The sequence below is a fragment of the Hibiscus syriacus genome, unplaced genomic scaffold (assembly GCF_006381635.1).
Source record: "Hibiscus syriacus cultivar Baekdansim isolate YM2019G1 unplaced genomic scaffold, ASM638163v2 tig00010533_pilon, whole genome shotgun sequence".
NCBI lineage: Eukaryota > Viridiplantae > Streptophyta > Magnoliopsida > Malvales > Malvaceae > Hibiscus > Hibiscus syriacus.
The window spans coordinates 2,087,322-2,146,785 of record NW_024062223.1 but is presented as its reverse complement, the minus strand read 5'-3'; the positions used below and the strand labels follow the sequence as shown (position 1 = coordinate 2,146,785).

The window sequence follows — 59,464 nt, the reverse complement described above, 5'->3', positions numbered from 1 at the left end:
AAACAACTTTTCTTTATGGAAATCTTGAAGAAGAGATTTACATGCTCCAGCCTGAAGGTTTTGAAGAAAAAGAAAAGAAGAACTTGGTTTGCAGGTTGAACAAATCTCTGTACGGTCTAAAGCAGGCACCGAGGTGTTGGTATAAGAGATTTGATTCCTTCATTATGTGCCTTGGATACAACAGACTTAATACAGACCCTTGTGTTTATTTCAAGAGGTCTGGTGATAACGATCTTGTTATTTTGCTGTTGTATGTGGATGACATGTTAGTTGCAGGACCCAACAAAGATCATATTGAAGAATTGAAGGCACAACTGGCTAGGGAATTGAAATGAAGGACTTGGGATCAGCAAACAAGATTCTGGGATACAAATTCACCGAGACAGAAGTAATAGGAAGATTTGGCTTTCACAAAAGAATTACTTAAAGAAGATCTTGTCACGATTCAGCATGCAAGATTGTAAGACAATTTCTACCCCTCTTCCTATTAACTTCAAATTATCCTCCAGTATGAGTCCTAGCAGTGAAGAAGAGAGGATGGAGATGTCTCGAGTACCGTATGCATCAGCAGTGGGAAGTTTAATGTTTGCTATGATATGCACAAGGCCAGACATTGCCCAAGCAGTGGGAGTGGTTAGTCGGTACATGGCGAATCCAGGCAAAGAGCATTGGAATAATGTAAAGAGGGTTTTGAGATATATCAAAGGGACCTCAAATGTTGCATTATGTTACGGAGGATCAAACTTACATATCAATGGGTATGTCGATTCTGACTATGCAGGGGATTTGGATAAAAGCAAATCTACTACAGGATATGTGTTCAAAGTTGCTGGTGGAGCTGTAAGCTGGGTTTCAAAATTGTAGTCAGTTGTGGCTACATCCACAACAGAGGCAGAATATGTAGCAGCTACACAAGCCAGTAAAGAAGCAATCTGGTTGAAAATGCCATTGGAGGAGCTTGGGCACAATCAAGAGTATGTCTCTTTGTTTTGTGACAGTCAAAGTACCTTGCATCTAGCAAGGAATCTATCATTTCATTCAAGGACAAAGCACATACGAGTTCAGTACCATTTCATTCGTGAAAAGGTGGAAGAAGGGACAGTAGATATGCAGAATATCCATACAAAAGACAACATAGCAGATTTTATGACGAAAGCGATCAATGCTGATAAATTTACCTGGTGTCGATCCTCTTGTGGCCTGTCAGAGATGTAAGCAACATGATGATACAAGGTAGAAAGAATGGTGTGAATATATGATTGTTCCAATCAAATCTTCAAGTGGGAGATTATTAGTTGTCATGCAACTAATAATAGTTGTATAATGAATAATAATGGTTCATAATGCATTGTAAGTTGGCAACAATAATGGTTCATAGTTAGCACTAATAATGGTTGAAAAGTGACATGGCAAAATCTCACATTTAGTCATTGTAATTTAGGGTATTTTTAAGATTAGTCCTTAAAGCTTCTACTATAAATACCCTAGCTCATTTAGCTTCAAAACCATCCCAAAGCATTCTAGTTTTCTTCCAATACTAGAGAATTTAGAGAGTTTCTTGAGAGTTGTTTTCTCCTTTTTATCCAGAGAGAATTATAATTGTTTTCTCCTTGGTAGATCGAGAGAAGTTGTAATTCCTATTTTCTCATAGTGAAATTCTTCTACCGTTGCCCGTGGTTTTTTACCCTATATTATTTAGGGGTTTTCCACGTAAATTTTGTGTCTATTTTATCTTCATATTTTATTTTCTCAAATTATCAGTTGTGATGTTGCTCTATCCGATAGTTGTCTTCCGCAACAATGTTACTATTAATTTCCAGTGCACTCTAGCAGATGGTAATGAAATTGCAATTAAAAGGGTAGAAAACTTCTAGTCAAGGGTTGTTTGAGTTCAAGAATGAAGTCATGTTAATTGCCAAATTACAACATAGAAATATTGTGCGGCTCTTAGGATGTTGCTTACTGAAAAACGAAAAGTTGTTTATATATGAATTCACGCCCAGGGATTCAAAAACAGTCGTGTAACGTATAACAACCGTTATATCGCGGTATCGCGGCTCCTATTACCGATATCAGCCGAAATCACGGTGTGAAACGGAATCACACCCATAACGGCCGATAACGACCGTAATTTAACGGGTAACGGTCGATCGCGACTATAACGGACCATTTTTCCCGTTAATCCCCGTTAATGGGTCCTCTTCGTCTTCCTCGAGAAGAGCTTCCAACCAGGTGGTTGGCGCTAAGCGGAAGCGGGCAAGTCCAGCTCGACTCCTTTCACCACCACTACCACCGCTGGAGCTGATACTTCCGGCAGGCATCAGTTTCATCTGCTTCTCTGTTCACTATTCAGTTCGAGGGAGATGAAGGCTTAAGAAGATGAAGGCTTCATTCTTGAACGAGCAAACTGCATTGCCTCTCTTAAGGATTCCTTTTTCTCTGTTTTTGCATGAAATGCTTATGAAGCATCTTTGGAGAAGCTTCTGGAGGACAGTAGTGCTAGTTGGTTACTGGAGGGATTACTTGTTTGCATAATAGGTTGCTGGATGGCTGAAGTAGAAGCTGGACGGGCCCTAACTGGGTTTGGGTTAAATGGGTTAATGTTTTGTTTGTCTTAATTTGTGTTGTAATTTGGGCTATTGAATTTTTAATAGAAAAGTAGATTGTTTGGCATCGATTTGGATTTTGATTGTTATTTCATTTTATTGTACAAAAGAAATTAGGCATTTGAGATAAAAAAAAAGGTTTTACAAAATACTCTAAAAATCATTAAAAGTGATTTTCTATAATTATAATTATAATTACTATATTTATAATAATGTGCGAATTTAAAAAAATTCACGTCCGTGATACCCGCAGTGACCGCGATAGCATCCGTTACGTCCGCAACCGCGATAAACATAACGCGACCGAAAACACAACCGCGACCGCAATTTGAATCCCTGTTCACGCCCAACAATCCTTGACGTGTTACTATATTATTATTTCTTTTCTACTTTAGTTATCGGACTATTTTTTCTACAAGCTTGATCACTAACATTATATTTTTATTGTGGCCACGGTTAAACAAATAACGGATATCATGATGTGATATGATAATATAATATCAGTCCCTAAATTTTATATATTTTATCAATTCTATCATGTTTTGAGAAAAACAATAAATGAACTTGAATATATAAATAATCTATCAATTTTATCCGCATTTTAATTATAAATAATCATCTTTATTTTTTGTTTAACGAACAGTGGACAAAGTGGGAAAAAAACTTAACACTATTGATCAAATTTGCAGAAAAATGTAGTTTGATGATCAAAACATAAAATAAATAATAGTTCAATGACCATTTGTATATAGTTTACCCTAAAAGCGTGGTCAAATGTTGAACAGACCAAACAAACTTCGAAGAAAGCGGGAACGATGGAAAAATCATTCCATTGTTGAAGACACAACAGCAAAACCGTGTTTGGTCGGTCAAGCAGACTTTATGTTGGACAAATCATAAAGACAAGTTCCTTGGCGTGTCTCTTTAACTGTACACCTCACCTCTAAAGGAAGAAACATGGAAATTAATTATCTTGAGTGATCATAAAATAATATTTATTTAGAATATTTTTTAGTTATGGATAATGTATGTATATCATAATGTATGATCATTATTAATTTATTACTTGTGGTCCTATGTATGGTTTGCATAATTAAGGTAATGCTGGAGTCCTAAAACAATAAGCTCTATTAATCATCTCAATACATTGAGTACGGCAAATCGGTTGAAAAGTCGAATGTAAGATTTTATTTACGAGTGAATTTATAAATTATTAATGGTTGAAAATAATTATAAAATTTTAGATATTACAGAAATAAATTATCAACAAAAAATAGAAAAACACTTAAATTATATGAAAATTTAATATTTTCAACACATCATTTCCAACCAAAATTAAACCCAACAATCAACCAATAACTCGATTAAATAGATTAAAATGGGTTCGGAAAGCTCACCAACGGCAGACGGATGAAACTGACGACGACAAGGTAACCCGCCGGTTGGGTTTGGGCGGACAACGACGGTGAGTCCAATGGTGCACACGGTGAGGCGAGATGATGGCAGAGGCGACTAGAATCGAAGCAAAATCGTGCGGCGGCGAAGGTTTCGACGAAGATTCTTCAGCTTCTCCACGAAAAACAGTGACTCCTTTCGACAAATTGACAGAGGGGTTTTAGACGCGGTGGCCTGGGTAAGATTTTATTACGAGTGAATTTATAAATATTAATGGTTGAAAATAATTATAAAATTTTAGATATTACAGAAATAAATTATCAACAAAAAATAGAAAAACACTTAAATTATATGAAAATTTAATATTTTCAACACATCATTTCCAACCAAAATTAAACCCAACAATCAACCAATAAACTCGAAATAGATTAAATGGGTTCGGAAAGCTCACCAACGGCAGACGGATGAAACTGACGACGACAAGGTAACCCGCCGGTTGGGTTTGGGCGGACAACGACGGTGAGTCCAATGGTGCACACGGTGAGGCGAGATGATGGCAGAGGCGACTAGAATCGAAGCAAAATCGTGCGGCGGCGAAGGTTTCGACGAAGATTCTTCAGCTTCTCCACGAAAAACAGTGACTCCTTTCGACAAATTGACAGAGGGGTTTTAGACGCGGTGGCCTGGCACTCTCCATGCGATTAACAGCGGCCTAAACGGGCAATCTAAGGGTCAGGGTTGGATCCTCGGTCGTTATTGAGTCCGATGGCGACGACGGTGCACTCGACCACCGACCATAAGTGGCTGACCGAAGGGGCGATGGTGGGGTCGTTTGGTTTGGGGTTTGGGTTTTCAGGGTCTTGGTTTTCCAACACACGGGGGTTTTCTCTGATTTTTATTTTTCAATGACCAGAATAAATGGGATAATTCAAGGTTAAGTCCCTGAACTTCCCACATGTTCCAAAACTGAGCTGTAGACTTTTAAAAATTTGCAATTTGTTCTTTTAATTAAATTTTGGGGTGTTATAGCAACACTGGCATTGAAGAAAAACGTATCATTCACAAAATCAGAGTCGAGCGACAACAACATCACGAATGCAATAGCGTATCTAAATCCAATCTGATGATCAAAAACAAGAAAGATCAACAATAATACAAATAAGAATCATTTTGATCAGTTATTATGTCAAATTCAAAAACTAAAATACAGAAGACAAAAAAATGTGTCATAAACAATTTGAAACTTAATTGTAACTTAACGTATTAAATTTAATTAATTATAATTTGATAAAATCATATATTGAAATACATTATTATTAATATAGTTTAAACTTGCATGAAATTTATTTTTGGGTTTTTATAGTTTAATTTTAAATAAATAAAAAAAACTGGTATTTATGTAGATTAATTTTTTCAATTTTAAAATCATAAAGAATATTTTTCATATTTTACAATGACGTATATGGCTTACAAGAAAAATCAAATCACGAATTCTTAACCATAAGAAGGGTAGGTACTGTGCTAGTTAGCTCAAGAGTACAAGTAAATGGCAAATGGGTCCTAGAGGATGACAGGCACGTAGTAAATTCAAAAGTAGGAATAGTGGAAAACTGGTCCCATTGCCAAGACATAGTCGCAGGTAAGACCGATGAATTAAAGACTGTAAGTTTCCATTCAGTTTTGCTTGAAGTTTCAAAATGTGGGTTAAACTTAAAGCTGTTTCTTCAATTCTCTCCTATCTGGTTATCGGCATCGGCCTTGTTGCCGCTGCCCCAAGATGCTATGACACTGGTAATTTTACCACAAACAGCACGTATGGCAATAACCGGGACCTTCTTCTCGCTTCACTCCCATCTAATGCCTCTGCAAACGGTGGATTCTTCAATACCACTATTGGCCAGGGCTCCGACAAAGTTTACGCTCTTGCTATGTGCAAAGGAGACTCTACTCCAGAGAAATGTTTTAGCCTTGTCAATGATGACACAATCCACGAGCTCATGGCCAATTGTCCCAACCAGAAAGAGGCCTATTCATGGACAGGGGATTTCTGCATTGTGCATTTTGCAGATCACTCTTTTTTCGGAACCCCGGAGCTAGAACCTGCTGAGGCATTCTATAATACCGGCAACCTCACATCGAACTTAACGGAATTTGATGCGGTTTGGGAGAGTTTGATAAACAGTGTGGTTAGGAAGGCTTCCAAAGGCTCTTCTAGTCTCAAGTACGCAACTGGGGAAGCAGACGTTACGGTGTTCCGGAAGATATATTCACTAATGCAGTGCACTCCAGATTTATCGGAGCAGGATTGTGACTACTGCCTAAGGCAATCTGCAAATTCCTATGTAAGCTGTTGCCATGGGAAGCAAGGAGGTGGTGTTCAGAGGCCTAACTGTTTATTCAGGTGGGATTTGTATCCCTTCTATACAGCCAATTCTTCTACAACGGCGTCTTTGTCTCCTCCACCCTCACCTTCTAGTCCTCCACCCCCCAGCTGCTAGTCCTCTGCCACAGTCAGTGGACTCCGAAATCAGAAAAGGTAAGTACCGGTCTGCAAGATGCATGCTGAACATTAGTCATTATAATGTTGTCTAAAGGTACTTACAATGTTCTTGCTTGTACAGAAGGGGGAGGCATTTCATCCCGAACATTAGTCATTATAGTTGTTCCGAGCGTCACCTTCATCGTAGTGCTTGTCATACTTGGAATTGCTGTTCTTCCCATGAGGATCAAGAAAAAGAAACAGAATGATCAAAGTAAGTTGGCCTTTGATTTTATTTTTGTTTGACTGTTGTAGTCTTATAACAAAAGATAATTCACTAATAATCAATCCTTTGCAATTTTATGTAACTTAAATGATTCTTTGTTAACCTGCAGATAACAAGATGCACGTTGAATCGTTGCAAATCGACTTTCATGCAGTGAGGGCTGCAACAGAAAATTTCTCCGATGCAAACCTGCTTGGACGAGGTGGATTCGGTCCTGTTTATAAGGTAATTTAGGACTTGCTGTATGAAAATTTCCATCATCTCAAAGAAAAAAGACAGAATGAATATGTGACAGCGAATACTTGGAAAAATAGTTGTTATTTTCCCTCATTGTTCCTTGTTCCGAATTCTATCAGGGTAAGCTTGAAGATGGACGAGAGGTAGCTATAAAGAGGCTGTCCGAAAATTCGGGACAAGGAACACGAGAATTCAAGAACGAAGTCATGCTATTGGCGAAGCTTCAACACAGGAATCTGGTTAAGCTTCTTGGTTTTAGCTTCGAACAAAAAGAAAGGGTTCTAATCTATGAGTTTCTGCCCAATTCAAGCCTTGACAACTTTATATTCGGTACCGTTTCAATCCTTCTAAACTACACCTATTGAACATGCATTTTAGTTGTATAATTTTACGACTTTTGCAGATCCAGTAAAACGATTACTACTAAACTGGGACAAGAGGTACAAAATTATAGAGGGAACAGCCAAGGGACTTGTTTATCTCCATGAAGATTCTCAGTACCGAATCATCCATCGTGACTTAAAAGCAGCCAACATATTGTTGGATGAAGAGATGAATCCTAAGATCTCAGATTTCGGAATGGCTAAATTGTTTGTGGTTGATCAAACTCGAGCCGATACAAGCAAAATCGTTGGGACCTAGTAAGTATCATGAATGATGAGATTTTATGTGTTGTTTGTTACATTTATTCATTAAAATGTATATGCATATGCAGTGGATACATGGCTCCAGAGTATGCATGGCATGGTCAATATTCAGTTAAATCTGATGTTTATGCCTTTGGAGTGTTGGTTTTAGAAATCATTAGTGGGAACAAAATCAACAGCTTGACCAACCAAGTAGGAGACTCTCTGCTTACCCATGTAAGATCTCCATACTCTGGTTATGGTATATAATGGAATAGATGTTGCTAAAAGACAATGTAAGTTCATAACGTCGAACATTTGCAGGCATGGAGAAACTGGAATGAAGGGACTGCTTTGGAATTTGTTGATCCGATTCTGAGGGATGGATCGAGAAGCGAAATAATGAGATGCATCCATCTCGGGTTGCTTTGTGTTCAAGAAAACATTGCTTATAGACCAACCATTGCCTCTGTGGTTCTCATGCTTAGTAGCTATTCCATGTCTCTTCCGGTTCCATCGAGACCTGCATTTTCTATGAATACCAACACGGGGACAGCAACGATGTCCGATTCATTGCTACTCTTTAATCAATCTGAAAGAGAAGCCATCCAAGACTCTGTCAATGAGGCTTCTATTTCGGAACTAGATCCTCGATGAAGTTCGAATAAGTACTTGCATTGCATATCTTCTGTACTTTATGTTTTCTGTATGATTTATTACGAAATTCAGTGATAAAAACATGATGATTTGAGCACTGGAACCTCCTTGTTGACTGATTCAACCCCATTTCTGAAGCTACAGCTTTTATTCGTGTCTTTGTACCAAAAACGAAATAGAAATTCGATCGTTATTGATGCTGAATCCTTGTTTCAATAGTGATGGTGATGGGAGCGTGGCTAGGTGCCGTGATCGGTGCAGCATATTGCGCGTGTTTTTTGGTGTTGAATTTGGTAAGCTGATATTTTGGGTTAATGCTGTGGCTGTCTTTTAGACTTTTCTAGGGTAAACTCTAATAAGAATCACTAAACTTTGGGTCATTTTCATTTTGGTTATTGAAATTGAAAAACTTTCATTTGAGTTACTGCCATTAACAAAAAAATTATTTCTATCATTAACGAAAGCTGACGTGACATGATAAAATAACCTTAAAGAACCTGACATTGTTTGCTCTTTCCTTCAATTAAACTTATTGAATTACATTATAATCTCTTCAAATCTCAATCGAAATTAGAAAATAATATTTTTATCCGTTAATGTTTAATTTGTTGAGTAGTTTGTGGCTATTTTGTGGTATTTGGGAGCTGTTATATGCGGCTAGTTGCTACGTTTATCGACTTTTCCGAAGTAATTCCATGTTTACCGAGAAAAAAAATCTATGAAGTAATTAAAATCAATTAATCTAAACATTTAAAATGTAAATAAAAGCAATCTTAAATTTATAAACAAATAAATTAAAATAATCCCATTTAATAAAGTAAATTAAGAAAAGTCAAAATAAAATTTGAAACTTTTTTGGTCCCCATTTAATGCTAATTTACGAAATGGCTTAATTGCTTTTTTGCCCAAAAAATTTTAATTTAATAGTGGGTAAAGTACATAAATAGTTTCAAACTTTTAGGGCGCTTGTATTATGGTCACCTAACTTTTAAAGCTTACAATACAATCATCAAACTTTTAATTCACCTCCCCTTAGTTTTATCCGAGGTGACAATTACTTCCATTAACTCTCTTCTTTTCTCTTTCTTCTTCTTCTTCTTCTTTTTTCTCTTCCTCCTCAACAGCTAAATAACTAACTATTACCGAAAACTAAATAAATGTAAAAACCCAAACAATATATACATAAAATAGTTAGCAAAAGAACTGTAGTTCACAAATCCATCGTCTTCTCCATATCGTCCAGCCTTGATTCTTTCATCTTTTTCAATGACTACATGGTACTCCTATAGCTCGAATATGACTTTAACTCTCAAAATTCTTCTTCTTTCTTCGTCGCTGAGTTTGACACCAGTTTTAACGCATCACTCGGTGATATCAATGACAATCATGTTGGTGTTAATGTTAACTCGGTTGTTTTTTTGGCCTCGGTTGATGTTTTGTTCAAGGGTTTGATCTCAAAAGTGGAAAAAAATAACATGTTGGATTGAGAGCGGTGATTTAACCAAGTAAGTTTAGATATGGCTTAGTTATTCATGGATTAAGCCTACAAGTCCTTTTCCTGTTGCACAAATCAACCTGAGGAACCAATTTAAAGAATATTTGTATGGCGGGCAGATGTATTAAGCCACTTAAGGGTCAAGTGTATCCCGATATTTTGAAAATGATTTAGTCTAATTTGTTAAAGAAAATGAAAAATACTAAATTTTTAAGAAAATAATACTAAATTTTTAGACATTTTTTTTAATTTATGGATCCACCCTGTTTGCATGTTGATTTCTTGACTTCAATGGACTCTATTCATCGATGCACATCATCGACTATTGACATTTCGAAACATTCACCACTTCCATTGAATTAGGCTATTGTTTCATGTGTTTTCCATATGATTCATCAACCATGAATGATCCTCATAAAACAGACTAAAGATTGGGAATATGTGGATTCTATTAGGATCTTTAGTGGCTTTCGTCGTCTTAATATTATTAGTTTCGGTTATCTGTTTCATCGTAATGAGGAAGAAGAGTGTTAGACAAATATTTTTTATGAAATTTTTAATACAATATTCTTTGGGTGATAGATTTATTATTCTAAAAATAAATAATAAATTAACGGTTAGATTACAGTTAATAACTGCTATAACCATTATAATTATTGAAATTTTGATTTATAATAATCTTGTAATTCAATTATCGATATTTTTTTTGGATAATTCAATTTCATTACCCACGAAAAGTAGAAACCTGCTGCATAAACAACAATTTAACTCCTGCTACAAACAACAAAAGAAACAACCATTACAAGTGAACCCCCAACCTTAAAAAATACCCCATTTCACACAAAGGGAATCGTTCTTAGGATCAACTATGTTGATAGTCCATCCTTTCAGTCGAATCTGGATAGTTTCTTTGATGTCCTTCAACACATCACCCTCTAGTCTAGCTTTTCCCCCAAAACGCCTACTATTTTTCTTCTTCCAAATCCCATACACATGACTAGCCCAAGCAAGCTTAAACACCCTCACAAGGAGAGATTTCCCTTTAAAACAGTGAACAACCCATTCCAACTCCCTATCCCAGCAGCTAAGCCTACGAGTTACACCACACAAAGTAAGGATATCACCCCACTTTTGCTCTATCCGATAGCCGTCTTCCGCAACAATTGGTATCTGAGCCAGATTAGAGTGTGTAATATCTGTTTATTGTCTTTGTGGTTGCCACCAAAAGGTGGAACCTCCAACATAAGAAAGTAAGAAGGTATTACCCATTCTTTGAAGGTTCCAGAGAACTATTCACGATAGTGAAATAGTGGGATCTATCCGTAAAAGAAGCTATGGCAATGAAATTTGATATTGAAAAATTCAATGGGAGAAATTTCTCATTGTAGAAATTGAAGATGAAGGCCATCCTGAGGAAAGACGGTTGTCTAGCAGCTATCAGTGAAAGACCGGTGGATTTCACATATGACAACAAATGGATCGAAATGGACGGAAATGTTATGGCAAACTTTCATCTTGCATTAGCAGATGAAGTATTGTCAAGCATCGAGGAGAAGAAGACAGCTAAGGAGATATGTGATCATCTCACCAAATTGTACGAGGCCACATCGTTGTACAATAAAATTTTCCTTAAGTGGAAATTGTACACTCTCCGGATGCCAGAATCTACTTCAATTTCCACAATGAGAAATTTCTCCCATTAAATTTTTCAATATCAAATTTCGTTGCCATTGTTTCTATTGCGGATAGCTCCCACTATTTCACTATCGTGAATAGTTCTCTGGAACCTTCAAAGAATGAGTAATAACTTCTTACTTTCTAATGTTGGAGGATCCACTTTTTGGTGGCAACCAAAAAGATAATAAGCATATATTACACACTCTAATCTGGCTCTGATACCAATTGTTGCGGAAGACGGCTATCGGATAGAGGAAAATCGCAACTGATAATTTGAGAAAATAAAAATAAAGATAAAGAAGACACAAAATTTACGTGGAAAACCCCTAAATAATATAGGGTAAAAACAACGGGCAACGGTAGAAGAATTTCATTATGAGAAAATAGGAATTACAACCTCTCTCGATCTACCAAGGAGAAAACAATGATAATTCTCTCTTGATAAAAAGGAGAAAAACAACTCTCAAGAAACTCTCTAAATTCTCTAGTATATGAAGAAAGCTAGAATGCTTTGGGATGGTTTTGAAGCTAAATGAGCTAGGGTATTTATAGTTGAAGCTTGAGGATTAATCTTGTAAATACCCTAAAGTTTAGGGATTAAATTTTAGTAATTATCCCTTTATTATTTCAACAATTTGGTGTCACTTTTTGACAAAAAATAGCCGCCCCATTTGCTGTCCAAATTAGTCGTCTGGATGTATGACTTTTCAACAATCTCCCACTTGAAGATTTGATTGGAACAATCATATCTTCACACCATTCTTTCTACCTTGTACCTTCATGTTGCTTACGTTTCTGACAGGCCACAAGAGGATCGACACTAGGTAAATTTATTAGCGTTGATTGCCTTCGTCATGAAAGCTGCTATGTTGTCTTTGGTATGGATCTTCTGCATATCTATTGTCCCTTCTTCTACCTTTTCACGAATGAAATGGTATTGAACTCGTATGTGTTTTTTCCTTGAATGAAATGTTGGATTCCTTGCTAGATGCAAGGCGCTTTAACTGTCACAAAACAGAGAGACATACTCTTGATTGTGCCCAAGCTCCTCCAATAGTATCTTCAACCAAATTTCTTCTTTACTGGCTTGTGTAGCTGCTACATATTCTGCCTCTGTTGTGGATGTAGCCACAATTGACTGCAATTTTGAAACCCAACTTACAGCTCCACCAGTAATTTTGAACACATATCATGTAGTAGATTTGCTTTTATCCAAATCTCATGCATAGTCAGAATCTACATACCCATTGATTAGTAAGTTTGATCCTCCGTAACATAATGCAACAATTGAGGTCCCTTTGATGTATCTCATGATCCTCTTTACTGTATTCCAATGCTCTTCTCCTGGATTCTCCATGTACCAACTAACCACTCTCACTACTTGTGCAATGTCTGGTCTTGTAGATATCATAGAGAACATTAAACTTCCCACTGCTAATGCATACGGTACTCGAGACATTTCCATCCTCACTTCTTCACTGCTAGGACTTATACTGGAGGATAATTTGAAGTTAATAGGAAGATGAGTAGAAATTGGCTTACAATCTTGCATGCTGAATCGTGACAATATCTTCTTCAAATAATTCTTTTGTGAAAGCCAAATCTTCCTATTACTTCTGTCTCGGTGAATTTGCATCCGTAGAATCTTGTTTACTGATCCCAAGTCCTTCATTTCAAATTCCCTAGCCAGTTGTGCCTTCAATTATTCAATATGGTCTTTGTTGGGTCCTGCAACCAACATGTCATCCACATACAACAACAAATATAACAAAATCGTTATCACCAGACCTCTTGAAATAAGCACAAGGGTCAGCATTAAGTCTGTTGTATCCAAGGCACATAATGAATGAATCAAATCTCTTATACCAACACCTCGGTGCCTGCTTTAGACCGTACATAGATTTGTTCAACCTGTAAACCAAGTTCTTCTTTTCGTCTTCATCAAAACCTTCAGGCTGGAGCATGTAAATCTCTTCTTCAAGATATCCATGAAAAAAAGTTGTTTTAACATCTAGCTACTCTAGATGTAAGTTCAATGTAGCAAACATTGCTAAAACTACTCGAACTGTTGTTAGTCGAACCACAGGAGAAAAGATTTCCTTGAAATCAATACCTTCTTTTTGAGCATATCCTTTGATCACCAGTCTTGCACGATACCTCTCCACTTGATCGTCATCATTTCGCTTGATTTTAAAGACCCATTTGTTACCAATTGGCTTCCTTCCTTGTGGTAGTGGCACAAGGTCACATTTATTATTTTTATGAAGGGCTTCGATTTCTTCTTGCATCGCCATCATCCATAATGAAGCATCTGGGCTGTTTATTGCCTCCTGGTATGTTGATGGCTCACCGTCCTCTGTTAAAAGGCAGTATGCAATATTTCCTTCTATAACATAATCTGAGTGCCAATTGGGACGTCTTCTCACACGTTCTGATTGACGAGTTGTTGGAGCTTCAGAACTCTCTGGTTCTTGTTCACCATGTGCTGATGCTACTTCTGAAGAATCTCCTTGTTCAAACTCCTTTTCCACATGTATCTGTGTAGTCTCTGACTTTTCAGTGCTATCATCATCTTCTTTTCTTTGTAGTTTATCTTCTACAAAGATAACATCCCCTGCTAATAATCACTTTACGGGCAGTGGGATCCCACAAGCGATACCCCTTTACTCCATCAGCATACCCCAAGAATTTGCATTTCCTGGATTTTGGATCCAACTTTGAAATTTCTTGGGAGTTGTACATCACATACACTATACTTCCAAATACATGGAGGTTTGAATAATCAGCAGGTTTTCCGTCCACCTCTCCATTGGTGTCTTCAACTTTATTGCAGTTGATGGAGCTCGATTCACCAAAAAACAGATGATATCGACTGCTTCTGCCCAGAATGATTTTTCTAGGCCTGCATCTCTCAACATTTCTCTTGTTCTTTCTAACAAGGTTCTGTTCATCCGCTCTGCCACTCCATTTGGTTGAGGAGTGTTCGCCACTGTGAACTGTCTTTTGATGCCTTCTTTCCTACAAAAGTCATCAAATTCTTCGCTTGTGTATTCTCCTCCATTATCTATTCTAAAACACTTGATTTTATTTCCAGAATCAAGTTCCACCTGCGCCTTGAAGTTTTTGAAAGTTGAAAACACGTCTGACTTCTTCTTAATAGGGTACACCCAACATCTCCTGGAGTAGTCATCAATAAATGAGACAAAGTATTTTGCTCCACCTAGGGATGTAACTGGTGCTTGTCATACGTCAGAGTGAACCAATTCTAGAACACTCTTGCCTCTAGAATTTGATGTGTTGAATTTCAACCTGTGCTGCTTACTTGTTATGCAATGCTCACACAAAGTAAGTGATACATTTGTTATGCCTGGAAGTAGTTTTTTTCTCTACAAGGACTTTCATTCCTTGTTCTGACATGTGTCCAAGTTTCTGATGCCATAGCATTGCAGAATCTGAACTACATGAGGAAACATAGGCTTCTGCTTCTATCAAAGTTTCTCCCTTCAACATGTACAAGTTTGCTGCTATCTTTTCACCTTTCAACAGCACAAGCGCTTCACGGAACACATTCATGATCCCTTTCTTTGTTTCAATCTTGCTCGCATTATTATCCAACAATCCATAGGATAATAAAATTTTCTTCAGGCCTTTCACGTGTCGCACATCTCGAACAACTTTAATTGTTCCATCATACATCTTTAATTTGATGGTTCCCACGCCAACGATCTCTAAGGCATGATCATTGTAACTATACACAGATCCTCCTGAGACAGGTTCATAATGATGGAACCATTCTCTTCTTGAGGTAATGTGATATGTTGCTCCCGAATCAATGAGTCATATATCTGCATATCTCTTTCTGCCTTCCACGGTGGTTGACGCTTCACAGCATAGAGCATCTTCATCATCTGAAGTGTTTGCGGTATTGCCTTGTGGATTGGAGTTTTTATTTAGACTCCAACAATCCTTCTTCAAGTGACCCTTCTTTCCATAGTTGTAGCACTTTAAATTCTTCTTGTTCCTCGACTTCGATCTACCATGTTTGTGACTGCTGCTTTGGCCACGTTCTGTTGATCTCCCTCTCATCGTTATCAACGCTTCTGCTTGTTACAGATTTACTTGTCTGTCTTCCTTGTTCTTGCGCCGATTTTCTTCTTGTAGAACAGCAGTTGCAACGTCATCGAAGACTAGACTGGTGATATTACTGTTTGTCAAGTTGATGATGAGTTGATCATACGAATCAGGAAAACTTTGAAGTAGAAGTTAAGCACGTTCTTGTTCTCCTATTGTACATCTTAGGGATGTAAGCTGAGAAAATAAAGTATTCAGCGTGTTTAAGTGATCCGTCACTGAAGTAGATTCTGGCATCCGGAGAGTGTACAATTTCCTCTTAAGGAAAATTTTATTGTGCAACGATGTGGCCTCGTACAATTTGGTGAGATGATCTCATATCTCCTTAGCTGTCTTCTTCTCCTCGATGCTTGACAATACTTCATCTGCTAATGCAAGATGAAAGTTTGTCATAGCATTTCCGTCCATTTTGATCCATTTGTTGTCATCTGTGAAATCCACCGGCCTTTCACTGATATCTGCTAGACAACCGTCTTTCCTCTGGATGGCTTTCATCTTTAATTTCCACAATGAGAAATTTCTCCCATTGAATTTTTCAATATCAAATTTCGTTGTCATAGCATCTTTTACGGATAGCTCCCACTATTTCACTATCGTGAATAGTTCTCTGGAACCTTCAAAGAATGAGTAATAACTTCTTACTTTCTTATGTTGGAGGATCCACCTTTTGGTGGCAACAACAAAGACAATAAGCAGATATTACACACTCTAATCTGGCTCTGATACCAATTGTTATGGAAGACGGCTATCGGATAGAGCAAAATCGCAACTGATAATTTGAGAAAATAAAAATAAAGATAAATAAGACACAAAATTTACGTGGAAAACCCCTAAATAATATAGGGTAAAAACAACGGGCAACGGAAGAAGAATTTCACTATGAGAAAATATGAATTACAACCTCTCTCGATCTACCAAAGAGAAAATAATGATAATTCTCTCTTGATAAAAAGGAGAAAAACAACTCTTAAGAAACTCTTTAAATTCTCTAGTATTGGAAGAAAGCTAGAATGCTTTGGGATGATTTTGAAACTAAATGAGCTAGGATATTTATAGTTGAAGCTTGAGGATTAATCTTGTAAATACCCTAAAGTTTAGGGATTAAATTTTAGTAATTATCCCTTTATTATTTCAACAATTTGGTGCCACTTTTTGACAAAAAATAGCAGCCTCATTTGCTGTCCAAATTAGCCGTCTGGATGTATGACTTTTCAACACCCACAACTCCATCGCAAAACCACAATCAAAGAACAAGTGATCCCTAGTCTCAGCCTCAGCACCACAAAGCACACACTTATCACTCTCAATGCTTAATCTCATTCTCAAAAATCTTATCCGAGTAGAAAGCCTATTACCGTTTATTGATAGGTTACCGTTCATATTTTAGGTTGTAACTTAATTATTTATTAAATACATTAAAAGGTTTTGGTTTCCAAAAGGTTCAACCTAAATATCGAAAAATAAATTCAATTTTTATCCTTACAACTTAAAATATAAACCTCAAAATCGAAATTTTTAATAACAAACTTTACAAATGCTTAAAGGTCGCGCTCCTTTTGTTTCAGGTAACACTTGTTACCATCGGCGGAAATAAAAATGAACTATATAGGCGGGAAATATGAGTGGCGGTTTGAAAGAAACACGTGGCGCAATCTATTACGTTACTCTTACAACCGGATTTATAATAGGTCATTGTAATATAAACGGTTAAAACACTTAACCGGTTAAATAAAAATAAGATGCAACCTATTACATCACCATTGCAACCGGATTTCTTGTAGATTATTATAACATAAACAGTTTAAATCGTTATAACTTAAATGGTTAAAAAAAATTCAAGGCGCAATACAACCTGTTACGTTACCATCGAAACCAGATTTATTATAATATAAATAGTTAAAGCCTTATAACTCGTAACAGAGTTGCACTACACGTGTCCAACACAAACCAAATTAAAACATATTATAATTACTAATGTTCAAGATGAAACAAATCTTACAGTTAATTTGGATAAATTTGGAATCGTACTTCCGGAGAATGTGAACTCTCCTCAGAGACGGAGCTATAGCTGAAATGACTAATAATGTCCCAACAAGATGGTCACTTGCAGAGATCAAGTCAGCTACACTGGGTTTTCGTAGGACCAGAATTGTTTGTGAAGCTATAGGCTCATGTTACTATATTAATTTCCAGTTTACTCTAGCAGAAGGTAATGAAATTGCAGTTAAAAGGTTGTCGAAAACTTCGAGTCAAGGGCTGCTTGAGTTCAAGAATGAAGTCATGTTAATTGCCAGATTATAACATAGAAAGCTTGTGCGGCTCTTGGGATGTTGCTTACAGAAAAACGAAGAGTTGATTATATATGAATTCACGCCCAAAAAGCCTTGACGTGTTCCTATTAAGTTTGATTCTTCAACCTTTTGATACCAACATTATCTCATTCATAAACATAACAAATTTGAATGTTTACTTAGTCCATTTTTTCTCTTTTTCGAGATTTATCAGATTCGAGTTTAGCTGCACAACTGACTTGAAAGAAACGATTCAACATCATTAGAGGAACTGCCAGAGGTATCATGTATCTGCACGAAGATTCTCGCCTTAGAATAATCCGTAGGGACCTTAAAGCAAGTATTGTTTTACTTGATCATGAAATGAACCCGAAAATTTCGGACTTTGGCCTGGCAAAAATTTTCAGTGGAGATCAGAACGAAGCAAATACAAATAGAGTAGTGGGAACATAGTAAGTCTATACATTATTTCCATGATTATCGAATACACATTGAAAAATCAGTTTGGTTTTTGCAAATATTTTGATGATTATCAAATTTTGTTTTAATCATTCTCTTATGAACTAAAACAGTGGATACACGGCGCCCGAGTAAGCTATGGAAGGGCAGTTTTCTGTCAGATCTGATGTTTTCAGTTTCAGAGTTGTTTTGTTGCAGATTATAACTGGAAAAGGAATAACGGGTTTCATTTATTGGAACATGGTGAAAGCCTCTTGATTTTTGTATGTTCTCTCATCCGATCTTCAATGAATAGATAAATCTGATATTATATACAAGAGGCTAATTCTAAGTGATGATTGTAGGCATGGAAACTATGGTCGAAAGGTGAAGCAATGGAGCTAATAGAATAGCATCTTCTCAAGTCGAGTGTGCCGACTGAGGTGCTTAAATGCATTTAATTCGACCTATTCTGCGTGCAAGCAAATTCGGTAGATTGACCAACCGTGGTAACCGTGGTTGCCATGTTGGGAAAGGACACCATAACACTGCCTCTACCAGCAGAGCCTGCATTTTATGTTAGACGTATTGTTGCAGAACAAATTCAACCCAATGCAAGTGATAGAATCTGTTCTGTTATAAATAATCTATCAATTTGAACCGCATTTTAATTATAAATAATCATCTTCATCATTTGTTTAACGAACAACGACCAAAGTAAAAAAAAACTTAACATTATTGATCAAATTTGCAGAAAAATGTAGTTTGATGATCAAAACAGAAAATAAATAATAGTTCAATGACCATTTTGTTGAGAAATCAATATTACCCCACACCCAAATTAATTTGATATCATTGCTTACATCAATTTAGTTTGGTGAAGATGTCATTGCTTATCTCAATTTAATGGAGTAGGTGAAGTAAGTGGAGTAGGTGATAATAATGTATGTTTCGGAATATTAGGAGTAAGAATATTTGTATGGTGTAGGTTTCATGGTGAGGACTATAAATACCCCCTTGCATTTGAGTTATGCATCCTCAAAAAATTTAAGTATTGTAGTGTCTTTTATTGTGGATATAATACAAGTAATTATTTTACTTGTTTGGGTCTAATATTAGTAAGTTTAGAGTTGTATACTCTAAATTTTATTTAACAATTGGCATCAGAGCCACGTTATAAGGTCTCTTGAAATTTTGAGTATGCTCTGTGGCTGCAGTTTTAACTGATCTTTCACATCAGAAAAGACTTCTTGAGGTTATTGTCGGGGTTATTGTCAGAGGAGACCCAGGGTGTTGTGGAGTCTCGCCTTGATAAATTGGAGTCCATGGAGGACAGGTTTAAAGATGATATGTAACGAGTTCTCAATGAGTTGGAGATGGTTCGAGGGAGTAATGCCCATGAAGCCGAAGTGATGGCTTTGACAAGAGAGGTGTATGATCTCAAGAAAGAGTTGCTCATATACAAGGGAGCAATGAGTGAATGGGGTACAATCAAGACCTTCTTGGAAGGATTCAGACCAGGGGTAATGCTCGAGGGAGAGCAAGGTGATGCCCAAAGACTTTCGGAAGCCATAAGTATAGTCGGAAAGTTGACCGAGCTTGCGAGATACAAGCCAACTAGAATTATGTCATCCAGGCCCAGGCCCAGGGATAGAGGTAATAGTGGGGGAGACCAGGAAAAGGTGCATCAGGGAGATGGTAAAGGAATCTCTTCGAATGGACAAGGTGAGCCATCAACTGTTCGTAGCCAAGTAAAGTCATCAGGAAAGAATGGCAAGGCTAAGCCTAGTGCGAAGAAGAAGGCGAGCAAGGAAAAGTTGAAGTGTTACTTCTGTGATGGTCCTCATTTTATTAGAGGATGCCCCAAGAATCATCACCTTGCAACCATCTTGAAGAAGATGGGAGAAGGAGAAGTAAAGGGAATTGACGCAGTTGCAAGTGTTAAAGCTGTCAAGCCAGGGAAAAGACTTGGTTTGATTGAGGGTGTCAATGCGGTCAGGTAAGAAACGAGAAGATTTAAGGTTGTTGATATTGAGGCAGCTGAACCCAGAGGAAAGTTTGATGCGATTGCGAGTGTCCAAGCAATCAAGTCAGGATAAGGACTTGGTGAGACTACATGTTCCAAAGTAGTCGAATCAAGAGGGAAGCATGGTGCGACTACATGTTCTCAAGTAGTCAATCCAGGATTAAGATGTGACGAGACTGCAGGTGTCAAAGCAGTCGAGCACAGGAAGGGACCATGTGCGATAGCGAAAGATAAAGTTGTCAAGCCAAGAGTGCAAAGTGAGCAAGTTCGCTTACAATATGCCAGGATAGAGGCGTGGTCCAAGTTGAGGCATCTCATGCATACAGGGACACTTAAGTAGTATGTGAGCCGATTCAGAAAACTCATGTTCAAAGTCTCGAGTTTGACTGAAGATGATGGGTTTTTCACCTTCATGCTTGGATTGAAGCCATGGGCAAATAAAATGTTGGAGCGAAGGGAAGTCAATGAGTTATCTAAAGCCTTGACAACCGCCGAGTCCATCAGAGAATTTGGAATCAAAAAGAGCAAGACTTCCAAAGCAAGGTCGAAAGTCGAGGGTAGTGGAAGAGATTGAGATGAGGCAAGTCAAGACAGATGAGCAAATTGTGGATTTGTTTACAAAAAGCTTGAGTGTTGGAAAGTTTGAACATTTCCGTCGTCAGCTTGGCGTGATTCAAAGAATGGGGGCTAACATTGAGGGGGACTGTTGAGAAATCAATATTAGCCCACACCCAACATAATTTGATGTCATTGCTTACATCAATTTAGTTAGGTGAACATATCATTGTTTATCTCAATTTAATGGAGTAGGTAGAGTAGGTGGAGTAGGTGATAATAATGTATGGCTAGAAATATTTCTCAATTTAATATTTGTATGGTGTAGGTTGCATGGTGAGGACTATAAATATCCCTTGCATTTGAGTTATGCATACTCCAAAAATTTGAGTGTTTTAGTATCTTTTATTGTGAGTATAATACAAGTAATTTGTTTACTTGTCTGGGTCCAGTATTAATAAGTTTAGAATTGTATACTCTAAATTTTATTGTATATAGTTTACCCTAAAGGCGTGGTCAAATATTGAACAGACCAAACAAACTTCGAAGAAAGCATGAACGATGGAAAAATCATTCCATTGTTGAAGACACAACATCAAAACCGTGTTTGGTCGGTTAAGCAGACTTTATGTTGGACAAATCATAAACACAAGTTCCTTCGCGTGTCTCTTTAACTGTCCACTTCAACCTCCTAAAGGAAGAAACATGGAAATTAATTATATTGAGTAAAATAGTATTTATTTAGAATTTTTTTTAGTTATGGATAATGTATATATATCATGTAGATGTAATTATTATTCGAATTAAATATTTAAAAAAATAACACTTCTTTTCATTATTGAAACCGTTTCATGAGTTAATTCTATCATTAAATTTGTTTCAATGCAAAGTATCATTATTAATTTATTACTTGTGGTCCTATGTATGGTTTGCATAATTAAGAAGTTTAATGACATAAATAATCATTTCAATAGTATAGTGACCTTTAGTATACTTTACACTAATTTTTTGTTTTACTGGATAATTTTTTTAAAAGAATAATTTAAAATTTTAGAATTTTATTATTTTTTATATAACTCATAGTTTTATTAAAAACGAAGAAATATTCATAATTATAAAGAATGTTTACAATCATAAACTTAAACTAAACACATAACTAAGATATTTTCTTATCACCATTAATACAAAAATTAGTCATTAAGATCACACAAGATCATAGAAGGAAAAGATTAAAAATCTAACTAAAAAACTCGAACAAAAGATAGATACGAACATATCTAACTGCAACAATAAATGAATCACAAATGAATAAAATAACTAAAAGACAACTGTCAAACCACAAATCAAAGTTGAATAGCATGAAAAAACCATCCACGAATGTAAATAGCGTATCCAAATTCAATTTCATGGTCCAAAACAAGAAAGATCAACATGACAACAAATGAATATCATCTTGATCAGTCATGATGATGTCAAATCAAACCATAAAAAAAGATAAATTAAAACAAAAATCAATTAACCAAAAATATGTCATAAAGACAAAAAAACGTGTCATAAACAAATTTGATAACTTAATTGTAACTTAACATATTAAATTTTATTAATTATAATTTAATAAAATTATATATTTAAATACTTTATTTTTAATATAGTTTATACTTGTATGAAATTTATTTTTGGGTTTTAATAGTTTAATTTTAAATAAAATAAAAAAATCTGATACTTATGTAGATTAATTTTTTTCAATTTTAAAATTAGAAAGAATATTTTTCATATTCTACAATGATGTATGGTTTACAAGAAAAATCAAATTATGAATTCCTAACCATAAGAAGGGTAGGTACTGTGCTAGTTAGCCCAAGAGTACAAGTAAATGGCAAATGGGTCCTTGAGTATGACAGGCACGTGGTAAATTCAGAAGTAGGAATGCTGGAAAACTGGTCCCCATTGCCAAGACATAGTCGCAGGTAAGACCGATGAATGAAAGACTCGAAGTTTCCATTCAGTTTTGCTTCAACTCCAGCTAAGGATAAATTCGAATTGGCATGTAGTTGACTTCAGCCAAGCAAACAACTCTCATCTTTGCCAAGAAAACCATCTCTTCAACTTTTATTTTTTTCTTATTTCAAACCATAATCTTAAAATGTGGGTTAAGCTTAAAGCTGTTTCACTTTCTTCAATTCTCTCCTATCTGATTATCAGCATCAGCCTTGTTGGCGTTGCCCCAAGATGCTATGAGACTGGTAATTTTACCACAAACAGCACGTATGGAAGAAACCGGGACCTTCTTCTCGATTCACTCCCTCGTAATGCCTCTGCAAACGGTGGATTCATTACTGCCAGTATTGGCCAGAACTCCGATAAAGTTTACGCTCTTGCTATGTGCAAAGGAGACTCTACTCCAGACGAATGTTTTAGCGTTGTCAATGATACAATCCACGAGCTCATGGACACTTGTCCCAACCAGAAAGAGGCCTATTCATGGACAGGGGATTTCTCTGTTGTGCACTATGCAGATCACTCATTTTTCGGAACCTTGGAGCTAGAACCCGCTGCGGCAGTCTATAATACGGGAAACATCACATCGAACTTAACCGAATTCGATACGGTTTGGGAGAGTTTGATAAAAAGTGTGGTGAGGAAGGCTTCCAACGGTTCTTCTAGTCTCAAGTATGCAACTGGTGAAGCGGAGCTTGGAGCATTCCAAAGGATATATTCACTAATGCAGTGCACTCCAGATTTATCGGAGCAGGATTCTGACTACTGCCTAAGGCAATCTGCAGATTCCTATGTAAGTTGTTGCCATGGGAAGCGAGGAGGTGTTGTTGAGAGGCCTAACTGTTTATTCCGCTGGGATTTGTATCCCTTCTATAGACCCAATGCTTCTACAACGGCGTCTTTGTCTCCTCCACCCTCACCTTCTAGTCCTCCACCCCCAGCTGCTAGTTCTCCGCCATAGTCAGTGGACTCCGAATCAGAAAAGGTAAGTACCGGTCTGCAAGATGCATGCTGATTTCAGGAATAAAATAGGTGTCTTGTCTAAAGGTACTTACAAAGTTGTTGCCTGCACAGAAGGGGGAGGCATTTCATCCCGAGCACTAATCGTTATAGTCGTTCTAAGTGTTATCTTCATGGCGGTGCTTGTCATACTTGGAGTTGTTCTCCCCAAGAGGATCAAGAAAAAGAAACAGGATGATCAAAGTAAGTTAGCCTTTGATTTTCTTTTGTTTTCCTGTTGTAGTCTAATAACAGAAGATAATTCACTAATAAGCAATGCTTTGCAATGTTTAAGGATGGTGTGGTTAGTAATCAAGAAGATAATCCACTAATAAAAGAAAAAGATAGCAAGACGCACATTGAATCGTTGCAAATTGACTTTAATGTACTGAGAGTTGCAGCAGAAAACTTCTCTGAGGCAAACATGCTTGGACGAGGTGGATTCGGTCCTGTTTACAAGGTAATTTAAGACTTGCTGTATGAAAATTTCATCATATCAAAGAAGAAAAAAGAATGAATGTGACAGTGAATCCTCTATCAGGGTAAGCTTGAAGATGGAGGAGAGGACACTATAAAGGGGCTGTCCGAAAATTCAGGCCAAGGAACACGAGAATTTAAGAACGAAGTCATGCTATTGGCGAAGCTTCAACACAGGAATCTGGTTAAGCTTCTTGGTTTTAGCTTCGAACAAAAAGAAAGGTTTCTAATCTCTGAGTTTCTGCCCAATTCAACCTTGACAACTTTATATTCGGTACCGTCTCAATCCTTCTAAACTACACCTATTGAACATCCATTTTAGTCGTATAATTTTACGACTTTTGCAGATCCAGTAAAACGATTACTAATAAACTGGGACAAGAGGTACAAAATTATAGAGGGAACAGCCAAGGGACTTGTTTATCTCCATGAAGATTCTCAGTACCGAATCATCCATCGGGACTTAAAAGCAGCCAACATATTGTTGGATGAAGAGATGAATCCTAAGATATCAGATTTCGGAATGGCTAAATTGTTTGTCGATGATCAAACTCGTGCTGATACAAGCAAAATCGTCGGGACCTAGTAAGTATCATGAATGATGAGATTTTATATGTTGTTCGTTACATTTATTCGTTAAAATGTATATGCATATGCAGTGGATACATGGTTCCAGAGTATGCATGGCATGGTCAATGTTCAGTTAAATCTGATGTTTATGCCTTTGGAGTGCTGGTTTTAGAAATCATTAGTGGGAACAAAATCAACGGCTTCACCAACCAAGTAGGAGACTCTCTGCTTACCCATGTAAGATCTCCATACTCTGGTTATGGTATATAATGGAATAGATGTTGCTAAAAGAAAATGTAAGTTCATAACGTCGAACATTAGCAGGCATGGAGAAACTGGAATGAAGGGACTACTTTGGAATTTGTTGATCCGATTCTGAGGGATGGATCGAGAAGCGAAATAATGAGATGCATCCATCTCGGGTTGCTTTGTGTTCAAGAAAACATTGCTTATAGACCAACCATGGTCTCTGTGGTTCTCATGCTTAGTAGCTATTCCATGTCTCTTCCGGTTCCATCGAGACCTGCATTTTCTATGAATACCAACACGGAGACAGCAATGATGTCCGAGTCATTGTCATTATCTAATCAATCTGAAAGAGAAGCCATCCAAGACTATGTCAGTGAGGCTTCTAATTCGGAACTAGATCCTCGATGAAGTTCGAATAAGTACTTGCATTGCATATCTTCTGTACTTGTTGAAGTACACTAGTACGCTCGTGCATGGATGGTTGCTGGTGCTGGTGCTCGTGCATGGATCGTTGCTAGCTGCAGGTGCAGCTGATATCTGCTCTTGGAGTTGCTGCAGTTAGTTTGTTAGTCAGTTAGAGTTGTTAGCAGTCTTGTAACCGTATGAATGATTCTAACCAATCACGGAGGCGACATATTCGAAATCATAAACTCATTAACAGAACAGATTCAATTACCTGAATTGGAAATTGTTGCTGTCTCCGTGTTGGTATTCATAAAAAATGCAGGTCTCGATGGAACTGGAAGAGACATGGAATAGCTACTAAGCATGAGAACCACAGAGGCCATGGTCGGTCTATAAGCAATATTTTCTTGAACACAAAGCAACCTGAGATGGATACATCTCATTATTTCGCTTCTTGATCCATCTCTCAGAATTGGATCAACAAATTCCAAAGCAGTCCCTTCATTCCAGTTTCTCCATGCCTGCAAATGTTTGAGGATAAGAACTTACATTGTCTTTTAGCAAAATCAAATCCATTATATATACCACAACCAGAGTATGGAGAGCTTACATAAGTTAGCAGAGAGTCTCCTACTTGGTTGGAGAAAGAGAAGCTAATGATTTTGTGGCCACTAATGATTTCTAAAACCAACACTCCAAAGGCATAAACATCAGATTTTAACTGAATATTGACCATGCCGTGCTTACTTTGGAGCCATGTATCCACTGCATATACAAACACATTTCAATGAATAAATGAATTTGAAGGATAGGCTAATGCATGGGATCTTTTGAGTTTTGGATATCACAACATAACGAGTGTTACAAATAACATATAAAATCTCATCATTCTTAATACTTACAAGGTCCCGACAATTTTGCTCGTATCAGCTCGAGTTTGATCAACCACAAACAATTTCGCCATTCCGAAATCAGAGATCTTAGGATTCATCTCTTCATCCAACAATATGTTGGCTGCTTTTAAGTCACGATGGATGATCCGGTATTGAGAATCTTCATGAAGATAAAGAAGTCCCTTGGCTGTTCCCTCTATAATTTTGCACTTCTTGTCCCAGTTTAGTAGTGATCGCTTTACTGGATCTGCAAAATTCATAAAATTATGGGACTGAAATGCATATTCAATAGGTTTAGTTTAGAAGGATTGAAACGGTACCGAATATGAAGTTGTCAAGGCTTGAGTTGTTCTTTTTGTTCCAAGCTAAAACTAAGAAGCTTAACCAGATTCCTATGTTGAAGCTTCGCCAATAGCATGACTTCGTTCTTGAATTCTCGTGTTCCTTGTCCTGAATTTTCGGACAGCCTCTTTATAGCTACCTCTCGTCCATCCTCAAGCTTACCCTGACAGAATTTGGCACAAAGAACAATGATGGAAAACCTCAACTATCATTTCCTAGTATTCACTGTTACATATTCATCGTCTTTTTTCTTCTTTGAGTTGATGGGAATTTTCATGCAGCAAGTCTTAAATTACCTTCTAAACAGGACCAAATCCACCTCGTCCAAGCATGTTTGCATCGGAAAAATTTTCTGTTGCAACTCTCACTGCATTAAAGTCGATTTGCAACAACTCGACATGGTTCTTGTAATCGGCAGGTTAACAAAGAATCATTAATGTTACATAACTTGTAACAAATGGAAAGGAGAGCAAAACTAACCACATCATGCTTAAACATTGCAAAGGATTGATTATTATTGAATTATGTTTAAACAGAAAATCAAAGGCTAACTTACTCTGGTCATCCTGTTTCTTTTTCTTGATCCTCATGGGGAGAACAATTCCAAGTATGACAAGCACCGCCACGAAGATGACACTTGGAATGATTATAAGGATTAGTGTTCGGGATGAAATGCCTCCATCTTCTGTACAAGCTAGAACTTTGTTAGTACCTTTAGACAAGATACCAATTTCCATGTGCATCAATTTATTCCTAAAATCAGCATGCATCTTGCAGACCGGTACTTACCTTTTCTGATTTCGGAGTCCACTGACTGTGGCAGAGGATTAGCAACTGGGGGTGGAGGATTAGCAGGTGAGGGTGGAGGAGATAAAGACGCCGTAATAGAAGCATTGGTTGTATAGAAGGGATACAAATACCACCGGAAATAACAGTCGGGCCTCAGAACAACACCTCCTTGCTTCCCATGGCAACTTGCGGATTGCATTAGGCAGTTGTCACAATTCTGCTCCGGTAAATCCGGAATGCACTGCAGTAGTGAATATATCGTTTGGAATACTTCGAACTTTGCTTCACCAGTTGCATACATGAGACTAGAAGAGCCGCTGGAAGCCTTCCTCACCACACTGTTTATCAAACTCTCCCAAACCACATCAATTCCGTGAAGACTTTTTAGGAAATTTGGATTTTAATTTCACAACTTAAGGAATTATCTTTTAATTTATTTTAATTTCCTTGTTATCTTTAGAATTTGGGAGCCTATAAATACCCTTCAAAAAATTTTAATTTGGATTTTAATTTTCAAAACTTAAGGAATTATCTTTTAATTTATTTTTATTTCCTTGTTATCTTTAGAATTTTTAAGCGAGAGCCACCCGTAATAATGATGCAAAAACTCCAAGAGCAATTATTTACGATAGAGGAACGCATTTCATCAACCGAGTCATCGAGGCGTTAAAGAAGAAGTATGGCGTGACTCAACAGATTGCAACAGCTTATCATCCTCAAACGAACGGACAAGCGGAGGTGTCGAATCGAGAGATTAAATCCATCCTTGAAAACATTGTCAAACTAAATTGGAAGGATTGGAGCTTGAAGTTAGTCGATGCTCTTTGGGCTTTCCCCACGGCTTATAAAGGACCCATCGGGATGTTGGCTTATCGATAAGTTTTCGGCAAGCCTTGGCACTTGCCGGTGGAGCTTCAACACAAAGCCTTTTGGGATGTTAAAGAATGCAATATGGAAATGGATGTGGTGGGAGAAGCTCGGAAGTTACACATCCTAGAGCTCGAGGAAATTCGTCGAAACGCTTACGATAGCGCACATAATTTTAAAGAAAAAACAATAGCTTTTCATGAGCGAAAAATGCCATTTAAGTTTTTTTCGATTGGGCAGAAAGTACTTTTGTTTAACTCAAAATTTAAAATTTTTGAAAGAAAACTTAAGTCGAAATGGCTCGAACCCTTAATGGTAATCAAAGTTTTCCCTCATGGAGCCGTTGAAGTCGAAGATAGTTCGGGTGCCCAATTCAAAGTAAAAGGTAAAAGGCTCAAGACAACTTACGAAAACACGCCAGTCGGGCTGGGCTGATTGAGGAAATCAGCTTGGAAGAACCGAAGTTAAACAAAAGCGCTTATGGGAGACAACCCATTTTCATTTTTCGTCTACTCATTTTTCATTTTCGTTCATTAATTTCTTTTCTTTGTTTAGATGTAAATAATTATTATTTTACTTTTTGTAGGTGTTTCGGACTTGAATCGTAGTAGTTTAGCAGCAAGAGAGAATTCCTCCCCCATATTGAAACGCGCTGTTTCATTAAATACGGTACAGGTTAGCATGCATTTGGGTCGCGGTGCACTTTAGCCTCTACCCTCACTTTTGACCTGCCAATGGGATTTGGTGTTTCAAATTTTGAAACAAACCCCTAAAAAATTTCTTTTTGTTTTTATCTCCCCACCGCCGCATTCTTTTTCTTCTTCACCTTCTCTCCTTTGTTTTTCTCGACCGACCCTTTGCCACCCAAAAACAAAACGTCTTTCGCCGTTACCAATACCAAAGAATAGTTCGTACACGTCATCGTAATAATTAGAGACTGTCCGCTCCACCAACCGTCATCAGTTTACGCTGATGTTTTGCCGCGCCAGCTGCGTTCGTGGAGATTCCCAGTGACTCCGAGCCAACTCCACCACGACAAGGGCGACGGGAACAAAGCTCAACGGCATCTAACGAGCCGTACTCGACCTCTCCTTCCTCGATGAACCAAGGGTCGCGTCGCTCCGACGTCGCTGGACCAGGTCGATACCCACTGTCCCCTACACGGTCATCCTCGCCGTCCTTCCACTCCATGCCGACAGTGGCATCATCTTCTTCCTCTCGGCCGTGCCATTCACGACATACGGAAGTGCCCTCATTCTCCATGCATTCGGCCGAAGCCGATAATAGTCCTAAGGTAAATTTCGAACCCGTTTCTATTTGACCGTTACTAATGTATCACCCTTCCTTTGACTTCACAGAGGATATTTCGGGCATGCATATTCCGGATGACCAAGCTGTTGCGCCTTCGTATGAACATCACTCTGGGTCGCATTCTTCTCCGTTTCTGGCGTCAAGTTCCAGTGCATTCATATCACCTCCAGACAGTCCACCACCGACGTCCTCCAATCCTGAACGGAATAGACGCAGCCGCACCTACGCAGTGCCATCCGATGAGCCCTTAAAAGGTTTTCTCCACTTCTAAAATGAATAGCTGGTTCGCTTTGAGAATATTCGACATCGGCCATTCATATTATGTAAATTTATTCCGAACTAAACTCTCGAAAATCTTCATATTCAAGATTTTGTTATTGCATACTTTGCCGTAATTGGTTGGACTTTATTTTTGCAAATTAAAAACGGAACTTTTTATGAATTGGTTTTCGAGTTTTATTCGACTTTCTCATTTACACAATCTCGATTTATCACTATTGAGTCTCCTGGTGTTTCGTTTCGTTTGTGTGGAAATCAATTTAGCATGTCTATTTTTTATTTTAATCTTACAATGGGATTTATGGCGAACGTCACGAGTCTAGATTATCTAATAGCTTTGACTGAGATGCCCAGGGACTTTGATGCGGACTCAGCCTATTCCTTGCTCACTGGCTTCGTCGACCAGCCCTTTAATCCACACTCGGTGAAAGCTATCAACATTCACGACCCGACATTGTACTACATTCAAAGGTTCCTCGCCTACAATTATTCTGGTCGGAATGATTCTTCCGGCATTCTAAGTAAGACTGAATTGTTTTTCCTTTGGTGTATGTTCACCGGAAGAAAGGTAAATCTTGGTTTTTGGTTCGCCCGACAATTCGAGATCGTAATTAGATCTAATCACCCTCTAATACTTAGTCCATACATTACTCATTTAGCCACTTTGATAGCTAGTTTCGATGTAGTGGATTATACTTATGCATTTTCTATGGATGGACTAATTGAACATTGTTTGGACTCCATGGGCTTGCTTGTCGGCACCCTTGTCACACCATACCTTGCTCCGTCGGGCGTGATGACACCAAGGACCAAGTGGGTCTTCACTCGCCGCCATGCACCACCACAATCTCCACCACTGTCGCGCTCAACTCCACAACCATGTCACACCATACCCTTCTTTTTTATGTCTTAATTTTATTTTATTCCGTATTGAGGCGATGCACTTAAGTGATGAGGGTAAAGGGTGAATTGAATTCCGTCTTGTTTGTCTCACTTGTCTCATGGTATGATTGGTTGAATTGGTTGAATGTTTAATTGAAATGAATCCTTTATGTTGCTTGCCATTAGCATGCTGTTATTATTTGAGTTCATATGAATACCTTGAATTTTAACATGCTTGATAAGTTGAATTGCTTGAGTAGGTTATTAGTTGGATGACCTTTGCAACATGTCTTGATCTTGTTAATTAAATCCCTCACCTAGCTTGATTATTTAGCCCATTTGGTGAGATTTTGAGCCTTGAGCATGCATATCCTCATTTCTATGCTCTTTTTCTTGTTTGAGTGTGTCAAATTGAATAATGGAAATCTAGAACTTGCGGCATTAATACATTTTGAGACTATACATGAAATAGGTAGCTTTGATATGATTTAGGCATTAGGATTCACCTCGTTTTTACCCGAAAAAAAGCCTACCCTTTTCTTCTCCGTTAGTAAACCATTTTAAGCCTTTTTCCACTTCTTTGTTTCACCTTAATCTTAGGCCTGTAAACGAACCGAACGCACACGAACGGAGGTATGTTCATGTTTGTTCATTTAAATAATAAACGAACACGAACGAACGAACATAAACAAACACAATAAACGAACATAAACGAACAACACAAACACAAAAAAAAACTTATTCGAACACAACAAACGAATGTAAAAGTAAACAACAAGAATAACAACTTAAAATTCATTAATATAACCTGCAACTTTAGAGTTAATTTGTTCGAATACGTCAAAAACATACATAAATCATAAATAAGCTATATAAACATAATAAAGTCCTAAAGTTAATTTGTTCAAAAAAACATTCTTCTTGAAATCCAAACAACTTCAATAATCTTCGTAACATATTCAACTTGCCCTCTGTTCGAACATAAATGAACATAAATGAACGAACATAAACGAACATATAATCGAACGTTCACGAACGTAAATGAACGAACGAGCCCTTTGTTCATGTTCGTTCATTTAAATAAACGAACGAAAAATCTTGTTCATGTTCGTTCATTTAATAAATAAACGAACATACACGAACTTCCCGCCGCACGGTTCATGAACGGTTCGCTGAACGTTCAATTCATTTACAGGCCTACTTAATCTTAAATCCGACCCTTTTTATTTTTTCACTCTTTTTGACCCTTATCGAGACAAAGAATTGAAGCTTGTGAGTTACTTTGTTCCACACAAAAAAATAGTAACATTCAAATGAAAAAATCAGAAAAGGTAAGAAAAATCGAAAAAGTAGGGAAAAATGAAAAAAGAAGAAGAAAAATTTGGGGGAAAATACAGAAAAATAGTTTGATTGATTTTGATTTTGATTTTGATTTTGATTTTGATTTTGATGTATGTATTTATTTTGTTTTTTCATTTGTCTTGTTTTGTTAGTGGACTTGGTTAATTTTTTTGAAGAATTATTTTTCTCGATTGTGAACCTTATTTCTAACCTCTTCCCTACCTTTACCTAAGCCCCATTACACCCATTTAAAGGACCTAATAATCTTGCATCCTATTTCTTCTAAATAGTGGAGAATTGATGATGTCACAAGCTTATGGAGATCCTTGTTAATTTTTTACTTTAAGCGAACTTTTTGCACCCGAAACACATTGATTGATTTGAGTGATTCTTGGAGAGGAATAAAGTTAGGCCGGAATTTTAATTGCTAAATGATAGACAATTGCAAGGTTGATTGATTAATTCTTACTTATGCCATTTCACTTGATTGGTGTTTAATTCATGTCATTTTTGTGAGCTTGGTTTTCATGATTTGCTTAAGCATGCAATGGTTTGGGGAAAGGAAAATTAAGCTTTTGATTAATTTAATTCAAGCATACTTGAGGACAATTATGAGAAAAGTGAGGGGGAATTTGCTTAGTGCTTAAGTTTGACTCCTTTTCATTGTTAAATTCTTCATTTTACGAACATATCACTGCTAAATTGGGTTGTGTTTGTTCATTTTCTGTATAGAGGTCAACTTATTGGAATTAGAAGCAAAATGATGTATTATGCACCTTTTTTTAATTTTCTGATCATGGATGGAGACATGGGCACAACGTGAGTCTGACCTGGTAGTTTCTAGAAGGTCTGAGTCAATATAAAGAATATTCTGGAAACAGTTCAACACGATCAGTGGAGACTTTTAGGGGATTTGGATTTTAATTTTTAAAACTTAAGAAATTAACTTTTAATTTATTTTAATTTCCTTGTTATCTTTAAGATTTGGGAACCTATAAATACCCTTCATGGGTAAAGGCTAAAACATCATCTTCTTACTTTTATTTTGTTTTTTGGCATTTTTCTATTCTAATTAAATTCTTCATTTTTCTTTTTTTATTTTCTTTTACTTTTCCAAGTTATTTTTATTTTATTTTGCAAACCTATTCTAAGTATGATAATCAATATCATGCTTAGCTAATTTCCTCGCACCAAGAGCTAGTAATGAATCGATTTTATTTGTGAAAATCGAACAAAGCGCTTAAATCCCTTTGGGTACATTCTCAAATTTTTTGAATAAAAGAGCTTGGCAATCGACTTGTTCATAATTTTTAAACGTTTTCAAATCAAAAAGTCGACGTTGGTCCGAACATTGTTTGAAAATACCATTGGGAGGAAGGATTGGCCTGTGGCATTTCTACTTCCTGTGAACACGCTTAGCGGCGGTCCGCTAAGGGAAAATGAGATCGGGATCGATTCTCGACGAGACAACATCCGAGTCGGGCCTTTCCAGTTTTAATTTGAATGTTTTAACGGCAATAGATGTGATTAATCCACTCAAGAATCATCTTTCAAAGATAAACATGGGAAGATCGGTTACATGAAAAAAGGATAAGTTACAATGTGTTGGGCCTTGTAGATTATAACCGGCATGAATCCCGGAGCAAAAACACATTTCTATTATTGAAGGAATCGAAACAAAGCTAGCTCGAGATGATTTTTCTCATTGTCAATTCTCAAATTTAATTTCTTATCTTCTCTTGATTTAATGTTTCTTTTCAATTCTTTTTACTTAAATCTTTAATCCGCTTTATTATTTATTTCATCTCAATTTGCCTACCCCTTTTTATTTAATTTTGTTACATCTTCCTGGACTAAAATCAGCATGAATCACATCAGAGATTCCAAAGCTCCCTGTGGATCGACCTCTTCCACCATACTATATTTATTTTTGTTTCTTTTATTTGAGAAGAGGTTTTATTTTATTTTGACAAGTAAAACGACACTTATCAATGAGTAGGTCTCCTCCTAGTTGGGACAATTGTCCATGAGCTCGTGGATTGTATCATTGACAAGGATAAAACATTCATATGGAGTAGAGTCTCCTTTGCACATAGCAAGAGCGTAAACTTTGTCGGAGTTCTGGTCAATACTGGTAGTAACGATTCATTACTTCAAATTGAGGTTGCGGCTTTTATTGCGAATGCTATTGCGGTGTCGCGGTTGTGGATGTTGCGGATGTTACATAACGTGACATGGCTGTCGCGGATGTGTTGCGGCTGTCGCGGGTGTGATCTCTTCCTCAAAAATCACAATACGTCTAAAATATTATATTTATACATTTTACAATTATCTTTTAATATACTAATATTATTATACTCTTTTAATATTTTATTTTGAAAATAAAAATTTAATTTCATAGATAAAAATTTATTAAAAACAAATATAAACCATAGAAGTTCTATCATACTCGATAATGGGTAATAACAATTATAATGTTGATGAATAACATATAACCAATATCACAAAAATCATATCAATTTTTTTATATTTTAACATAAAAATGTTCATTTTACATAATTTAGAAAGAAAAAAAATACATAACTACAAATATAAAAATTATATATCTTACAGTTCACTACCAAAATTAATGGCGTGACCGATCTAAAACATTTCCATCTTCGTCATTGTCTTGGTTTTGATTCCTTCTTATTCCGTGTGAAGAAGATAACACATTATGTGCATCATAAAATGCATCATTGGTAGGAAACATGTTGTATGATAAATGATGACAAAAAAATCCATAATTTGGATTTTGTTCAAGGTAAGGTGGATACATGAATTTGGTTGGTAAGAATGAGAACCATGAGATGATTCACTAATTTCATTATCATTTGTAGCTGAACTATATGATGATGAACCTGCAAATGAATCATAAAAGTGTTCTCTCATCTTCTTATGAGTTCTATCATCATCATCTCTTCTATTTTGTGAAGCATTTGTTCTATACAAACCTGAATTATCATCGTAAGGATATCTGGACGTACCTTGATCTCCATGAAATTCAGTAGAATAAATGTATCCACTTTTAAGAATTAAATTAGAACCATTCATCTATGTAATTTTATATTTCAAATAATTTAAAGTTTGTTGCGGCGTTACGGCGCAATTCATAGCGTGTTGCGGTGTTACGTAATGGTTTTTACCACAACAACCATGATGCGGTTCCCTTATCGAGTTGCGCCGATATTGCATTACGGTAACCTTAAAAAAATGTTACGATGCGGGCTTTACGTTGCGTTGCGGCCGTAATTTAGTAGTAATAAAACCCACCGTTTGCAGAGGCATTACGAGGGAGTGAAGCGAGGATAAAGTCCCGGTTATTTCCATATGCGCTATTTGTGGTAAAATTACCAGTGTCATAGCATCTTGGGGCAGCGGCAACAAGATTGATGCCCATAAGCAGAAATGAGATAATTGAAGAAAGAGCTTTAAGTTTAACCCACATTTTCGCAATGATTTGGAAAGAAAAAAAATGTTAACTTTGGCAGAGATGGGAGGTTTGGCTTGCCTGATTTGAGTTGGAGAGAGCCAAGAGCGCCCACTAAAGCAAAAGTCTTTAGCTTTTAAATGTCAATCGAGAGACGAAGCTTAGGTCTTAAAAGTTTAATCCCTCAGTCTCACCTTTATGAGACAGGTGTGGTTAGTTGAGCAATACATTGTATTGCAAGAGATACTTCTATGTTTCTTCCTCTAATTTGGTCAGCATGTTATAAATTTTGGCAGTTTGGCTGAGATGGGATGTTTTGTTTGCTTGAGTTGAGTTCGAGAATGAGTCAAGAGCGCCCATTAAAAAAAAATTAAGCTTTGAAAAGTCGATCGAAACTTGGTCTTTACGGGACGGGTACAATTTAGGTAGGTATTAAAGACGTCTCATATTAAAGGACTACTATTAATATTAGTTGGAAACGTTCACTACATCAAAATTAACGACATTTTTAGCGGCGTTTTTTTTAATAAACGTCGGTAAATACTCGTACTTTAGTGGTGTTTTATATTTATAAAATCTTCGATTGTTCGACTAACATATAGAAGACTTTCAAAAATCTGGAGTGTCCTTCCGAAGGTTATTTGAATAAAGTTGATATTGTATGATTATTCAATATATATTTATATGACTTTTAAAAGTATATAAAACATGTTTCACTTTAAATAAATGTATAATTTTTTATATTTTCATTTTTAATGAAATTATTTTAGTAAATAAATATTCATTGTGTTTTATTTATTTTAGAATTTATTTATTTTATTTTTATTTATTTAATTACCATAATATGGTGAATATTTCATTTATTTTGTATATGTCATTTATTACTGTTGCATTCATAAATCATGCATCTCATTTTTTTCAAATTGATTGAAAGCAATTTCTGTTAATAAAATTATTTTTATTGAATCAAATATTTAAAAAAAAAGAATTCGCTCATTTTCAAATTCATCGAAATATAAAGGATCGTAATTTAAATTTTGGACCGGAATATATAAAGTTCCACTACTTAGACAACTTATAATCGAGAGGTACTAAATTTGAGCACTGTGGGAGTGCTAATCCTTCCCCCACGCGTAATCGACTTCCGAATCCTTAAAAATGATTTTCTGGTAATACACAAACCAATTTTAGTTTTTTAAATAATTTTTATTAAAATTATTTTTAAATGAATTTTTTAAGTATTCGACTTACCTAACCCAAAGGTTGATGACGACTCCAAATTTCAAATGAAGCCGAAATCCAAATCTTTCAAAACAAAATCTTAATTATTTTTTAAAAAATTAATTTTTTAATAAAAAAATGGTTTTGACACACCTAGCATAGCAAGAGCGTAAACCTTATCGGAGTTCTGGCCAACACTGGCATTGAAGAATCCACCGTTTGCTGAGACATTAGATGGGAGTGAAGCGAGAAGGTCTTTGTTTTTGCCGTATGCTCTATTTGTGGTAGTGTCATAGGATCTTGAGGCAGCGGCAACACTGGCATTGAAGAAAATCGTATCATAAACAAATTTGATGACTTAATTGTAACTTAACGTATTAAATTTAAGTATTTATAATTTAATAAAATTATATATTTAAATACTTTATATTAATATAGTTTAAACATAAATAAAATTTATTTTTAGATTTTAATAGTTTAATTTTAAATAAAATAAAAAATTCTGATATTCATGCAGGTTAATTTTTTTTTCAATTTTAAAATTAGAAAGAATATTTTTCATATTCTACAATGATGTATGGTTTACAAGAAAAATCAAATCACGAATTCTTAACCATAAGAAGGGTAGGTACTGTGCTAGTTAGCCCAAGAGTACAAGTAAATGGAAAATGGGTCCTAGAGTATGACAGGCACGTAGTAAATTCAAAAGTAGGAATAGTGGAAAACTGGTCCCATTGCCAAGACATAGTCGTAGGTAAGACCGATGAATTAAAGACTGTAAGTTTCCATTCAGTTTTGCTTGAAGTTTCAAAATGTGGGTTAAACTTAAAGCTGTTTCTTCAATTCTCTCCTATCTGGTTATCGGCATCGGCCTTGTTGCCGCCGCCCCAAGATGCTATGACACTGGTAATTTTACCACAAACAGCACGTATGGCAATAACCGGGACCTTCTTCTCGATTCACTCCCATCTAATGCCTCTGCAAACGGTGGATTCTTCAATACCACTATTGGCCAGGGCTCCGACAAAGTTTACGCTCTTGCTATGTGCAAAGGAGACTCTACTCCAGAGAAATGTTTTAGCCTTGTCAATGACACAATCCACGAGCTCATGGCCAATTGTCCCAACCAGAAAGAGGCCTATTCATGGACAGGGGATTTCTGTGTTGTGCATTATGCAGATCACTCATTTTTCGGAACCCCGGAGCTAGAACCCGCTGAGGCATTCTATAATACCGGAAACCTCACATCGAACTTAACGGAATTTGATGCGGTTTGGGAGAGTTTGATAAACAGTGTGGTGAAGAAGGCTTCCAAGGGCTCTTCTAGTCTCAAGTACGCAACTGGGGAAGCAGACGTTACGGTGTTCCGGAAGATATATTCACTAATGCAGTGCACTCCAGATTTATCGGAGCAGGATTGTGACTACTGCCTATTGTGAAATTCGGGTTAATTTCCACCAATAACAGATTCACCTTGAAAACTATTATCTAGGTGACTAGTGTGAAAACGATTGTACTAAAAATCACCCCAAGGTAGATTCCCAGGAAAGAGGAGGGGTCACAATGGTCCCTCTTAAAACCCACTTTCCTTAGACAGAACTACCAAGACAAATAATTTTAATAGGACAATAATTGACAACAACTATACCCGACAATAGCTATTAAATAGACATAAAAGAGAACACCAAAATATTTCACTAATAGAGGAAATATTACAAAGAGAGAAAGAATACAAATAGCCTTTAAAATAGAAGAAGGCTTATATTTGTGGGATGATTAACTAAGGAGGAGGAGGGCTTTATTTATAACAAAAGAATTTCCCCTCCTCCTTATACACAACCAATGTGGGACTTTTGCCAAAAACCAACAAATCTCCACCTTGGCAAATTCCACACACATCTCTAAAAAAACAATCTTTTAATTTGTAACAATATTGACCAAATCTAAACAATGTTTAAACTTGACCGCAGTTACCACTTTTGTCAACATATCAGCAGGATTCTCAGTAGTCCGAATCTTCTGGATTATGACTCCACCTTCTTCTAGAATCTCTCGTACAAAGTGATATCGAACATCGATGTGCTTCGTCCTTGCATGGTAAACCTGGTTCTTTGCTAAATGAATAGCACTCTGACTGTCACAGTGCACTTTGATGTGCTTTTGTTCCATTCCCAATTCACCAAGCAACCCTTGAAGCCAAATTGCCTCCTTCACAGCCTCTGTAACTGCCATATACTCTGCCTCTGTAGTAGACAAAGCCACTGTTGACTGTAAGGTGGACTTCCAACTGACTGGTGCCTTTGCAAATGTAAACACATAACCAGTAGTTGATCGACGCTTGTCCAAATCACCTGCATAGTCTGAATCACAATACCCAACTATACACTGACCATCTTGTTTGTCCTGCTGAAAGACCAAACCAACATCTACGGTGTTCAGAATATACCGCAGAATCCATTTCACAGCTTGCCAATGCTCCTTTCCAGGATCATGCCTGTGAAATATCGGGTCTTGTACACACCATTGCATACATCAAGCTACCAACAGCACTTGCATACGGAACCTTTGACATGTATTCCCGTTCTGCATCATCCTTAGGTGACATGGATGCACCGAGCTTGAAATGAGAAGCAAGAGGTGTACTAACTGGTTTTGACATCTCATTTATGCCAAAACGTTTTAGTACCTTCCTCAGATATTCTTTCTGAGACAAACAAAGCCTCCCCAATTTCTTATCCCTTGATATCTCCATGCCTAGAATCTTCTTCGCTTCACCAAGATCCTTCATCTCAAACTCCCTGTTCAATTGAGTCTTTAGTTTCGCAATTTCTGTCTGACTCCTGGAAGCTATCAGCATATCATCAACATAAAGAAGAAGATATATATAGGATCCGTCTTCTAGCTCGCGTAAATACACACAATGATCATATTTGCTTCTTGTGTACTTCTGCCATATCATAAACTTGTCAAATCGCTTGTACCACTGCCTTGGAGATTGCTTCAATCCGTACAACGATTTTTCTAATTTGCACACCATCTCTTCTTTTTCAGCAACTTTGAATCCATCTGGCTGAGTCATGTAGATTTCCTCATCCAAGTCTCCATGTAAAAATGCAGTTTTTACATCCATCTGAACTAGTTCCAAATCCAACTGCGCTACCAAAGCCAACAAAATTGTGATGGAGGAATGTTTTACAACTGGAGAAAATACTTCATTATAATCAACTCCCTCCGTTTGAGCGTAGCCTTTAGCCACCAATCTTGCTTTGTAGTGGATGTTATTCTTGTCAGGAAATCCATCTTTCTTTGCATATACCCACTTGCACCCAATTGCCTTCTTTCCCTTCGGAAGACTAGCTAGTTTCCACGTCTGATTCTTTTGAAGGGATTGCATTTCTTCATTCATGGTAATCCTCCACTTTTTATGTTCTGAACTTTGAACTGCTTCTTTAAAAGTGGCAGGAACGTCATCAATTGCAATTGGTGATGCAAAAGAGACCATATCAGCATAACGAGCAGGTTGTCTAATGGTCCTCTTTCCCTTTCTGAGTGCAATTGATTCATGTTGTTGTGGAGGTTCTTGGGTCTGAACCTCTTCTTCATCTGACTCTTCTTCTACCATAGGAGAGTCAACTTCATTTTCTTTACTGGTTGGGACAAATTTGCTTCCTTCAAACTCTACCTTTTTGGGAGTTCCATCTGTCTGCTCCAATTTTTCTGAAGTCACCTTTCTCAACATGGTAGATTCATCAAAGGTAACATCCCTGCTGAAGATTATTTTCTTTGTTTCTGGACACCAAAGACGATAGCCTTTCACACCAGAGGTGATCCCCATAAAAATCGCCTTCTTTGCTCTTGGATCCAGCTTTGACTCCTTAACATGGTAGTATGCAGTGGAACCAAACACATGTAAGGAATCATAATCTGTAGCAGGTACTCCAAACCATTTCTCTAATGGTGTTTTACCACCAATAGCAGTCGATGGTAAGCGGTTGACAAGGTGACAAGCATAGACCAAAGCCTCAGCCCAAAATTCTTTGCCTAACCCAGCATTAGACAACATACACCGAACCTTCTCCACTAATGTCCGGTTCATACGCTCTGCCACTCCATTCTGTTGTGGTGTACCTCTGACAGTGAAGTGCCTAACAATACCTTCCTCTTCACAGACTTTCAGAAATGGATCATTTTTGTACTCTCCACCATTGTCTGTACGGAGACGTTTGATTTTTCTGCCTGTTTGAGTCTCCATCATCTTTTTCCATTTAAGGAAAAATCCTAGCACCTCATCCTTTGTCTTCATTGGATACACCCAAACTCTCCGGGAAAAATCATCAACAAAGGTGACATAATAGTGTGTTCCTCCCAATGAAGTTGTCTTGGAAGGCCCCCATACATATGAATGAACATAATCCAAAATACCTTTAGTATCATGGATTGCTGTTCCAAATTTCACCCTCGTCTTTTTCCCTTTGATGCAATGCTCACAAAAAGCTAATTTGCAAGCCCGAGCACCCTTCAATAATCCTTGATCTATCAGTAATGTCAAGGATTTTTCACCAACATGCCCCAAGCGCATATGCCATAACCTGGTTGCTTCTGACTCCTGTTCATCAGTAGAAGCTGCCACTGCTGCTGTCCCAACAATTGTACTACCCAGAAAGTAATACACATTGTTTCTTTTTCGGATTCCCTTCATTATCACCAGTGCACCAGAGATAATCCTCATAATCCCATCTTTTGCCCTCACTTCTAAACCTTTTGACTCTAAGGTTCCCACAGAGATCAGATTTCTCATTAAATCTGGTACATAATGGACACCTGTTAAGGTTCTGATTGATCCATCCTGATTCCTCAAGCGAATTGAACCAATCCCAAGTGTGTCAAGAGGGGAATTATTTGCTGTGTAGACAATTCCACCTTTTAGTTCTTTAAAATCAAAGAACCATTCTCTATTAGGGGTCATATGGTGGCTACAAGCTGAATCTAACAACCATAAACTGGAACAACTGGTTGATGGCGTAGCAGCGAATGTGAAATCTGAATCTCCATCATCATACTCGACCACATTTGATTCTGAGACAGCCTTCCCCCTTTCAGGTTTGCCTTTATTCTTTAGCCTGGGACATTCTTTCTTCCAGTGCCCTTTTTCTCGACAAAAGGCACATTCATCTTTGCTCAATCTGGACTTTGACTTCGATCTCCCTCTGCTTCCTTTATTCTGACTCTTGGAACGGCCTCTAACAACAAGAGCTTCTGCTTCAACACTTGTGTTTTCTTGTTTGTCTTTCTTTCTCAATTCATAACTATACAAGGCAGCAGTTACTTCACTGAGAGACACATCAACCTTCCCATGAAGTAGAGTAGTTTCAAGATACTCAAACTCATCAGGAAGTGATCCCATCAACATCAGAGCCAGATCTTCGTCTTCAAAAGTCACGTCCATATTCATCAGATCAGTCACCAGCTGATTAAAGCTAGTAATGTGATCATTCATAGTGGTACCTGGTACATAGTTGAAGCGGAACAGTCTCTTTTTCATGTAGAGTTTGTTCTGACCGCTTTTCTTCAAAAATTTCTCCTCCAGTGCCTTCCACAATTTACTTGCAGAAGTTTCCTTAGAAAATGCATACTTCTGCTCTCTAGAAAGACACGATCGAATAGTACCACATGCCATTCTATTGATCCTCTTCCATTCTTTCTCCTCAACATCATCTGGTTTCTCTCCTTCAATAGCAATGTCTAGACCCTGCTGAAATAGGGCATCTAGAACCTCGCTTTGCCACATGCCGAAATGACCGGTGCCATCAAAAATCTCCACTGCAAATCTAACATTTGTCACAGCATTTCTTGCCAAAATTGAAGATGAAGAAGCGTCTGCCATTTCTGCTACAAATTCTATTTAATAGCTGCCAATGCAGAATGTCAATTATCCCAAGGAAATTTTTCTGATGTGGAAGATCAGCCTAAGCCGCAACCACAGAGCATACTAAAATAAACCAAGAGCGCTGATACCAATTGTTGTGAAATTCGGGTTAATTTCCACCAATAACAGATTCACCTTGAAAACTATTATCTAGGTGACTAGTGTGAAAACGATTGTACTAAAAATCACCCCAAGGTAGATTCCCAGGAAAGAGGAGGGGTCACAATGGTCCCTCTTAAAACCCACTTTCCTTAGACAGAACTACCAAGACAAGTAATTTTAATAGGAAAATAATTGACAACAACTATACCCGACAATAGCTATTAAATAGACATAAAAGAGAACACCAAAATATTTCACTAATAGAGGAAATATTACAAAGAGAGAAAGAATACAAATAGCCTTTAAAATAGAAGAAGGCTTATATTTGTGGGATGATTAACTAAGGAGGAGGAGGGCTTTATTTATAACAAAAGAATTTCCCCTCCTCCTTATACACAACCAATGTGGGACTTTTGCCAAAAACCAACACTGCCTACGGCAGTCTGCAGATTCCTATGTAAGTTGTTGCCATGGGAAGCAAGGAGGTGGTGTTCAGAGGCCTAACTGTTTATTCCGGTGGGATTTGTATCCCTTCTATACAGCCAATGCTTCTACAACGGCGTCTTTGTCTCCTCCACCCTCACCTTCTAGTCCTCCACCACCAGCTGCTAGTCCTCTGCCACGGTCAGTGGACTCCGAAATCAGAAAAGGTAAGTACCGGTCTGCAAGATGCATGCTGAACATTAGTCATTAGAATGTTGTCTAAAGGTACTTACAATGTTCTTGCTTGTACAAAAGGGGGAGGCATTTCATCCCGAACATTAGTCATTATAGTTGTTCCGAGCGTCACCTTCATCGTAGTGCTTGTCATACTTGGAATTGTTGTTCTTCCCATGAGGATCAAGAAAAAGAAACAGAATGATCAAAGTAAGTTAGCCTTTGATTTTATTTTTGTTTTACTGTTGTAGTCTTATAACAAAAGATAATTCACTAATAATCAATCCTTTGCAATGTTATGTAACTTAAATGATTCTTTGTTAACCTGCAGATAACAAGATGTACGTTGAATCGTTGCAAATCGACTTTCATGCAGTGAGAGCTGCAACAGAAAACTTCTCCGATGCAAACATGCTTGGACGAGGTGGATTCGGTCCTGTTTATAAGGTAATTTAAGACTTGCTGTATGAAAATTTCCATCATCACAAAGAAAAAAGACGGAATGAATATGTGACAGTGAATACTAGGAAATAATAGTTGTTATTTTCCCTCATTGTTCCTTGTTCCGAATTCTATCAGGGTAAGCTTGAAGATGGACGAGAGGTAGCTATAAAGAGGCTGTCCGAAAATTCGGGACAAGGAACACGAGAATTCAAGAACGAAGTCATGCTATTGGCGAAGCTTCAACACAGGAATCTGGTTAAGCTTCTTGGTTTTAGCTTCGAACAAAAAGAAAGGGTTATAATCTACGAGTTTCTTCCCAATTCAAGCCTTGACAACTTTATATTCGGTACCGTTTCAATCCTTCTAAACTACACCTATTGAACATGCATTTTAGTCCTATAATTTTACGAGTTTTGCAGATCCACTGAAGCGATTACTACTAAACTGGGACAAGAGGTACAAAATTATAGAGGGAACAGCCAAGGGACTGGTTTATCTCCATGAAGATTCTCAGTACCGAATCATCCATCGGGACTTAAAAGCAGGCAACATATTGTTGGATGAAGAGATGAATCCTAAGATCTCAGATTTTGGAATGGCGAAATTGTTTGTGGTTGATCAAACTCGAGCCGATACGAGCAAAATCGTCGGGACCTAGTAAGTATCATGAATGATGAGATTTTATATCTAGTTTGTTACAGTTATTCATTGAAATGTATTTGTAGATGCAGTGGATACATGGCTCCAGAGTATGCATGGCATGGTCAATATTCAGTTAAATCTGATGTTTATGCCTTTGGAGTGTTGGTTTTAGAAATCATTAGTGGGCACAGAATCAACAGCTTCACCAACCAAGTAGGAGACTCTCTGCTTACCCATGTAAGATCTCCATACTCTGGTTATGGTATATAATGGAATAGATGTTGCTAAAAGACAATGTAAGTTCATAACGTCGAACATTTGCAGGCATGGAGAAACTGGAATGAATGGACTGCTTTGGAATTTGTTGATCCGATTCTGAGGGATGGATCGAGAAGCGAAATAATGAGATGCATCCATCTCGGGTTGCTTTGTGTTCAAGAAAACATTGCTTATAGACCAACCATGGCCTCTGTTGTTCTCATGCTTAGTAGCTATTCCATGTCTCTTCCGGTTCCATCGAGACCTGCATTTTCTGTGAATACCAACACGGAGACAGCAACAATGTCCGATTTATTGCCACTCTTTAATCAATCTGAAAGAGAAGCCATCCAAGACTCTGTCAATGAGGCTTCTATTTCGGAACTAGATCCTCGATGAAGTTCGAATAAGTACTTGCATTGCACATCTTCTGTACTTTTTTTCTGTATGATTGTCTAGAAATTCAGTAATAAATACATGATGATTTGAGCACTGGAACCTCCTTGTTGACTGATTCAACCCCATTTCTGAAGCTACAGCTTTTATTCGCATCTTTGTACCAAAAAAGAAATAGAAATTCGGTTGTTATTGATGGTGAATCCTTGTTTCAATAATATACATGATATTACCTCCCATTAGTTTTATCCGAGGTGACAGTTACATCCATTAACACTCTCCTTTTCTCTTTCTTCTTCTTCTTCTTCTTCTTTTTCTCTTCCTCCTCGACAGCTAAATAACTAACTATTACCAAAAACTAAACAAATGCACATAAAATAGTGAGCAAAAGAACTGTAGTTCACAAATCCATCGTCTTCTCCATATCGTCCAGACTTGATTTTTCCAGCTTCTTCAATGGCTACATGGTACTCCTATAGCTCGAAGATGACTTCAACTCTCAAAATTCTTTTTCTTTCTTCGTCGTGGAGTTTGACACCAGTTTTAACTTTTAACCCGTCACTCGGTGATATCAATGGCAATCATGTTGGTGTTAATGTTAACTCGGTTGTTTTTTTGGCCTCAGTTGATGTTTTGTTCAAGGATTTGATCTCAAAAGTGGAAAAAAAATAACAGCTTAGATTGATAACAGTGATTCAACCAAGTAAGTTCAGATATGGCTTAGTTATTCATGGATTAAGCCTACAAGTCTTTTTCCTGTTGCACAAATCAACCTGAGGAACCAATTTAAAGAATATTTGCATGGCGGGCAGATGCATTAAGCCCCTTAAGGGTCTAAGTGTATCCCGATATTTTGAAAATGATTAAGTTTAGTCTAATGCGTTAAAGAAAATGAAAAAAAAAGTTGTTTACCCATTAATTTTAAGAAAAGAATACTAATTTTTTAGACATTTTTTTAATTTCTGGATCCGCTATTACTTGCATGTTGATTTCTCGACTTCGAATGGACTCGATTCATCGATGCACACCATCCACCATTGACATTTCGAAACATTCACCACTTCCATTGAATTAGGCTATTGTTTCATGTGGTTTCCATAGGATTCATCAACCGAAATTTTTAATAACAAACTTTACGAATGCTTCAAGGTCGCGCTCCTTTTGTTTCAGGTAACGCTTATTACAAGCGGCAGAAATAAAAATGAACTATATAGGATGGAAATATGAGTGACGGTTTGATAAAAAACACGTGGCGCAATCTATTACGTTACTCTTACAACCGGATTTATAATATGTCATTGTAATATTAACGGTTAAAGCACTTAATCGGTTAAATAAAAATAAGGTGTAATCTATTACATTACCATTGCACCCGGATTTCTTGTAGATTATTATAACATAAACAGTTAAAATCCTTATAACTTAACTGGTTAAAAAAATTCAAGGCGCAATGCAACATGTTACGCAATAAAAAAATTCAGGAGAATGTGAACTCTCCTCAGAGAAGAAGCTATAGCTGAAATGACTAATAATGTCCCAACAAGATGGTCACTTGCAGAGATCAAGTCAGCTACACTGGGTTTTCATAGGAACAGAATTGTTGGTGAAGCTGTAGGCTCAAATAACGGAGATCATGATGTGATATGATATAATAATAATAATAATAATATCAGTCCCTAAATTTTATATATTTTATCAATTCTATCATGTTTTGAGAAAAACAATAAATGAACTTGAATATATAAATAATCTATCAATTTTATCCGCATTTTAATTATAAATAACCATCTTCATTATTTGTTTAACGAACAGCGGCCAAAGTGGAAAAAAAACTTAACATTATTGATCAAAATTGAAGAAAGATGTAGTTTGATGATCAAAACAGAAAATAAATGATAGTTCAATGACCATTTGTATATAGTTTTCCCTAAAGGCGTGGTCAAATATTGAACAGACCAAACAAACTTCGAAGAAAGCGGGAACGATGGAAAAATCATTCCATTGTTGAAGACACAACAGCAAAACCGTGTTTGGTCGGTTAAGCAGACTTTATGTTATCATAAACACAAGTTCCTTGTCGTTTCTCTTTAACTGTCCACTTCATCCTCCTAAAGAAAGAAACATGGAAATTAATTATATTTAGTCATCATAAAATAATATTTATTTAAAAAAAATTAGTTATAGATAATATATGTATATCATGTAGATGTAATAATTTGAATTAAATATATTTAAAAAATAACACTTCTTTTCATCATTGAAATCGATTAATGAGTTCATTCTATCATTAAATTTGTTTCAATGCAAATGATCATTATTAATTTATTACTTGTAGTCCTATGTAGGTTTGCATAATTAAGGTAGGGCCGGAGTCTTAAAACAATAAGCTCTATTAATCAGCTCAATACTTTGAGTACGGCAAATCGTTTGAAAAATTTGCGTAAGAAAAGTCGATAAGAGGGACGGATGTAAAATTTTATTTACGAGTGAATTTATAAATTATTAATGATTGAATTTATAAAAATTTAGATATTACATAAATAAATTATCAATAAAAATAGAAAATAATTAAATTATATAAAAATTTAAAATTTTTAATAGACAATCGCGGCAACGTTATGAAATCATCATTAAATATATTAAACTTTTACTAGATATTATTAGATAAAATACATCAAAGGTCATTAAACTTTGTTCAAATGATTATTTGTATTTACCAGACTTTCAAAAATTATAAAATAACCATTATATTTATTGAATTATTAAAAAAATGATCACTGCAATGTTATAACATTTATAAAAGTTTGATATATTCAATTTTCAATTTTAATAATTTGATAAAATATAATGATCATTTTATAACAATTCGATAAAATATAATAACCATTTTGTAACTATTAGATAAATTTAATAATTATTTTGTAAGTTCTGAAAGTTTAATGACCTAAATAATCATTTCAATAGTATAGTGACCTTTAGTGTACTTTACACTAAATTTTTTTGTTTTACTGGATAATTTTTTTTAAAAGAACAATCTAAAAATTTAGAATTTGATTACTTTTTTATATATAACTCCTAGTTTTATTAAAAAAAGAAATATTCATAATTATAAAGAATGTTTACAATCATAAACGTAAACTAAACACACAATTAAGATATTTTCTTATCACCATTAATATAAAAATTAGTCATTAAGATCACACAATATCACAGAAGGAAAAGATTAAAAATCTAACTAAAAAATTCGAACAAAAGATAGATAAGAACATATTTAATTGCATCGATGAACCACAAAATGAATCAAATTACTAAAAGATCACTGACAATCCATAAATCAAAGTCGAGTGACATGAAAAAACCGTCCACGAATGCAAATAGCGTATCCAAATCCAATTCAATGGTCAAAAACAAGAAAGATCAGCATGACAACAAATAAACATCATCTTGATCAATCATGACGATGTCAAATCCAACCATAAAAAAGATAAATTAAAACAAAGTTTTATTAAAAAAAGAAGAAATATTCAGAATTATAAAGAAAGTTTACAATCATAAACGTAAACTAAACACGCAATTAAGATATTTTCTTATCACCATTAATATAAAAATTAGTCATTAAGATCACACAAGATCATAGAAGGAAAAGATTAAAAATCTAACTAAAAAATTCGAACAAAAGATAGATAGGAACATATTTAATTGCATCGATAAATGAACCACAAAATGAATCAAATTACTAAAAGACCATTGACAATCCACAAATCAAAGTTGAGTGACATAAAAAACCGTCCACGAATGCAAATAGCGTATCCAAATCCAATTCGATGGTCCAAAACAAGAAAGATCATCATGGCAACAAATAAACATCATCTTGATCAAGCATGACGATGTCAAATCCAACCATAAAAAAAGATAAATTAAAACAAAAATCAATTAACCAAAAATATGCCATAAAGACAAAAAAAAAAGTGTCATAAACAAATTTGATAACTTAATTGTAACTTAACATATTAAATTTTATTAATTATAATTTAATAAAATTATATATTTAAATACTTTATTTTTAATATAGTTTAAACTTGTAAGAAAATTATTTTTAGATTTTAATAGTTTAATTTTAAATAAAAAATCTGATACTTATGTAGATTAATTTTTTTAATTTTAAAATTAGAAAGAATATTTTTCATATTCTACAATGATGTATGGTTTACAAGAAAAATCAAATTATGAATTCCTAACCATAAGAAGGGTAGGAACAGTACTAGTTAGCCCAAGAGTACAAGTAAATGGCAAATGGGTCCTAGAGTAGGTAAGACCGATGAATGAAAGACTTGAAGTTTCCATTCAGTTTTGCTTCAACTCCTGCTAAGGATAGATTGAGAGGGATGAACGTAGTCATTTCTTTGAAAATTTAAAATTATTATATATTTTAAAATTTTATAAATTCGAGTTGGCATGTAGACTCCAGCCAAGCAAACAACTCTCATCTTTGCCAAGAAAACCATCTCTTCGACTTTTATTTTTTTGCTTCCTTCAAACTATAATCTCAAAATGTGGGTTAAGCTTAAAGCTGTTTCACTTTCTTCAATTCTCTCCTATCTGATTATCAGCATCTGCCATGTTGGCGTTGCCCCAAGATGCTACGACACTGGTAATTTTACCACAAACAGCACGTATGGAAGAAACCGGGACCTTCTTCTCGATTCACTCCCTCGTAATGCCTCTGCAAACGGTGGATTCATTACCGCCACTATTGGCCAGGGCTCCGACAAAGTTTACGCTCTTGCTATGTGCAAAGGAGACTATACTCCAGACGAATGTTTTAGCGTTGTCAATGATACAATCCACGAGCTCATGGACACTTGTCCCAACCAGAAAGAGGCCTATTCATGGACAGGGGATTTCTCTGTTGTGCACTATGCAGATCACTCATTTTTCGGAACCTTGGAGCTAGAACCCGCTGTGGCAGTCTATAATACGGGAAACATCACATCGAACTTAACAGAATTCGATACGGTTTGGGAGAGTTTGATAGACAGTGTGGTGAGGAAGGCTTCCAACGGTTCTTCTAGTCTCAAGTATGCAACTGGTGAAGCGGACCTTCGAGCATTCCAAAGGATATATTCACTAGTGCAGTGCACTCCGGATTTATCGGAGCAGCGTTGTGACTACTGCCTAAGGCAATCCGCAAGTCGCTATGAAAGCTGTTGCCATGGGAAGCAAGGAGGTGTTGTTCGGAGGCCTAGCTGTTATTTCCGGTGGGATTTGTATCCCTTCTATACAGCCAATGCTTCTACAACGGCGTCTTTGTCTCCTCCACCCTCACCTTCTAGTCCTCCACCCCCAGCTGCTAGTCCTCCGCCACAGTCAGTGGAATCCGAAATCAGAAAAGGTAAGTACCGGTCTGCAAGATGCATGCTGATTTCAGGAATAAAATAGGTGTCTTGTCTAACGGTACTTACAAAAGTTGTTGCCTGTACAGAAGGGGGAGGCATTTCATCCCGAACAATAATCGTTATAGTCGTTCTAAGTGTCATCTTCATGGCGGTGCTTGTCATACTTGGAGTTGTTCTCCCCAAGAGGATCAAGAAAAAGAAACAGGATGATCAAAGTAAGTTAGCCTTTGATTTTCTTTGTTTTCCTGTTATAGTCTAATAACAAAAGATAATTCACTAATAATCAATCCTTAGCAATGTTTAAGCATGGTGTGGTTAGTTTTACTCTCCTTTCCATTAGTTACAAGTTATGTCACTTGAATGATTCTTTGTTAACCTGCAGATAGCAAGACGCACGTTGAATCGTTGCAAATTGACTTTAATGTAGTGAGAGTTGCAACAGAAAACTTCTCCGATGCAAACATGCTTGGACGAGGTGGATTCGGCCCTGTTTACAAGGTAATTTAAGACTTGCTGTATGAAAATTTCCATCATATCAAAGAAGAAAAAAGACAGAATGAATGTGACAGTGAATCCTCTATCAGGGTAAGCTTGAAGATGGACGAGAGGTAGCTATAAAGAGGCTGTCCGAAAATTCAGGCCAAGGAACACGAGAATTCAAGAACGAAGTCATGCTATTGGCAAAGCTTCAACACAGGAATCTGGTTAAGCTTCTTGGTTTTAGCTTTGAAAAAAGAGAAAGGGTTCTAATCTATGAGTTTCTGCCCAACTCAAGCCTTGACCACTTTATATTCGGTACCGTTTCAATCCTTCTAAAATACACCTATTGAATATGCATTGTAGTCCTATAATTTTACAAATTTTGCAGATCCAGTAAAACGATTACTACTAAACTGGGACAAGAGGTACAAAATTATAGAGGGAACAGCCAAGGGACTTGTTTATCTTCACGAAGATTCTCAATACCGGATTATCCATCGTGACTTAAAAGCAGCCAACATATTGTTGGATGAACAAATGAATCCTAAGATCTCGGATTTCGGAATGGCAAAGTTGTTTGCGGTTGATCAAACTCGTGCCGATACAAGCAAAATCGTTGGGACCTAGTACGTATTTAGAATAATGAGATTTTATATCTTGTTTGTTACCTTTATTAATTGAATTGTATTTGTCTATGCAGTGGATACATGGCTCCAGAGTATGCATGGCATGGTCAATATTCAGTTAAATCTGATGTTTATGCCTTTGGAGTGTTGGTTTTAGAAATCATTAGCGGCCACAAAATCAACAGCTTCTCCAACCAAGTAGGGGACTCTCTGCTAACCCATGTAAGTTCTCCATACTGTGGTTATGGTATATATAATGGATTAGATTTTGCTATAAGACTGTAAGTTCATAACCTCAAACATTTGCAGGCATGGAAAAATTGGAATGAAGGGACTGCTTTGGAATTTGTTGATCCGATTCTGAGGGATGGTTCGAGAAGAGAAATAATGAGATGTATCCATCTCGGGTTGCTTTGTGTTCAAGAAAACATTGCTTATAGACCGACCATGGCCTCTGTGGTTCTCATGCTTAGTAGCTATTCCATGTCTCTTCCGGTTCCATCGAGACCTGCATTTTCTATGACTACCAACTCGGAGACGGCAACAATGTCCGAGTCATTTTCACTCTCTAATCAATCTGAAAGAGAAGCCATCCAAGCCTCTGTCAATGAGGCTTCAATTTCGGAGCTAGATCCTCGATGAAGTTCGAATAAGTACTTGCACTGCATATCTTCTGTACTTTTTTTTTCTGTATGATTGTCTAGAAATTCAGTGATAAATACATAATAAGTTGAGTACTTGAACCTCCTTGTTGACTGACCCAACCCCATCTCTGTAGCTACAGTGCTTATTCATGTCTTTGTACCAAAAAAGAAATAGAAATTCGGTCGTTATTGATGGCGAATCCTTGTTTCAATAGTGATGGTGATGGGAGTGTGATTAGTTGCGGTGATCGGTTGATGATTGTTCTTAATTGATAATATTTGATCATTAATTTTTTGATCTTATGGATTTATTACCGTTGATTTAGTTGTATTATGCTTATTTTCGTGCATGATCTTATTTTTCATAATTAACAATAAAAATGCGCATTCTGTATTTTTTTTTATTTGGTCACTGCTGGAGATATTGACACGACTCTGGGCATGACACGGTCTGACGTGGCAGTTGTTAGAAAGTCCAGTCAACAACATTTTTCTAGAAGATGTAGTTAGCACCTTTTGGAAGGTGGACGAACATATATATCTTAGGAGATTTATTTTTAAATTTTAAAGTTTAAATTTTAAAAACATTTGGAATTATCTTTAAGATAATTTTTCTTTTAATTTCTATGTTTATCTCTAAGACTTTAGAAGCTATAAATACCCCCTTGGGGGTAAGGCTTAAAACACACTTGTTCTAGATTTGATTAAGCAACTTTTCATTATTTGGTTTTATAAAAGTTTTTCTATGTTTTTATCTTTATTTTATTTTTATTTTAAAATGCTAAGTATGACTTCGGTCATGCTAGCTAATTTTCTCATAAGCCGAAAGGCTAAGCAATGACTCAATTCAATATGTGAGAATTAAAAAGCTCTTACATCTTCAGGATGTCACTATCAGTTTTCTAAAAACTTGGATAGGTAATTGACCTATCCTATAAAATCAAAATACTTTATTTTCAAAAAGTCGACGTTGGTATGGATGTTGTTCTGATTTAAAGTTGGGAGGAAAGATTGACAAATAGAAAATCCGACTTTCTGTGAACACATTTAGCGATCGTCCGCTAAGGGAAAATGAGATCAATTTCGATTCTCAGAGAGATAACATAATCCGAGTCGGGCTTTTCTTATACTAAAACTATTTTTCCGCTAACGACGATTGTTGTAGTTGGTTCAATTAAAAGCTGGATTTCCAAAGATTGTCCTTGGGAAAATCGATTACTAAAGTGAAAAGCAAGTTACAAGGGAATGACCCTTGTAGACTGTAACTAGTGTAAATCCCAAAGTGAAAATTCATTTTCGATGATCAGAAACGAATTGAGTCAAAGCGAGGCTTGAGGCTGTATTTTACCATATTTATTTTCAATTTTACATTTTCTATTTTCATTATTTTCACTTTAAATTACTTTTACTTATTTAATCTTTTTTTTATCAAAAACCCCATTTTCTTTACTGCATATCGCATGGTCAAAGCAATTCAAATTGAAATTTGGAAATTTTCTAAGTCTATGTGGATCGACCCTTACTTCTCTTTACTACGTATTTCTTTCTTATATATTATTGAGAAGAAGGAATTTATTTTGACATCAAAACGACAGTTGTCAAATTGGCGCCGTTACCGGGGACTTCGCTAAAGTTACTAATTTTTATTTTCTTTTGATTTATTACCAGGACAAATCCAAGCGATTTAGTGGATTACGACCCAGAAATCAAAGCCAGAGCTCGAAGACTTCACGCACAGATGCTTCGAGAAAGAATGAGACAAAAATTATATCCAAAATCGAATTCAGAACAAAGTTCAGGAAAATCCATTAATACATAACCAAATCTGATGGTCGATCCCACTATCAGAGAGTTAGCAGTAACTCCTACTGAACAAGAACCTTTGTGAATTGATTTTCCCCAAGGTGAAACTCCATACCAGTTAAAAATTGGCCTTATTCATCTCCTCCATACCTTCCGTAGATTACCAAACGAGAATCCACATAAACATCACACAGAATTTCACATGGTCTGCTCCAGCATGAAACCACATGGAGTATCTGAGGACCAAATCAAACTTAGAGCTTTTCATTTTTCCTTAGCTTATTCGGCTAAGGAGTGTTTATTTTATTTATCCCTAAATTATATTACCACATGGGATCAAATGAATTGCTTTTTTCTTAACAGGTTTTCCCCCGTGGCAAAAGCAAGTGAGTTACGAAGAAGAATACTTGGAATCAAGTAATTTGAAGGGGAGTCATTTTATGACTATTGGGAGAGATTTAGAAAATTATGTTCTAGTTGCCCACAACATGGGTTAACTGAGCAAACTCTCCTTCAATACTTTTATGAAGGACTAACTCCCCTGAAAATGAAGATGATCGATGCTGCCAGCAGAGGAGCTTTAGTAAACATAACTCCTACTGAGGCTAGGGATTTAATTTCCACGATGGTCGCAAACTCTTAACAGTTCCACCCAACTAATAAACCTCCTCGAAGAGTTCATGAGATAAGTTCATCTTCCTTAGAAAATAAGATAGATAAATTAACTGAAGTAGTCAACTCTCTTGTTACAGGAAAGATTGCAACTAACAGATTATGTGGAATATGTGCATTATCTAATCATCAAATAGATGACTGTCCACTGATTCAAGATTACACATCTGCTCAAGTTAATGCAGTATGGAACTTTCCAGAACCTCCTCAAAGGGCTTATAATCCCTACAACAATACTTATAACCCAGGATGGAAGGATCATCCAAATTTCAGTTACGCTCAAAACTCAAGGCCAAATCAAGCTTATCAGTCAAGGCCACCTCCACCACCCCAACAGCCGTATAAGTCTTCATTAGAATCAATCGTCTAGAGGTTGGCTCTTACCTAGGAAAAATTTCAGATTCGTACTGAAGCCCACTTCTAAGAGATAGACATGCAAATAAGCCAACTGGCTTAGACCGTCAGACGCTTGGAATCACAAGGTAAACTTCCATCTCAAACCGAGGTAAACCCAAGGGATAATGTCAGTGCTATCAGTCTTCAGAGTGGTACAGTTGTCGCGCTACCTGTCCCATAAGATGAAGCAATCCAAAAAAGAAAATAAGGTCATTGAATCATGATCCCAAAAGAAAGATGAATTACAAACGAATCCAACGCTCTCTCCCTATGTTGTGCCACCACTTTTTCCATCAAGGTTAGTAAAAAGGGATAAACAAGTTGAGGAAAAGGAAATATTAGATGTATTTCGAAAGGTAGAAATTAATATACCTCTCCTTGAGGTTATCCGAAAGGTTTCGAGATATGCCCAATTTTTTAAGGACCTTTGCACAACAAAGAGAAAACTTACCGAGAACGAGAATGTAAATTTGAGAAAACATGTCTCAACTATTTTCCAATAAAAGTTACCACCAAAAATGAAAGACCAAGGTATGTTCGCAATACCCTGTAAAATTGATAAAGTTGGGGTAAAACGAGTCATATGTGATCTTGGCACCTCTATTAATGTGATGACTCTCTCTGTTTATAATATGATTACTAATGAGCCTTTGAAGGATACAAAATATCAATTCAATTTGTTGACATATTTGTCATCTACTCAGAATGACTCTTGGAAAATATGCTAGTAAAAGTAAATGACTTAATATGTTGGAAAATATGTTGATTTTTATGTGATTGACATGAAGAATGATCTAACCAGTACTTATTTTGATATTTTATTGGGGTGTTCATTTCTAAGTACTACACACACAAAGATTGATGTAAGAAGTGGGACTTTAACTATGAAGTTTGATGGTGAGATCGTTAAATTTGATGTGTATAAGGCAATGAAACACCGAGACAAAGTAGCAAGCATAAATTATGTTGATATTATTGATATTTTGGCAAATAAGTTTGTAGAAACTAATGTATCTTTTGATCTATGCAGGGAGTTAGAAGACTACAATGAGGAAATATGAGAGTTGGAAAATTTATATTTGTTCATTTTGATTTACGTTTGATTCTTTCTAAGTCTAAAAAATATGCCTTCTGTTTTGCAGGCACCTGAGATATAACTGAAACAAATGTCGAAACACTTAAAGAATGCATTTTTAGGAGAAAATGTTACTTCACCGGTTATTATTTCGGATAAGCTTTCAAAGCTAAAAAAGATCCGAAGAAAAACCTATGAGAATGTCAAATTCTAAAAAAACAAAATAAAAGAATTATACGATCGTATAATTTCTCATAAGAGAGTTATTAGTTGGAAAAAATATATGATGTGGATGAAGTATTTCTCTTAGAACCTGTAGTATGAACCAGACTAAGTCGTCGAGCTAACGACGTTAAACAAAAGCGCTTTGTATGAGGCAATCCATTTTCAATTCTGATTCTTTAATTTTTTTTATTTTTTATTTTTATCATTTTTTCAGTAATTTATTTTGTCTAATTTTTTCTATTTCCCTTTTATTTTCAGGAACCCAATGTTTTCGATCAAGCTTAAACGAAAAAAATTCAAAATTTTCATTCGAGCAGTTTAAAACTCACACCCCAAGAGTTGTAGCAGTCGCGCAAGGCATGGGAAAAATTTGTACCAAAGTCGTGCACATTGTTTCATTAAAGACAGTGCACGTTAGCATCTCCCTTTCAGGCCGACACATTTTAGCCAAACCCGGAATCACCTTTTTTCGCCCATACATGTTCCCTATATAACTTTTTCTCACTCTTTATTTTTCTTTCACCACAGGCCCCACCCCTATCCAATCCATCCTTATAACTCCTATCCCAACATATTATCTCTATTTTAAATTTTAAACATATTTTACCCCAATCATATTTACCTTATTTTTAATTTTGAAACCAATTTCACCCCAATTAAAACACTCTTCCTCACGTGATATTAAAGTCAAACCCCTATATCTTTTCTTCCCCAAACCGTTACCCCTTTCGATATCAATCACCATCGCTGGACCTACATTTATTCTCCACCGTGCCACCATTTCTTTTGACTGGCCATTCCTCTTCTTCACAATGGTTCATACAAGAAACCAACAAAACAACGAAGCATCACCACCACCAATCGTCCTCGGTGGGCGTTGCCGACTCAAAGTGCCATCTTTTGTTGAAGTGCCCAGTGATTCTACGCCTATCCCACCATAACTTGCTCCTCTCTTGGCACGAGGCCGAGGCCACGCACCAAATAGTCTACCCACGTCATATAATTCGGCATTCATGCCGACTGCCTCTCTCCATCTCGGAATGAGTATTTTTCGCTGCCACTCTCCGCCACACTCATCGTCTCCATCATTCCAATCTATGCCAACTATGGCCACTTCTTACTCTCGTCCATAATTGACTTTACCCTTGTATTTTATTCATTTGGCAGTATCCGACCATAATTTTGAGGTACATTCTGATCCTATTTACGTTTAACCATTATAAATGTACCATCCAGTTTATTGTTTTACAGAGGATTTCGATGTTGGTTCTCCACTGACGAAACCACCTGATAGTTCACTATGTCAAATTGGGCAGCCCACTTCTCTGTCCCAATCCTCCAGCCCGGACGATTTTCCTCCTCCTGAGAGTTCACCGCTTATTCATGATAATCCATAACGTAACCGACGTGGCCCTTCGTATGTTGTACCTACTGAAGAAACTCTACAAGGTTACTTATAGTTCAACAATGAGGAGTTAGTGCATTTTGAATTGGTAAGACATCGTCTTTTTTGTGTAGGTAAATATATTTTGACTCAAACTTTGGAAACTCTGTATTTACGCGAATCTGTACATGCTTATGTTACTTCCATTGGTTGGACTTTATATCTGATGATTAATTGTGGCACGTTTTATGAACTTGTCTTTAAATTTTATGGAACTTTCACTTTTTCACAGCATCATCTTATTAATGTTACCTCTGCTGATGTCGTTACCTTTCAATTATGCGGAAATCATTTTTCTATGTATATTTTTTATTTTAATCTTGCTATGGGGTTCGTGACAGATGTTACGAATCATGAGTATCTGACTGCTCTGCTTGAGATTCAGTAGGACTTTGATGCTGATATGGCTTATGAGGCATTCACCGGAATGGCTGGTCATATGTTCAATGCTCGCTTGATTCGAGCTCATCATATACACGACCCGACCTTATGTTATATACATCGTTTCTCGCTTATAACTACTCAGGCAGAAATTACTCGTCTTCTTCCTTGAGCTGAGTTGAACTTTTATTTTTATGGTGTATATTAGCCAGTCAGCGGGTGAAATTAGGTTTTTGGTTTGCTTGGGCTTTTGAGATCGTTATTCGATCCAATTTCCCACTTATCCTTGGCTCTTATATTACTCATTTATCTTATCACTTTGCTAATTTTTATGTTACCATGTTTACTTATGCTTTTTCCACATATGCCTTGGATGAGTGATGCTTGGATTCGATGGACTTACTTTCTGGAACCCCAAGCACACCATACTTTGTTCCACCTGGTGTCCTTACTCCTCGCAGCGAGCATGTCTTTTTTTCGTCGCAATCCATCACAACCGCCACCTGCAGCACCTCACCCGAACATGCAAACACAAATGGATGAAGTCTACAATTGTCTCAACACCATTGAGACAAACATTATAGAGATCCTTTCATATCTTTGTCCTAGCACCTCCCATCGCAGTTTTAGCTGTGGTCGTGGTCGACAGTAAATATGAGAAGTATTTTATTCATTCTCTTTCATTTTACTTTTACGTTTTGGGACAAAAAACCTTAAGTGAGGGGAAGTAGAGTCTAAGTAGAATTTTCCCTTGCCTATCTTTATATTTTGATGCCATTATGTGTTGGCTGGATTTACGGAAAGTTCTATTGAATTTCTTTGTCCTGATAAATGTTTTTGGCATGACATGCTTGTTTGGAACCCATAATTGTTTAGGTTAAGATATTCTTGATAGCGGATAGCATG

General features: G+C 36.6%; 3 protein-coding genes and 2 pseudogenes across 3 annotated transcripts; 4 read left to right on the top strand and 1 right to left on the bottom strand.

The window, feature by feature from the left end:
- The first annotated feature begins 5,672 nt into the window (after positions 1–5,672).
- On the top strand, positions 5,673–8,460 carry LOC120204251 (putative receptor-like protein kinase At4g00960). The gene is made up of 7 exons (XM_039204368.1): positions 5,673–6,476; positions 6,596–6,754; positions 6,876–6,991; positions 7,123–7,333; positions 7,407–7,644; positions 7,719–7,866; positions 7,954–8,460. The coding sequence occupies exons 1-7, from the start codon at positions 5,699–5,701 to the stop codon at positions 8,284–8,286; spliced, it is 1,983 nt and encodes a 660-aa protein (XP_039060299.1). The 5' UTR covers positions 5,673–5,698; the 3' UTR covers positions 8,287–8,460.
- Positions 8,461–22,971: 14,511 nt separating this feature from the next.
- LOC120204253 lies at positions 22,972–25,871 on the top strand (annotated as a pseudogene).
- Positions 25,707–26,750, bottom strand: LOC120204044 (annotated as a pseudogene).
- Positions 26,751–37,773: 11,023 nt separating this feature from the next.
- Positions 37,774–45,547, top strand: LOC120204256 (putative receptor-like protein kinase At4g00960). The gene is made up of 8 exons (XM_039204372.1): positions 37,774–38,415; positions 43,447–43,630; positions 43,758–43,901; positions 44,002–44,123; positions 44,256–44,466; positions 44,540–44,777; positions 44,852–44,999; positions 45,087–45,547. The coding sequence occupies exons 1-8, from the start codon at positions 37,804–37,806 to the stop codon at positions 45,417–45,419; spliced, it is 1,992 nt and encodes a 663-aa protein (XP_039060303.1). The 5' UTR covers positions 37,774–37,803; the 3' UTR covers positions 45,420–45,547.
- A 4,348-nt stretch (positions 45,548–49,895) lies between these two features.
- LOC120204236 (putative receptor-like protein kinase At4g00960) lies at positions 49,896–52,652 on the top strand. Its single transcript, XM_039204353.1, has 7 exons — positions 49,896–50,808; positions 50,899–51,027; positions 51,195–51,310; positions 51,397–51,607; positions 51,681–51,918; positions 51,993–52,140; positions 52,228–52,652. The coding sequence occupies exons 1-7, from the start codon at positions 49,968–49,970 to the stop codon at positions 52,558–52,560; spliced, it is 2,016 nt and encodes a 671-aa protein (XP_039060284.1). The 5' UTR covers positions 49,896–49,967; the 3' UTR covers positions 52,561–52,652.
- Positions 52,653–59,464: the final 6,812 nt, after the last annotated feature.

Excerpts from the sequence above, each read along its gene's own strand:
- LOC120204256 (XM_039204372.1), top strand. The coding sequence starts at position 37,804 with ATGTGGGTTAAACTTAAAGCTGTTTCTTCAATTCTCTCCTATCTGGTT. Across the intron at positions 43,631-43,757 it reads TCCTCCACCACCAGCTGCTA|GGGGAGGCATTTCATCCCGA; the intron begins GTCCTCTGCCAC and ends CTTGTACAAAAG. Across the intron at positions 44,778-44,851 it reads AGCAAAATCGTCGGGACCTA|TGGATACATGGCTCCAGAGT; the intron begins GTAAGTATCATG and ends TTGTAGATGCAG.
- LOC120204236 (XM_039204353.1), top strand. The coding sequence starts at position 49,968 with ATGTGGGTTAAGCTTAAAGCTGTTTCACTTTCTTCAATTCTCTCCTAT. Across the intron at positions 50,809-50,898 it reads GGAATCCGAAATCAGAAAAG|AAGGGGGAGGCATTTCATCC; the intron begins GTAAGTACCGGT and ends TTGCCTGTACAG. Across the intron at positions 51,919-51,992 it reads AGCAAAATCGTTGGGACCTA|TGGATACATGGCTCCAGAGT; the intron begins GTACGTATTTAG and ends TTGTCTATGCAG.
- LOC120204251 (XM_039204368.1), top strand. The coding sequence starts at position 5,699 with ATGTGGGTTAAACTTAAAGCTGTTTCTTCAATTCTCTCCTATCTGGTT. Across the intron at positions 6,477-6,595 it reads TCCTCCACCCTCACCTTCTA|GTACTTACAATGTTCTTGCT; the intron begins GTCCTCCACCCC and ends TGTTGTCTAAAG. Across the intron at positions 7,334-7,406 it reads CCTTGACAACTTTATATTCG|ATCCAGTAAAACGATTACTA; the intron begins GTACCGTTTCAA and ends CGACTTTTGCAG.